We start from the raw sequence: 72,089 nt of genomic DNA, 5'->3' as shown, positions 1-72,089 counted from the left end.
TAATCTCACCTACTTATGTGTATTTTTCAGGTTAGTGATTCCATTCACATCATAGACAACTCAGTTGAACATCAGAACCTCGGCATTCCACTCCAAAGCCGTCGGGTGTGTCAAGTAGGTATAGAATTTATAGCTGAATCTGATTGATCTCTCTTTCTCAGCTACTTTGTGCTGAAATATTTCCTCGTGTCCTTGTCAATTGTGAATGCAGATGGTCTTCTTCTTCCTCCTGATGTCATTGATGCAAAGGGGCACAGTGGACTTGTCGTTACCATTGTTGGGGTCATTCTACTTCTCGGTGCATGGCGAAGAAGTGTCTTAGCTGGACTGAAACTCTTAAGCACCGCACCGGCTTCAACGAGCTACAACTAATGTAAGCCATCCACTCCTTGATCTCTTCTTCTAAAGTTGGAGGTGTATGTTCTTACCCGAATATGTACTCATGGGAAATTGGTGTTTTCGGTCTCCAAAGTACATCTTCTAAAATGAATCATGGGAATGTCTTCTTTAAGTAAATACGAAATACATCTATTTAGAAATACATGCTTCTTCCAAAGTTTCCCTGCATGACCTGTAACTGGATGAAGTACTTGAAAACAATTCTGCATCTCTTATCTTGTATCTTTGATAGTAAGAAATGTGTGTTAGTCTTAAGCTTTTCACCCGTGAGGAATATTTAAGGGTACTATCTTTACTACCTTTAAGAAGCAGGTTTTTAGATTTTCAGATTTGAGTATCCATTACTGTGTAATGTATATATTGTTAAGAAATTGCTTGTCTGAACAATTTACTTATTTTGACAGAAAAGTGTCACCCCAAATTCGCAAGTGCAGAATGATAGTTATACAGATAGAAGCATGAGATATCCGATATTGGACATCTTTAATGTTGAGCCCAATTGTTTGACGAAATCCCACAACTTCTTAAGATAGATAAGTGGCGAACTTGCACTCAGGTAGCTGATTTGGATATCAAGTGTAGTTCTGATCCTTTTTGGAGCAGTACTAAAACTGCCAATGTTGCTGATGGCTACAATTTTTTGAGATAGATGAGTGGCGAACTTGCACAGGTAGCTGATTTGGATATCAAGTCTAGTTCTGATCCTTTTTGGAGCAGTACTAAAACTGCCAATGTTGCTGATGGCTCTAGTATACCTATGAATGAGTAGATAGAGGCTTATGTAGGTAGCCCCTAGCTTTCCCAAGTCCCGCTCTTAAGCATTATTGATGTTTCTCCATGCTAGGCCTACACTGGCTCGAAACTTTAATGTTTGCATAGTTCTTGATTTCCGTTCTTCTGCTGTTTTGGCAGTATGCATTATATACATCTAGTATCAACGAATGAAGTCATTAATTTTTTTTTATTTTATGGAGTTCCTGCTATAATCAAGTATATATTCAGGATATCTTTGAACTTTTCTTATACAGGGAGTTATACCCATGGGAACCTGGTTGCAAATGTCAGTAGGTTAGGTAGAAGTAGAGTATGGTTATTCGTAAATCATTTTTGCTAGCATGTTTGGATCTGCTTTAATTTTCTAATATTGTTCCTAATTTTCTTGCAGTTACACAGAAATGTTACAGGGCAACCTTTTCTTCAGAACAAGGCATGTTTTTTTTCTCTATTTTCAACTGGTTTATGTGGGAAGGTGGTTGATACATTATTTGGTAGCATAGACACTGATTTGAGAAAACAACAAAATAGTCACATCGTCTTCATGTCAGGTCCAAATATAAATTTGCTTTAGTAATTCAACATGATGCCACATCCTAGTTTAGTTGTTCTTCATTCTCAATCAAGTTGATTCATTCATGACTAGCTTTTTTTTATTTGTTACCAAAACATGTTGTTCTGCGACTCTCTGTAGGGCTAGACCTTTGCGTTTCATTTCGTTGAAAAGATAGAAGTTTTTGTTACATTCCTACTAGCAGGAGCGGGATACAAGAGACAAGCTAACTAATGCACAACCCAGGTCATCGGCAACACAATCCCAATGCCAGTTGCCCTAGCTTTGGCCTAGCGAGCTGCTTCCTCCTTGATGCTTGCAAGAAGGCCAGCGGTCGAAGGTTGTTCGCCTTCAAAGACACGGTTGTTCCTGTGTTTCTACACCATCCATTGGAGGAGTAGGGTTGTAGTAGCCAGCCCCTTGCACAATGTTCAAGGTGTGTTCTAACGCGCCTAGAACAACCATTTGACGACGGATGCTTCCTGTGCTGGAGGGCGCATGTCATCCGGAGCCAAGACAATATTTCCTACCAGATTACCTTGGTGAAAGGGCAGGACAGGGTCTGGTGCAGCATCATTTCAGGTGCTTGTCCACCGAGCAGGCATACTGGATGGTGTTGGAGCCGGCGGCGAGCGAGACGGTACGCCGTCTTGGTTAGCTAGCCAGTGGAAAAATTTCACACGTGGCGGTGCCTAGCTTCTCTAGATGAGCTTCCAAGCTTTGCTCGCTCGAGGTGGAGCTGAGCCTTTGAAGGTCAATAGGTAGTAGGATTTATTGGTGTTGTTACCGTCAGTAGTCCACTTCCAGATAAACTTCTCGGTGTCCAGGTTGAGGACCGTGTGCTACCTATTTCATCGATGCCAAAGATCTTGTGTATGTCGCAAGCCCAGCTATTTGCATGCAGGCCATCGTCTACCGCCCTCACTTTCCGCCTTCTTTTTGGGTTGCAGGCATGGAGCTGAGGCATGATCTCACTGATGGAGCGTCTGCCGATCCAGCGGTCTTCCCAAAACAATGTGGTATGGCCGTTACCCACTATCATCAAAGTGGAAGCAATGAAGAGGGCACATTCCTCTACCTAGAATTGGAGTTCAAGGATGCTCTAGGCTCGGTCGGTTCATGTCAGTGCGGCTGTACCAGAGCCAGCGTAGGCGGAGGGCAGGGCCGACCTCTCTCTTCCCAGGGCCGCTATGCCTCTCTTAATCTAGGTTTTTCTGCCATATGGAGGTAGACCCTTCATTACTGGACTTGTTTCAAGTGTTTTTCTGTGTGCTATCTTCTAATAAGATATCATGGAGTGGAACTAGTAATGAGATGCCTCAGTTATTACTCTACACGTTGAACATTTCTGGACTTCTTACAATGTTTTTCAAGTGTTAGGTTCCTCGAAATACCTCTGCACTCCAGAGTATTACTATTGTTTAGTCAACTTCACTCTTGAGTACTCTACACATTGAGGCGTCTTTTTATTGTTAAATCTATTTGTATGCTTGATATGCTCGCTGCTTGGAACCTTGGGAGTGTTTCAGAACTCAATTGTAACTGATTGCCATTAGGTTTAGGTGATATAATATATATATGGGTTTGCAATGCATGATTCGGAAGGATCTCATAGCACATCACATGTTGTATGTAACCCTCGCAGGAATGTTTTCATATCAAGTTTGGTTGAATCAAGTTAATTTGCTTCTACTTTTACCTCTGAATGTTATTTTATTGCTCTGTGTCTATTCAGCTGTGAAATAATTAAGACAATATTTTAGCATTGAGTTTCTTTTTTGTTAACTGGAGCTTGATCTTCCCTTAAATGCAAATATCTTACCAAAAATTCAATGTTCTGCTAAAAAAGGAGGGATGTTCTGCTAGCAAAGTATCGATCTTTTGGTTATCTTGGACAAGCTTTTGAGACTGAATTTACAGAGTTCATTTGTTATGATTCTAGATAAGTTGATTCCCAATGACTTATTACTAACATAGAACATATGCTGCATTATGGAAGGAGTCTGCGGGGAGCAGCTGCTAACGCATTTGTAATAACAGAGTATGATGAACTAGTCCATGTGTTACTTGATCACTTCAATAGAGGATTCCTGGATTTTCTTATTATATGTCTTGGAGCATACTGATGCATTGAAAGGTTGTGTAGTGTTACCTAGTTTTAGGGTTGCAGACCGAAAGATCTCGAGATAGTTCAACTGAAAAGTAAATTAAATATCTTGATGGTATAATAGGACATTGGTAGGAATTATTGATGACTACTTCAATGGGTACTTCTCTAAAGAAATATCGAGTATCAGGTATTTATATATTTTTAAAGCTTGCATATACCAGTGTTCTGACCCAAGCACTAACCAAGCTAGATTATGCCAAGATGGCTGGTCTTGCATGATATGCTTGCACATCACATCCAGGTAGAACTTGAGCAGCCCTAACCACTTGTCAGCTTTGTGTGTCGTTCGGCTGTTGTACCTATTTTACTCTTAGCAATGGTAAGAATTTATTGTCCGCTGTCGTGCAGGTAATGGAGAGCTGAGCCTTCTTTGACCTGTGGTAGCTGGACGTGATACCGGCTGTCAGATGTTGTGGCGCTTGCGAAGGGGAGAAGTGGAGTCGGCCTTTATGCAGCGACAGTGGAGGAGCAGAGGTAGCTAGGAGGGATCCTTGGCTGCGAAAAGTATAATGCTTGTTTTGGACATGAAAATGGATAGTTGCATGTATCTAGTAGCTACCATATATGTTGGCATAATCTAGCTTCGTTAGTGCTTGGGTCATTTTGGTTCCGGCGGCTGCTAGCAAGTCCGTATCAACTTTCTCAGATTTGCTTTTGTCTAATAATATACACTTTTTTCCATGATTTGCCATAACAAATTGTGAGCTATGGCATCTTTTTGCCGAACTGTCTTTTTGAGGTGCGGCCTATACCAACATGGGTGTTTTGAGCATTTCCTCCAGTGATGTATGTGCCAAAAACTTTTGTGGTTGACAACCTGATCCTTTTGTATGCATGTGATGGTACCTGTGTACTGATTCGAGCAATAGATTCCACCGAGTTGAGAAAAGACGACCAAATATTGGCTCCTCCTAATCACCCGAATGCTTTATATGAGGTGCACCTCATTTGAGTTAGTTACTCGATGTGGTCAGCAAAACTAATCACCGGAATCTTAGAAAATAAAATGGAATAGCTGCGTGAAATGTATTAAGGAAAAAAATCATGGTTTCTTAAAATGAAGGAAAGCAAGGAAAGCAAGTCCCTACCCAAGCCAACGGTGAAACATAAATCCCGTTTATCTTGCCAAATTACTCCAGACTTAATGCTCTTCCAAACAAACCCACGTCCAGATACCAGCGAAAATCAGGGGTCCGAAAGACTATCCACGACTCCTAGAAATGAGATTAAACGCCCCACGTAATTAGCTAGCAGGTTCCTTATTTAACGTGACCTTCCTCCATGTCACCAATCCGTGGCAGCAAAATGATCTGGACGGTCCATTCTCAAGTAAAAACTTCTCCTTAATGGTGATGAATAGATGGATTGGAACAGAAGATCTATCGGCAAGAAATGGCGGGAGGCGAAAAGCAGCGACGAAAAAGTGGCGCCAGTGTTTCGAAATTTGAACAAAAACCTCTAGCCTTGACCCTTCTCTATAAATATGAGATGGGGTGGAACCAACGCGTGCGTCGTGTGTGACGACTTAGACTTTGACTCTTTACTCGTCGAGGAGAGGAGATGAGATGAGAAGAGACTCTGCCTTGACCATCGTAACGTCTTCTCGCCTGATAAGTCGTGGTCCGTGAGGGGCAGTTGTAGGCGGTGGTTGCCATCGTCGGATGGATCTCAGGCTGTGAGCTATCATTCACCCAGGAGGTATGCATGCACGCGCCTTTTGTTTCCATGTTCTGTACAATCTCTTCGGTTGGTTCAATTGCCTTGTTCGATCTATTGACGGATGGATCCGTGGAGTTTGTTGTAGTTGCGATCGATGCAGACTTTGAAAGGCCCCTTGGAGCGGGAGGAGAAAAAAGGAGAAGCGATCGATGGATGGATGGACGGTGTACGTCCGGCGGGCGAACCGATCGACGACACGGTGCGTTTTACAAACTTCTTTTTTTCTTTTGCTTCTATTTTTGAATCCAGTGGCCCATCCCGATTGATGAAACCTCAATTGATTAATTAGTTCTTGCGCGCGTGAACAATTTGCGTCCATACTCATCACCCCATGATTTGTTGCTTCATGGCGATCAAACATACACGCGCGTGCAGGCGAGGATTGTACACGGCGAACACGCACATGCTGGCCGCGGCAAACTTCCGTACTGCAAGTAAGCCTGCAATGTGAGACGGGGCGATGCGATTCAGTAACATCGCTTTTCATAGTTGGCAATGAAGATTTGAGTCCAACAAGAACAAAACGTGCAACTAGACTTTCTAGCTTTGAACAAATATGAGCATTTCATAAATTAAATTAGTTTGCAACAGACGCACAAGAAATCTGTAGGGTGGGCACACCCCCTAATTTTTAATTTTTCCTGCCCATGTGTGATAAAAATTTACCCAAATGACTAAATATTAATGGTTTTCCAAAAAATAAGGGTGGGCCACGGCCCACCCAGCCACCCAGCTGCGTACGCCACTGGTTTGCAACAGTTATTTACATAGCCCAAGTTACAGCCTCCCAGAAAGCTGTAACGTTTCGCTTCGTGTTCCCGAACTGGACGAGAGAAAAAGCTCCAAACTGCATCTAATGGCGTCCACCGGTCCAACTCCCCGGACGACCTCGCCCGCGTGCCTCACCATCTGCTTCCTTCGCGCTGCCCCCGGATCCGCCCGAGGTAGGGGAGTTGTCGAACGGACGCCGGCCGAGACAGGGGAAGGGCGGAACGGACGCCGGCGCGGCCTATCAGCGGCGGCGAAGGCCGCCTGAGGAGAGACGGGGTCTCGGGAGGATAAACGCCAAGCGGGTTCGTCGCCGCCGGTCTACAAACATGTGCAGACGCGGATCAATAGATCGCCGCCCGTGGAAAGGAAAGCTCGGAGACGGATCGATAGGGCTCCGGCTGTTGGCGCGCGTGGCCCTGTCGGTAACAGCACCGGAAAGAGAGGATAATTCGACGGGAACGGCGGCGGCAGCGCGGTGATCTTTGGCCGCAGCCCGCAGAGCGATCGGGGCCGCGGGTGGAGGGAGGCAGAGGAGGCGCGAGGGAAGAAGATTGGGTGGCGTCGTGGAGGCAGAGTCTTCTTTGAACGAGATCGCGCACGTGTTTTCCACGTAGCGCGCACGTGGCCCCTCCCTATGCTCTGGCTGGCTGGCACGTATCCGGGATTTCAACTCTTTGGAGGCTCTCTGATTTTGCGAGCGTTTTGTTAGGATTTAATTAATAGGTTAATTAAAGGGGTAATTCTCACTCGTGTAATTCTCTATGTTGATTGGTTTGTCAACAGACACAACCCTTTCTCACACCTCTTCGAACAGACGTGACACATATTCACGTCCCTTCCCCTTGTATATAAGTTGTGAATCATCAATGGAATAGAACAGTTGAATCATTTGTTGTCTCTCTCGTTTGCTTCTTAATTTTACTTTCAACACGTTATCAGCACGCTCTGCATCTAAGCGATTTCGAGAGGAAGAAAATCTGGAGATCTTCAACTCCCTCGTGAGGACGAGAACAGAGAAAATGAAGGCCACAATCCAGCACTTCTACTGCTAATTAGTAAGAACATTGATTTCATACAGAGGTAAGAATCATGTTTGGGCGCTTCCTTCCTGTCTCTGCTTCTTGACGAAGATGGATACATACTTATGCGCCGTCGCCGTTGAGTTCGTGGTGTTCAACACTGCCACCACGGCGCTGCTCCTGATGTTGCTGTCGGTGTCGCGTCTCCCGGGCGCGCCTAGCGCGGGTTCGCGAGGGTCATGCGCCCGCCTTTGTCCCGACGACAGCCGTCGAGCATGATGACGCGCACCGTGCGCCATCGCCGCGGTCGTCGTTGTCGATGCCGCCGCGCCTGCCGTCCCCAACCTCGGCCACGCCGCCTCCTTCACCGCGCGCACGATCCCGCCGCCGCCTCACGAACCTTGGCCTCACGTTGTGCCCTCTATCGGGTGGCCGTGCCGGCCGCGCTCGGGTTCGTGAACGGCTTCTCCAACGGCGTCGCCCCGGGACCCGACTTCCTGTGGATCCTCCGATGAGGATGAGCACTGCTGGAGCGCCATTTGTTGCCGGTGAGCGACGCTGCGCCGGCGAAGGAGAGGCGCGTGGTGGTCGCCGCTATATTGGTCGTCGTCTTGGTATGGTGGATTGAGGAATCGTCTCGATCCTCTGCCTTATCCTGTCGTACGACCAGACCGATAGGTCCTACATGGGCTGCCCAATGTGACCCTTATCCATGCGGTTGAGCCACGTGCTCCTGCAAAATCAATACGTCTATATATTTCAGCTTTCTAGCAAATCAGTCAACCAACAACAGTTCTAGCAATAGATTAACTCCTGTTTTAGACTGTTAAATTCGGTACATCTGTTATAATACCGTATATTTGTCCAGTACTTCGTATTGTGATGTAATATATTTCCATGTTAGTCACATGTTGAGATTAATTACATATTTGCAATTGAGATTTTAAATTTCTTGCAAATAAGACATCAATTCATCGTCTTGGTTGAGTTCTTTGGCTCAATACGAGCATGAATTGATATGCAAAATTTCAAGTGATTTCTTCATATTGATGTATTGGGAATACAAGGTAGTGTGTTATCTACTGCATTGCGTACTATCACCACTACTGTTTAAGCCTACATTTTATCATATTTGACATTATGATTGCTTAACAAAGTGTTTTCCCAAACATTTTATTAAGTTATGAAATAAGGTTCTAGAAATATGAGTATCTACTGATTTTATCATATTATACTCTCTAGTGCTGAGAGAGGGATCCTGAAATTTATTTTGGAGAGTATCTACAACATGTCATACTTAACAATTTGAAGTTCACACTAATAATTCAAGTCCACTGCTTGAAATTATCATTAATTTTGCATAGTTCATTACAACATAACCATGATGGTTTTTATGATTTACCAAGTATAAATTAATAATCTCTGGTTCACCCATGTAAGTAAACGATGGCCAAAAAGAATTTGAGGCCTTCGCCCTCAATGGCCACAACTACCCTACATGGGACGATGGACATAAAGTTCGGCCATGCATCTCGTGGAATAGTGTGTGCAATCTAGGCCCTGAAGGATCCACCTTCGGCTGGAGTCACGCCGCCAACAGAAGACAAAAGGTATGTTGTCTTGTAGATCATAAGACATCATACATCCAGATCATAAGGGTTGTGAAAGGCACGGCAAAGCACAAGTTTGAAAAAACTAAACTTTGCGACGAGTGTGGATGCTATACGCATATCACGCAGGAATGCCACACCCCACAACATCTGGTTTTTCTGTATCAACAATCGCTGGAATGCAAATAACCTTAAGGGGAAATGTTTGAAGCTCACTTCAACCTTCATCCAGACTGCACTAATAGAGATGGCTGTTCGCGAGATATTCCTCTTCGACATTGCAACATCATGACTCTCTAGCGGTCACAGGACCCTATGGGCACGGAGAACATGATCATTGAGTATGCCTCAACCGACATGTTTAGAGACTTTAACTAGTCCCATTATCTCCTTAGTGAAAGATTTATTCATGTCCATTTTTGTTGTTGTAATAGAACATATATATTGTATTTCACAATATATTTTATCAGCACTCTGGTATGAATAAGATTGAATGTCTTCTATATATTTGATAAAGATTTCCACAATGGAAACTCTCTAATTCGATATATAGATTTATACGGGATTCAATCCAATGGATGAGGAACAAGTATTTAAAAAGGTACCATCTCTATTGTTTGGATTGTACTACACGTACATCCAACCTGTAGCACATGTTGCCTATAAATCAATTTCATTGGTCATGATTTGCATGAAGCTAATTTTCCTTAATAATTGGATATTATGTAGCTCATTTTGAGGTTCTCATATAGTCCCTCGATCGAATGCATTCGAGGTGATATTTGTGGCCTCTTCCAACCATAGTGTGGACTAAAATCGAATTATAATCAATTCGAATGGACAATGATGCAAAATTTTCTTCATGTGCCTCCAATAATTATTGCATGGCTTTCGAAGATTGGAGTTCAGCACTTTGTCACATATGTCAATACACAAAAGGTTTGGTTGAATATCTGAGCAAGAGGATCGGGCTCGTTGCACGACCTTTGTTAATGAGTTGAAATTTTACCAACTTCACGTTGGAGTCATGCGGCTTTACACACCCTTGACTAACTAACTGCATATTGCAGAACTTCCCCTCTGCAATTGATACGTGGAAATCCTTCGAGCATTTCCCATCTGCGTAAGTTCGGAATCGCTTCACGCGTACCGATCTCACCACCACAACGTACATCATAGGCCCACAAATTAGGGATCTATGTGGGGTACAGATCTCCATCGATCACTAAGTACCTTGAACTCCTCATAAGGGATCTGTTCATAGCCTCGTACATCAATTGCAAATATTGAAGGATGGGTATTTCCAGGCATTAGGGGGAGATTTCAAGTACCAAATAGAATGCCAGGAAATCATTTGGAACTCCACTTTCCTCCTCATGTCCACGTACTCAAGAATATGGACTATATGTCTAGGATTCACAAATTTGCAACAATTCGCAAATGACTTGCCATAATCATTTACTGATCTCAAAGGTGTTATATAATCCTTTAATCCGGCTAGAAATGCGCCCGAAAGAGTGGAGGTACCAAAAAAAACCACTCAACTTCCTATTCCTTAAAAGAGGGGGAGTAGTACGACCTCTAACCAGGATCTAGCTTCCTACAAGCAACAAGGAAAGACGAGGAGAAATCCTCTGAATCAGTAAATACATATCGACCTAGCGTTGATAAACACCTGATGGGTAGTATACACCCAGTGGACGGGAAACCTCCACAACCTAGCTTCAGTTTGCACACACTAGCTGGGACATCGGAACACTCGGACTCACGCGTATCAGGAAATCACGAAGAGTCATCATGGGTGTTTGAGATTTCCTCCAACTATATCAATTCTGGAGAATCATATGATTAAAGCCTACAAATGTCGACAATATTTCTCTTGTATGATTGCAAACATCCTTCACAATGATTCAGATCCAAAGACCATGGACATGGCATAGAGTAAACCACTTGCTCGGACTGAAACAATCGAAGGATGCAATCCAAGAAGAATTAGCCTCGCTCCTCCAAATGAATTCCCTATGTGGTTCAATATGTTCTCTTCCAGCAACGGAATGACATAACAAGGTGGTGAGAAAGCAAGGCTTGTAGCACAAGGTCGGATTTACGCAGAGATCTGAGACCTAATCTCCATATGCGAGTGAAATCCTATTTCCGATACATTATATCATTGGCAGTACAAAATCATCTATCTATGCAGTTGATAGATGTAGCGACCACACATCGATGTGGATCACTAGATTTGGACATATATGGTTCTCGATGGAATCACAATCCGAATCAAAACGGACATGCAACATGTATTGTGTAAAATCTTTAAGTCGGAATATGACTTATTGTTGTCGGTATATTTTGGTACAACCGACGTAGTGAGTTCCTTATACACAAGAATTACTCCTACAATGATGATTACTCATGCGTTTTTGTCATTGATGCGTGCAATTAACACACGTCCGTTGGGAACCCCAAGAGGAAGGTGTGATGCAGACAGTAGCAAGTTTTCCCTCAGAAAGAAACCAAGGTTTATCGAACCAGGAGGAGCCAAGAAGCACGTTGAAGGTTGATGGCGGCGAAGTGTAGTGCGGCGCAACACCAGGGATTCCGGCGCCAACGTGGAACCTGCACAACACAACCAAAGTACTTTGCCCCAACGTAACAGTGAGGTTGTCAATCTCACCGGCTTGCTGTGAACAAAGGATTAACCGTATTGTGTGGAAGATGATTGTTTGCGAAGACAGTAAAGAACAAGTATTGCAGTAGATTGTATTTCAGATGTAAAGAATAGGACCGGGGTCCACAGTTCACTAGCGGTATCTGTTGGAGATATGCCCAAGAGGCAATAATAAAATGGTTATTATAATATATCTTTTTGTTTATGATAATGTTTACATACCATGCTATAATTGTATTAACCGAAACATTGATACATGTGTGTTATGTGAACAACAAGGAGTCCCTAGTAAGCCTCTTGTATAACTAGCTTGTTGATTAATAGATGATCATGGTTTCGTGATCATGAACATTGGATGTTATTAATAACAAGGTTATGTCATTATATGAATGATGTAATGGACACACCCAATTAAGCGTAGCATAAGATCACGTCATTAAGTTATTTGCTATAAGCTTTCGATACATAGTTACCTAGTCCTTTCGACCATGAGATCATGTAAATCACTTATACCGGAAAGGTACTTTGATTACATCAAACGCCACTGCGTAAATGGGTGGTTATAAAGGTGGGATTAAGTATCCGGAAAGTATGAATTGAGGCATATGGATCAACAGTGGGATTTGTCCACCCCGATGACGGATAGATATACTCTGGGCCCTCTCGGTGGAATGTCGTCTAATAGCTTGCAAGCATATGAATGGTTCATAAGAGACCACATACCACGGTACGAGTAAAGAGTACTTGTCATGAGACGAGGTTGAACGAGGTATAGAGATACCGATGATCAAACCTCGGACAAGTAAAATATCGCGTGACAAAGGGAATTGGTATCGTATGTGAATGGTTCATTCGATCACTAAGTCATCGTTGAAAATATGGGAGCCATTATGGATCTCCAGATCCCGCTATTGGTTATTGGTCGGAGAGAAGTCTCAACCATGTCTGTATAGTTCACGAACCGTAGGGTGACACACTTAAGGTTTGATGTCGTTTTAAGTAGATATGGAATATGGAATGGAGTTCAAAGTTTTGTTCAGAGTCTCGGATGGGATCCAGGGCATCACGAGGAGTTCCGGAATGGTCCGGAGAATAAGATTCATATATAGGAAGTCATATTCCAAGTTTGGAAATGATCCGGTGCATTTATGGCAGGTTCTAGAAGGTTCTAGAAAAGTCCGGAAGAAAGGCACTATGGAAGGTGGAGTCCCGGAGGGACTCCACAAGCTTGGCCGGCCAAACCCTAAGGGAGGAGTCCCAGGTGGGCTCCACCTGAGGTGGCCGGCCACCCCACCTAAGGAAAAGGTGGGAGTCCCACCTTGGGTAGGACTCCCCCCTTGAGTAGGTTTCCCACCTTTGGGAAGTTTTGGTGTTGGGGTCTTATTCGAAGACTTGAACTACAACTCTTGGGGCTTCCACCTATATAATGAGGGACAAGGGGAGGGTGGCCGGCCACTCTAGCCTCCAACCTTGGCTGCCCCCTTCATGGCCGGCGCCCAAGGCACCCCTCTCCCTAAACCCTAGCACCCCTCCTCCACATACAACTCCCGCATACGCTTAGGCGAAGCCCTGCCGGAGTTCTCCATCGACACCGCCACCACGCCGTCGTGCTTCCGGGATTCCGAGGAGGATCTACTACTTCCGCTGCCCGCTGGAACGGGGAGAAGGACGTCGTCATCAACACCGAACATGTGACCGAGTACGGAGGTGCTGCCCGATTGTGGCACCGTCAAGATCTTCTACGCGCTTTTGAAAGCGGCAAGTGATCGTCTACCGCAGCAACGAGAGCCTCCTCTTGTAGGCTTTGGAAATCTTCAAGGGTTAGTCTCGTTGCTCCCATCTTCTAGATTGCATCTTGGCTTGGATTGTGTTCTCGCGGTAGGAAAATTTTTGTTTTCTATGCTACGAATCCCTACAGTGGTATCAGAGCCGTGTCTATGCATAGATGGTTGCACGAGTAGAACACAATTGTTTTGTGGGCGTTGATGCTTTGTTGTCTTTAGTTCGAGCAAGCTTAGACCGATAAGTAGTAGTAGTATCCGAGCAGTACGAACTCTTAGTACTTAACTGCTCGAGGGAATAAATGTATCACCTAGTAAGACTGTTATATTGTAAGCTAAGGTGGGTTCGCCTCGAACCCAGGAGTACCCTCTTAGGACCCAAGAGGAGCTCCGAGATGATATGTACATTATGCTTGTAATAATAAATGAATGAGTTATGGACCTTCTATGTTATGTTGTACTACCCTGAGGGATGTAATATTTGCGGATTGGTACTTCGTGAATGTTATGTCAACGACTGGCATACTACAACATGCAGTGGTATGCAGGGTCACCACAGTTGGTATCAGAGCAAAAGCTTTGACCTTAGGTTGGAACCTAGTAAATGGGACAGAACGTTAGGAGTCAAATAGGATTAGTAAAGAATTCTCTAAAAATATGGTGTATATTCACTTGAGAATAAAACAATCATATCTTTTAGTGCGATAATTCTTTATTATCTCTATTATGATGCATTATTACTAATCTTATATTCTTTCTATTCTACAGCCAACTATGGCAAGTTCACGTGCGGGATGTAACGTGAAAGTGATGGAGTCAACATTGAGTGACTATGAAGGAGGACTCGTGGACATTCTTCGTGCCATGTTACTTGAATTTGGGTGCGATCCCCAGATCCAAGTAAGGAAATACATGTACTATGACGGTACAGTATTGGCGAAGTGTAGGGTAGGACTAAGACTTCCAGAAACTCTAGGAATGAGTATAGTGATGCCAGCAGGTGAGGCTAGAACTATCCAAACAGCCTACCATATAGCCATTATGAGAGCCATCACTGATATTCGGGAACATAAGACGAAAGAGCTTATGGGTTCCGAATTCTCACACATTCCTCATATGGAGGAGGATGATGATCCTATGCTTAACCACTTCAAATTTGCAAAACGCAAACCAGCAGAAGCCGCTAAGTACATGGACAATAGTCGCAACCTTCTGTCATTTTTCTTTCAGTTGAACCGACATCTGTCGGGGGCAATTGATACAATGCTAGAAGAGTTCACTGAGCCCAAGGAGGAGACTAAGGGGAAGGAACCAATGGAGAATGAGGTTCACACACCAGTTTACTCAGCTGGTGATTACATTAGTATTTGATACGTCTCCGACGTATCGATAATTTCTTATGTTCCATGCCACATTATTGATGTTATCTACATGTTTTATGCACACTTTATGTCATATTCGTGCATTTTCTGGAACTAACCTATTAACAAGATGCCGAAGTGCCGATTGTCGCTTTTCTGCTGTTTTTGGTTTCAGAAATCCTAGTAAGGAAATATTCTCGGAATTGGACGAAATCAAAGCCCAGGGGCCTATTTTTCCACGAAGCTTCCAGAAGTCCGAAGATGAAACGAAGAGGGGCCACGGGGTGGCCAAACCCTAGGGCGGCGCGGCCCCACCCCTGACCGCGCCGGCCTATGGTCTGGGCCCCCCGTGCCGCCTCTTGACCTACCCTTCCGCCTACTTAAAGCCTCCGTGACGAAACCCCCAGTACCGAGAGCCACGATACGGAAAACCTTCCAGAGACGCCGCCAACGCCGATCCCATCTCGGGGGATCCAGGAGATCGCCTTCGGCACCTTGCCGGAGAGGGGAATCATCTCCTGGAGGACTCTACACCGCCATGGTCGCCTCCGGTGTGATGAGTGAGTAGTCTACCCCTGGACTATGGGTCCATAGCAGTAGCTAGATGGTTGTCTTCTCCCCATTGTGCTATCATTGTCGGATCTTGTGAGCTGCCTAACATGATCAAGATCATCTATCTGTAATTCTATATGTTGCGTTTGTTGGGATCCGATGAATAGAGAATACTTGTTATGTTGATTATCAAAGTTATATCTACGTGTTGTTTATGATCTTGCATGCTCTCCGTTACTAGTAGATGCTCTGGCCAAGTAGATGCTTGTAACTCCAAGAGGGAGTACTTATGCTCGATAGTGGGTTCATGCCTGCATTGACACTGGGACAAAGGATGAAAGTTCTAAGGTTGTGTTGTCTTGTTGCCACTAGGGATAAAACATTGATGCTATGTCTAAGGATGTAGTTGTTGATTACATTACGCACCATACTTAATGCAATTGTCTGTTGCTTTGCAACTTAATACTGGAGGGGGTTCGGATGATAACCTGAAGGTGGACTTTTTAGGCATAGATGCAGTTGGATGGCGGTCTATGTACTTTGTCGTAATGCCCAATTAAATCTCACTATACTCATCATGATATGTATGTGCATGGTCATGCCCTCTTTATTCGTCAATTGCCCAACTGTAATTTGTTCACCCAACATGCTGTTTGTCTTATGGGAGAGACACCTCTAGTGAACTGTGGACCCCGGTCCAATTCTCTTTACTGAAATACAATCTACTGCAATCGTTTCTCTTGTTTTCGCAAACAATCATCTTCCACACAATACGGTTAATCCTTTGTTACAGCAAGCCGGTGAGATTGACAACCTCACTGTTTCGTTGGGGCAAAGTACTTTGGTTGTGTTGTGCAGGTTCCACGTTGGCGCCGGAATCCCTGGTGTTGCGCCGCACTACATCCCGCCGCCATCAACCTTCAACGTGCTTCTTGGCTCCTACTGGTTCGATAAACCTTGGTTTCTTACTGAGGGAAACTTGCTGCTGTACGCATCACACCTTCCACTTGGGGTTCCCAACGGGCGTGTGCTTTACGCGTCATCAAGCTAAATTTCTGGCGCCGTTGCCGGGGACCTGAAGAAAAGTTACACCACAAAGATTTCTATCTCCCACGTCAACTGCACGCCAGCAGCTAAATTTCTGGCGCCGTTGCCGGGGAGATCAAGACACGCTGCAAGGGGAGTCTCCACTTCTCAATCTCTTTACTTTGTTTTTGTCTTGCTTAGTTTTATTTACTACTTTCTTTGCTGCACTAAATCAAAATACAAAAAAATTAGTTGCTAGTTTTACTTTATTTGCTATCTTGTTTGCTATATCAAAAACACAAAAAAATTAGTTACTTGCATTTACTTTATCTAGTTTGCTTTATTTACTGTTGCTAAAATGGCCAACCCTGAAAATACTAAGTTGTGTGACTTCACAACCACAAATAATAATGATTTCTTATGCACACCTATTGCTCCACCTGCTACTACAGCAGAATTCTTTGAAATTAAACCTGCTTTACTGAATCTTGTTATGCGAGAGCAATTTTCTGGTATTAGTTCTGATGATGCTGCTGCCCATCTTAATAATTTTGTTGAACTATGTGAAATGCAAAAATATAAAGATGTAGATGGTGATATTATTAAACTAAAATTGTTCCCTTTCTCATTAAGAGGAAGAGCTAAAGATTGGTTGCTATCTCTGCCTAAGAATAGTATTGATTCATGGACTAAATGCAAGGATGCTTTTATTGGTAGATATTATCCCCCTGCTAAAATTATATCTTTGAGGAGTAGCATAATGAATTTTAAACAATTAGATACTGAACATGTTGCTCAAGCTTGGGAAAGAATGAAATCTCTGGTTAAAAATTGCCCAACCCATGGACTGACTACTTGGATGATCATCCAAACCTTCTATGCAGGATTAAATTTTTCTTCGCGGAATTTATTGGACTCAGCTGCTGGAGGTACCTTTATGTCCATCACTCTTGGTGAAGCAACAAAGCTTCTTGATAATATGATGATCAATTACTCTGAATGGCACACGGAAAGAGCTCCACAAGGTAAGAAGGTAAATTAATCGAAGAAACCTCTTCCTTGAGTGATAAGATTGATGCTATTATGTCTATGCTTGTGAATGATAGGACTAATATTGATCCTAATAATGTTCCATTAGCTTCATTGGTTGCACAAGAAGAACATGTTGATGTAAACTTCATTAAAAATAATAATTTCAACAACAATGCTTACCGGAACAATTCTAGTAACAACTATAGGCCATATCCTTATAATAATGGCAACGGCTATGCTAATTCTTATGGGAATTCTTACAATAATAATAGGAACACACCCCCTGGACTTGAAGCCATGCTTAAAGAATTTATTAGTACACAAACTGCTTTTAACAAATCTGTTGAAGAAAAGCTTGGGAAAATTGATATACTTGCTTCTAAAGTCGATAGTCTTGCTGCTGATGTTGATCTTTTGAAATCAAAAGTTTTGCCTAATGAAAATCATCATAATAAAATTGTTACTACAGCAAATGCCATTCAAGTTAGAATTAATGAGAATATAAGATTAATGGCTGAACTGCGTGCTAGGTGGGATAGAGAAGAAAATGAAAAACTAGCTAAAGAGAAGAATGTAGCTAAAGTTTGGACTATTACCACCACTAGTAATGCTAATGCTACACATGTTGCTGCACCTCCTACTAATAATAATAAAAGAATTGGTGTTAGCAATGTTTCCACTTCTAATGCAAAGCGCGAAAAACTGCCTGAAACTGCTAAAACTGCTGAAATTGCCTGTGATAAAGCTGCTGAATTTTTTTCCAACATTGGGGATGATGATCCCATTGCTTTAGATTATAATGGTTTGAATTTTGATGATTGCCACATCTCTGAAGTTATAAAGTTCTTGCAAAAACTTGCTAAAAGTCCTAATGCTAGTGCTATAAATTTGGCTTTCACGCATCATATTACAAATGCTCTCATAAAAGCTAGAGAAGAGAAACTAGAGCGCGAAGCCTCTATTCCTAAAAAGCTAGAGGATGGTTGGGAGCCCATCATTAAGATGAAGGTTAAAGATTTTGATTGTAATGCTTTATGTGATCTTGGTGCAAGTATTTCTGTTATGCCTAAGAAAATTTATGATATGCTTGACTTGCCACCACTGAAAAATTGTTATTTGGATGTTAATCTTGCTGATCATTCTACAAAGAAACCTTTGGGTAAAGTTGATAATGTTCGTATTACCGTTAACAATAACCTTGTCCCCGTTGATTTTGTTGTCTTGGATATTGAATGCAATGCATCTTGTCCCATTATATTGGGAAGACCTTTTCTTCGAACTGTTGGTGCTATTATTGATATGAAGGAAGGTAATATAAAATATCAATTTCCTCTCAAGAAAGGTATAGAACACTTCCCTAGAAAGAGAATGAAGTACCCTTTTGATTCTATTATGAGAACAAATTATGATGTTGACACTTCGTCTCTTGATAATACTTGATACACACTTTCTGCGCCTAGCTGAAAGGCGTTAAAGAAAAGCGCTTATGGGAGACAACCCATGTTTTTTACATACAGTACTTTGTTTTTATTTTGTGTCTTGGAAGTTGTTTACTACTGTAGCAACCTCTCCTTATCTTAGTTTTGTGTTTTGTTGTGCCAAGTTAAGCCGTTGATAGAAAAGTAAGTACTAGATTTGGATTACTGCGCAGTTCCAGATTTCTTTGCTGTCACGAATCTGGGTCCACCTCCCTGTAGGTAGCTCAGAAAATTAAGCCAATTTACGTGCATGATCCTCAGATATGTACGCAACTTTCATTCAATTTGAGCATTTTCATTTGAGCAAGTCTGGTGCCATTTTAAAATTCGTCAATACGAACTGTTCTATTTTGACAGATTCTGCCTTTTATTTCGCATTGCCTCTTTTGCTATGTTGGATGAATTTCTTTGATCCACTAATGTCCAGTAGCATTATGCAATGTCCAGAAGTGTTAAGAATGATTGTGTCACCTCTGAATATGTTAATTTTTATTGTGCACTAACCCTCTAATGAGTTGTTTCGAGTTTGGTGTGGAGGAAGTTTTCAAGGATCAAGTGAGGAGTATGATGCAACATGATCAAGGAGAGTGAAAGCTCTAAGCTTGGGGATGCCCCGGTGGTTCACCCCTGCATATATCAAGAAGACTCAAGCGTCTAAGCTTGGGGATGCCCAAGGCATCCCCTTCTTCATCGACAACATTATCAGGTTCCTCCCCTGAAACTATATTTTTATTCCATCACATCTTATGTGCTTTGCTTGGAGCGTCGGTTTGTTTTTGTTTTTGTTTTGTTTGAATAAAATGGATCCTAGCATTCACTTTATGGGAGAGAGACACGCTCCGCTGTAGCATATGGACAAGTATGTCCTTGGTTTCTACTCATAGTATTCATGGCGAAGTTTCTTCTTCGTTAAATTGTTATATGGTTGGAATTGGAAAATGATACATGTAGTAATTGCTATTAATGTCTTGGATAATGTGATACTTGGCAATTGTTGTGCTCATGTTTAAGCTCTTGCATCATATACTTTGCACCCATTAATGAAGAAATACATAGAGCATGCTAAAATTTGGTTTGCATATTTGGTTTCTCTAAGGTCTAGAATTTCTAGTATTGAGTTTGAACAACAAGGAAGACGGTGTAGAGTCTTATAATGTTTACAATATGTCTTTTATGTGAGTTTTGCTGCACCGGTTCATCCTTGTGTTTGTTTCAAATAACCTTGCTAGCCTAAACCTTGTATCGAGAGGGAATACTTCTCATGCATCCAAAATACTTGAGCCAACCACTATGCCATTTGTGTCCACCATACCTACCTACTACATGGTATTTTCCGCCATTCCAAAGTAAATTGCTTGAGTGCTACCTTTAAAATTCCATCATTCACCTTCGCAATATATAGCTCATGGGACAAATAGCTTAAAAACTATTGTGGTATTGAATATGTAATTATGCACTTTATCTCTTATTAAGTTGCTCGTTGTGCGATAACCATGTTCACTGGGGACGCCATCAACTATTCATTGTTGAATTTCATGTGAGTTGCTATGCATGTCCGTCTTGTCTGAAGTAAGAGAGATCTACCACCTTATGGTTGAGCATGCATAATGTTAGAGAAGAACATTGGGCCGCTAACTAAAGCCATGATCCATGGTGGAAGTTTCAGTTTTGGACATATATCCTCAATCTCAAATGAGAAAATTATTAATTGTTGTTACATGCTTATGCATAAAAGAGGAGTCCATTATTTGTTGTCTATGTTGTCCCGGTATGGATGTCTAAGTTGAAGAATAATCAATAGCGAGAAATCCAATGCGAGCTTTCTCCTTAGACCTTTGTACAGGCGGCATAGAGGTACCCCTTTGTGACACTTGGTTAAAACAGTGCATTGTGATGATCCGGTAGTCCAAGCTAATTAGGACAAGGTGCGGGCACTATTAGTACACTATGCATGAGGCTTGCAACTTATAAGATATAATTTACATGATACATATGCTTTATTACTACCGTTGACAAAATTGTTTCATGTTTTCAAAATCAAAGCTCTAGCACAAATATAGCAATCGATGCTTTTCCTCTATGGAGGACCATTCTTTTACTTTCAATGTTGAGTCAGTTCACCTATTTCTCTCCACCTCAAGAAGCAAACACTTGTGTGAACTGTGCATTGATTCCTACATATTTGCATATTGCACTTATTATATTACTCTATGTTGACAATATCCATGAGATATACATGTTACAAGTTGAAAGCAACCGCTGAAACTTAATCTTCTTTTGTGTTGCGTCCAATTCCACGAAGCTTCCAGAAGTCCGAAGATGAAACGAAGAGGGGCCACGGGGTGGCCAAACCCTAGGGCGGCGCGGCCCCACCCCTGGCCGCGCCGGCCTATGGTCTGGGCCCCCCGTGCCGCCTCTTGACCTACCCTTCCGCCTACTTAAAGCCTCCGTGACGAAACCCCCGCACCGAGAGCCACGATACGGAAAACCTTCCGCAGACGCCGCCAACGCCGATCCCATCTCGGGGGATCCAGGAGATCGCCTCCGGCACCGCCGGGAGAGGGGAATCATCTCCCGGAGGACTCTACGCCGCCATGGTCGCCTCCGGTGTGATGAGTGAGTAGTCTACCCCTGGACTATGGGTCCATAGCAGTAGCTAGATGGTTGTCTTCTCCCCATTGTGCTATCATTGTCGGATCTTGTGAGCTGCCTAACATGATCAAGATCATCTATCTGTAATTCTATATGTTGCGTTTGTTGGGATCCGATGAATAGAGAATACTTGTTATGTTGATTATCAAAGTTATATCTACGTGTTGTTTATGATCTTGCATGCTCTCCGTTACTAGTAGATGCTCTGGCCAAGTAGATGCTTGTAACTCCAAGAGGGAGTACTTATGCTCGATAGTGGGTTCATGCCTGCAGTGACACAGGACAAAGGATGAAAGTTCTAAGGTTGTGTTGTGCTGTTGCCAGGAGGGATAAAACATTGATGCTATGTCTAAGGATGTAGTTGTTGATTACATTACGCACCATACTTAATGCAATTGTCTGTTGCTTTGCCTCTTTATACTGGCGGGGGTTCGGATGATAACCTGAAGGTGGACTTTTTAGGCATAGATGCAGTTGGATGGCGGTCTATGTACTTTGTCGTAATGCCCAATTAAATCTCACTATACTCATCATGATATGTATGTGCATGGTCATGCCCTCTTTATTTGTCAATTGCCCAACTGTAATTTGTTCACCCAACATGCTGTTTGTCTTATGGGAGAGACACCTCTAGTGAACTGTGGACCCCGGTCCAATTCTCTTTACTGAAATACAATCTCTGCACATCTTTGTTCTCATTTTCGCAAACAATCATCTTCCACACAATACGGTTAATCCTTTGTTACAGCAAGCCGGTGAGATTGACAACCTCACTGTTTCGTTGGGGCAAAGTACTTTGGTTGTGTTGTGCAGGTTCCACGTTGGCGCCGGAATCCCTGGTGTTGCGCCGCACTACATCCCGCCGCCATCAACCTTCAACGTGCTTCTTGGCTCCTACTGGTTCGATAAACCTTGGTTTCTTACTGAGGGAAACTTGCTGTTGTACGCATCACACCTTCCACTTGGGGTTCCCAACGGGCGTGTGCTTTACGCGTCATCAGTATTGACCATCCCGAACTACAAACCACACCCATTACACCTAGGTACTATCCTAGTAGTTCCTATGGAGGATATGAGGGTGGAGAGGAATCCGGAAACCATCAGTGTTCCGAGACACCTATAGAGAACTCAACAGGTTCGCGTTGGGGGTCAGACACAGGAAACTCTGGCGATCCAGTCAGAGATAATGCGGAGATGAATGAGGACGCCACAACCCAGTTCCAGGACAATCAGTATAATAGGGGTGACTATGAGGAGTATCCTATATTGATTGAGTCGGATACTGATGGAGGTAATACCTATGGCGGAGTCACGGGGGAGTACACCCGATGGGTGGATTATGATGTTTTGAATAATCAATTCATGAACACAGATTTCTCCTTGGGATCATCCTCTGATTCCGACTACCAGCCGACGGGAAGACCCTACGTTCCAGATTCTGTCAGGAGGACTACACGTTCGACCGGATGGAAGCCTGGGATGTACCGGGAGTGAAGCAGGACTAGAGACCACCAAGGGAGGCGAGACTAAAATACAATAGTACCACATGTATTGTAGTGTGTAATATTTGTAGAAATTTGTACATATACTTCAATAAGTGAGTTTGCATACTCACATCGTCACTGAGTATTGTAATAAAACCACTTAAGTATGTATATACATGGTATATGTTTTGAATGATTTGGATTTGCTTCTTGATTTCCATTGCGTGACTAGTTCTGTGCACAAAGTTGAGCTCAGAAAACTTGCGCATGGAGTAACTATGAGTACCACTTTGTGTTGCAGAACTAGGGGGATATGTCGGGAGCGATAGGTGAGGAGAGCGAAGCGCAGCGCATCGAGCGCGAGGCCAAGCAGAAGGAGGAGGCTGATGAAGCAGCCAGAAACCAGTTTCCACCACCACCACCACGTATGACGCAGCAGAATTTCCTCCAATACATGCAAATGTTGGAGGAAAGGCAACGGATGACGATGGAGCAGCAAAATAAGTTCTTCCAGGAGCTGCTTCAACAGAACAGGGTGGAGAGGCCAGACAATCAGGGAGTCACTCTGTCAGACTTCCAGAACACAAAACCAATATCGTTCGCATACGCGCCCGAACCTATGGACGCGGAGGATTGGCTGATGGACACTGAGCGTAAGCTCAACACCGTTGGATGCAATGACCTGGAGAAGGTCGGATATGCAACACACTTGTTGTGTGGACCCGCCGCATCATGGTGGGATAATATAGTAGCCGTTTATCCGGCTGAGAAGGTATTTACCTGGGAGGAGTTCAAGAAAAAGTTCAGGGAATCCAATGTCCCTGAAAGCATTGTGGAGTTGAAGCATCGAGAATTTGAGAGTCTCGAGCAGAAAGATAAGGTCATCCTAACTTATGTCAGGGAGTTTTCGAAGTTGTCCCGGTATGCTGTTGAGGAGGTCAACACCGAGGACAAGAAGAAAAAGAGGTTCTTGAGGGGATTAAGTCCCCAGTTCAAAGTACAGCTCAGAATGATGAGAGCAACAGAGTTCCAAGAGTCGGTGGATGCAGCCATCACTCTTGAAGATGACTTCAAGCAACTGCAAGAGGAGAAGAGGAAGAAGGCTAAATTTGAGCCTAAGAGGTATGTCAGCAACAAGCCTAACTGGCTTGAGTTTCAAACCAAGGTACAACAACAACAACCACAACAACAACAACAACAACAACAGGAAGGCTCCAAGCAATCCTAACATGGCGCAAATAGTTTGCCGAAGCTGCGGGTATACAGGGCATTACTCGAAGGATTGCAAGAAGCCAAGAGTGATATGCTTTGGTTGTCGTGAGGAAGGACACATGCTTAGGGATTGCCCTAAGAAAAAGAATGGAGGAGGTCAATCAGGAGGAGGAGGAAGCCGAGGAGGAAACAATGGAGGGAAATTGGAAGAACAAGAAACCCTTCGGCAAGTTAAACTGCACCAGCTTGGAGAAGGTGGTGAACTCTGATCAGGCAGTGATAGGTACGCTCCAGATACTTACTCATCCTGGCAAAGTACTTTTTGATACTGGTGCAACTACATCATTCATTTCTCAACAATTCATCATCAAACATGGGATTAGTTGCACTAAGTTAGATACACCTATAATTATACTTTCCGTGGGGGGAACGATAGTAGTAACCCACACCAAACAAAGACAAGTCATTATGATCAATAAATGCGCGTTTGACGCAGACCTGTTCATTTTACCGATGAAGGACATTGATGTCATTCTTGGTATGAACTGGTTAGAAGCGAATGGAGCATTGATCGACTGCGTGAACAAGACTGTGTCTTTGAAAAGCCCCGATGGAAGTAGAATGATCTACCAAGGAGACAAGCATACACAGATCGAAGTCGAGCTACAGCTGAATAGCATGAAGGAAGTGAAGTTGGAGGATATACCTATAGTAAATGAATTCCAGGATGTGTTTCCTAAGGAATTACCTGGAATGCCACCAGATAGGGAGATAGAATTTACTATCGACCTAATCCCAGGAACTGCTCCGATTGCTAAAGCACCATACAAGATGGGGCCTAAGGAGTTGAAAGAACTCAAGGAGCAATTGGATGACTTGGAACAGAAAGGATTCATACAGGAGAGTATATCACCATGGGGATCACCTGTGATCTTCGTGGATAAAAGAGATGGAGGTAGAAGGATGTGTGGAGACTACAGGAATCTGAATAATGTTACTATCAAGAACAAGTATCCACTTCCTAGAATACAAGATCGATTTGATCAAGTTAGAGGCGCGGGAGTCTTTTCCAAGATTGATCTAAGGTCCGGTTATCATCAGATAAAGATCAAGAAGGAGGACGTTCCGAAAACAGCCTTTGTCTCAAGGTATGGACATCATGAATACCTAGTAGTACCTTTTGGATTAACCAATGCCCCAGCAATCTTCATGAATCTTATGAATAAGATCTTCCTGCCATATCTAGACAAGTTTGTCATCGTATTCATCGATGATATCTTGATATATTCCAAAGATAAAGCTGAACATGCTGAACATCTGAGGATAGTGTTGCAAACACTAATAGAACATCAACTCTATGCCAAATTCAGCAAGTGTGAGTTTTGGCTAGATCAAGTAGAATTTCTTGGTCATGTCATTAGCAAGGATGGAATAGCTGTTAATCCGAGCAAGGTAGCAGCAGTTTTAGATTGGGAAGCACCCAAGACTGTCAAGGAAATCCGAGGATTCCTAGGAATGGCAGGATACTATCGGAGATTCATTGAAGGATTCTCCAAGATAGCAGGACCGATGACTAAGCTGTTAAGGAAGAACACACCATTTGTGTGGTCTGATGAGTGTGAGAAGAGTTTTCAGACTCTGAAAGAGAAACTCACCACAGCACCTGTGTTAGCAGTCCCGGAAGTTGGCAAGGATTACACCGTGTACTGTGATGCATCCAAACATGGATTGGGTTGCGTACTCATGCAGGATCGGAAAGTAATATCTTATGGGTCGAGGCAACTCAGACCTCATGAAGTGAACTATCCAACCCATGACTTAGAATTAGCAGCAGTAGTATTTGCACTTAAAACTTGGAGACATTTTCTCTATGGAGCCAAGTGTGAGCTCTATACGGATCATAAGAGTCTTAAGTACTTCTTCACTCAGAAGGAACTCAATATGAGGCAGAAAAGATGGCTTGAACTAATCAAGGACTATGATTTGACCATCAATTATACTCCAGGAAAGGCTAATGTTGTAGCAGATGCCTTGAGTAGGAAGAGCGCTGGAGGAGTGGAACAAGAGTTATCACCGGAGTTGAGGAAGGAAATAAGCCAAGCCCAAATACAACTTTGGGAGAAATAAGCACATGAAGGACTTTCGGCTTTACAAGTAGCCGATGAGTTAAGTGTTAACTTAAAGAATGAGATAATCATGGGTCAACTGGACGATCCATTCATCGTGGAGGAGATGAGAAGGATTGATGAGGGAAGACCATCGGAATTTCACCAAGAAGAGTCTGGATCATTATGGTTTCAGAAGAGGATTTGCGTTCCGGATATTGCTGAGATCAAGGAAGTTATACTCCGAGAAGCACATCAAACACCATATTTTATACATCCGGGGAGTAGAAAGATGTACATGGATCTCAAGGAACTATTCTGGTGGAATAACATGAAGAGAGAGATAGCACAATACGTGGCGGAATGCCATACCTGCCAAAGAGTGAAAGCTGAAAATCAAAGTCCGGCAGGAAAGTTACAACCTTTACCAATCCCAGAATGGAAATGGGAAGAGATAGGAATGGATTTCATCACCGGACTACCCATGACTAATAAAAAGAAGGATATGATATGGGTAATCGTGGACCGGTTGACGAAGAGTGCACACTTCTTCGCAGTAAATCAGCAGGATAAAGGAGAGAAACTCATCGATCTTTACATCAAAGAGATCGTGAGTAAACATGGAGTGCCCAAGAAGATCGTATCAGATCGAGGATCCATGTTCACATCATCATTTTGGAAGCAATGACATGAAGCTTTAGGATCCAAACTAGACTACAGCACCGCCTATCATCCTCAGACAGGTGGACAAACAGAGAGAACAAACCAAATATTGGAAGATATGCTTAGGGCTTGTGCCCTAGACTTCGGAGGATCATGGGAGGAGGACTTACCACTAGCAGAGTTTTCATACAATAATAGCTATCAAAGCAGCATCAAGATGGCACCATTCGAAGCTCTGTATGGAAGAAAGTGTAGATCACCGATATGCTGGTATGAGGTAGGATCAAGCAAGGAGTTCAATCCTGATTATGTCAAGGAAAAGCAACAGATCATTGACATTATAAGAGATAGGCTGAAAATAGCTCAAAGTCGACAGAAGCAATAACTGAATAAACAGATACTGAATTTATGACTTTATGATTGTATCCAGAAGCATATCAAAAGCATGATGAACCACTGGATCAAGATACACAAGTACAGCACATAGCACTCATCACTGGATAATACTGTTAAGTCAACAGCAATGCTCAATTGAGCATGCTCATGAATTTGAGCACAAGAAATAGCACACCATGGCACTGGCACTTGCAAATTTGCAAGGAATACACACAGTAATCAAGCCAGGGCAAATTAACTGAATACACTTGATGATTTAACAGCAATAGCATCAAGGACAAAGCCACAGGGATTGAATTTAGCAAGAAATGCAAGCTTAATCAAGTACTGAGCCTAGGGAATCTTGCACAGAAGCATGGCAGGGTTGCACACGGCAGTAACACAAGCACTGGCATGGTCATGGCAGCAATGGCCAAGGCCAGTGGAGCACAGCAGCACAAACAGCACAGTAGCAGCGCAGCAGCATACGCATACACAGCTAGCTAGGCACAGCAGCAGGGCATCAGCACGGCAGGCATCTCCACGAGGAGGAGCAGCCGTGGCTAGAGCTAGAGGATGGAGAAGAAGAACAGTCAAGAGAGAGAGGGTGGAGCACGTACCCGGGGCGAGCAGACAGCAGTCACGGCCATGGCGACCACGGCGGCGCACGCCGAGCGCACGCCAGCACCTGGCCAGGCCAGGCCACGCCTCGACCAGCGCCGCAGCGCCCCGCACCACTTCGGCGAGGCTCACGGCGGCTCCACGGCATCTGGAGCGTCGACGGAGACGAGATCGCCACGGCACTCCACGCAAGGCGACCAGAGGCGAAGGGGGCGAGACGAGCGGACGGCGCAGCACAAATCACCGCGGTGCATCTGAACGGCCGTTAACGGCGGTTCAGATGCGCCATATCTCGCCGGCGGCGACGGCCGGAGATGGCCAGAACAATTCGGTGAAGACGGCGGCGACGCGGGAGTCGCAAGAGAGGGGGCTAGGGTTCGCGAGCGAGTGAAGGAGAAGGGGTCGGTGCGACCGACTGAGCCCAAGTGTGGCTCGGGTTAGGGTTCACCACTGGGCCGCACTGACATGTGGGCCCAGGGGCAACTCTGTCTTTTCACATTTTCAAATAAACAGAAACTTTAAAAATAAATAGAAAATGACAAATAGCTCTAAAAAAATAATTAAAATATGAAAACCACTCAGGATAAAATGCTCTATCATAATAAAATATCAAACAGAATTTTTGAAGTTAAACAAGAATAAGTTCAAATTTGATGATTTATATAATCATTTAAATCACACCTTATATTTTCAATAATGAAAATAAGTCCATAAATTCTTTTGGACTTTAAAAACACCTTGACAACATTTCAAGGTTGTATTTTACCCTATATAGAGTATCCCTAACATGAAATGATAAAGACATCGGAAGGGGGGGACAAACCCTAAAACTGGAATCATGCATAAATGCTTCTTTAACCATTGCCCTTATCGGACAATGATGCTATTTTTCAGCAACAGAGGACAAGGGTCAGTCCACACCATCCAACTGCAACACTTTGCAGTGTTCAGGCAAGTTCATCACTTGCTCATGTCATTCGAGTATTTTTATCAAATTACTTGCAAAGTACTATGTTTATCACTATTGCATAAAAAGCAAAACCACTATTTTCATAACTATGAATATGACTAAGTGGTGGGCAATGGAACCATGGATTGTGTTGATATGGTGGAGGTTCCATTGCAAGGGTTTATATCCATCTAGGATTAAACAACAAATGTCGTCCAGTGATTTTTGTGCCGTAAAGCCCGTGTTAACCATAAGATCTGGAGTGAGACGGAATAGTCAATCGTATTTCCACCTCTTGTACATCAACGGATGCGCTTACCGTAGCAGTTGTATCTTGCGAGAACAACCGGAGGGTGGGGATCCCATTCTAATTCCCCACGGTAATGCGGTCTATGATGGGTTGCAGCTACCGGCGAAGGAGTTTATGGTAGAGCCTAGAATTGTTATCGCGGTCGGGGTCCATCCATAATTGGTGTAAGAGGACCGGCGAGGACCCAGGGTCGGGGTTTGCAACAAAGGGTGGGTGTGCGAAGTAGCGGAGGAATATGATTGGCTATGACCTTATACCGGGCCTCACCCCGAAGGAAGTGTGGACGGGAAAGCTGCCCGGTTGGCACCAAGGTTAAGATCTCTTATGGGTAAAGCAACACACCTCTGCAGAGTGTAATGAATCGTGACCTGTCACTCCCTGTTCCGGGATTTGGAACTGCGAACGCTGCCAGAAAGGAACTCCATGAAGTTCTAGTGAACCGGTGAAGGCTGACGGACATAGTTCTTCTGAATAAAAGCAACCTCATGAAGAAATGTTTATCAAAACCTACATTGGTATTAGACTTTCTGGTCTAATATCGTAGCTAGTGCATTAAACATCTCTTTTCTATGAACTTGTTGAGTACGCTCGTACTCATACCACTCTTAAATCCCCTGCTTAGATTGTCTGAACCATTTGGAGGAGGACAACGACAACCCTGAAGGAGCCGACATCATCGGCTATGAAGAACCAGACCTCTCTGGAGGTGTCGAAGGTGTAGACTACCTTATAGTCTACGGAACCGGGGAGGGTTCCGGAGGAGAGCAAGCTTAGACCGATAAGTAGTAGTAGTATCCGAGAAGTACGAACTCTTAGTACTTAACTGCTCGAGGGAATAAATGTATCACCTAGTAAGACAGTTATATTGTAAACTAAGGTGGGTTCGCCTCGAACCCAGGAGTATCCCTCTTAGGACCCAAGAGGAGCTCCGAGATGATATGTACATTATGCTTGTAATAATAAATGAATGAGTTACGGACCTGCTATGTTCTGTTGTACTACTCTGAGGGATGTAATATTTGCGGATTGGTACTTCATGAATGTTATGTCAACGACTGGCATACTACAACATGCAGTGGTATGCAGGGTCACCACATAATTAAAATTTGGAAAGAAGAAAAAAGTTACGTTGGAGTTCTTCAAGTTCCCCATGCTGCTGAGGAGAATGTCGAAATACACGAAGCGTTACCAAGGCGGAAACAAGAGGTGAATCTCGGAGAACTCTGGGGGCTACTGTTGTGGGTATACTTCATGGGTGTACCATCGACAGTGCCTAGATCCGGCAAGCCCGGGTGGCCCATAGACGGTGATGGTGGCATGAGGCCCATCGGGCGGCCCAGTTGCCGTTGATCATGAAGGACGAAGTCCAGCCCAGGATCAGGGAGCCGGATCCCACCGACCTACGAAGGAGGCCGGATCCGCGGAGGCCCATGAGGAACCCGGATCCAGTACGACGTAGATGGAAGGCGGATCCTTGATGTACACGGCAATACTTTGTACCGTAGTTAGACAACATGTAATCCGGCTAGGACTCTCCAATGTAAACCCTAGATCCGTGTGCCTTTATAAGCCGGATCCTGGGATCTCTAAAGGACACAACCACAACTCATTGTAACATCGCGAAAGCGCCCAAATAATTCCAGACAAGCAGCAGTAGACCCTGTCTTCGAGCAGGTGTTCCGAAGCTGGGTAAATCGTGTATCACCGTCCCGAGGACTCTCCGCCCTATGGCCCCTACTTCTTCTCCCCCTCGTGAGGATCCCTCCTCCGAGGTACCGTCAAATAAGCAACGACACACGGTCTTGGCGGCGCACGCTGGAGCCCACTGACGGCGAGCCAGGAGAGGTAGGGGCGTAGGGCGGTTTGTGCTGGAGACCCCGACGGCGAAGAGGTAGAGTAGGGACGGCGCGCGCTGGATTCCCCCGATGACCAGGAGGGAGAGTTAGTGGAGGCGCGGAGACGGCGACCCCTGGCGGTCGCCGGCACTTAAGCTCGTGGTCGTGGGTCCAGCGCAATGTTTAAAATAGCCGGCTACAGGATATAGCCGCTGCCTTCCAAAAAAGCTATAGCTCGTAGAACACCTTTGCACACCTTTTAGCGGGCTAATGCAGTTAGCTGCACCATACGGGAAAGGCTATAGCTAGCTCGGCTATAGCCGGCTATTTTAAACTATGGTCCATCGGCGGAAAAATCCACGGCCGACGCAGGCTCGTAGAGGATGGCGGCAGGGAAGAGCTCGGTTAGCAGCCGGAGATGCGGGGCGGCGCACGGAGAAATCAGCGCCGCCATCGGACTCGTGCGCGTGCTGCAGACGCCCATGACTCTTCGGCCATATCCGATGGAGAGGAAAGGGAGGGATTAGAGTGAGAAAGCGCGCGTTGACCACGGAGTACATGGGTCACTTTTTTGCGGATTAATACGTGGGCCACCTGGATGTGGAATAGCGCGAGCGAGCCAAATCGTGCAGCAGCGACAGTGTGCGCCCGGCGGGTCAGTTTGGCACGCGCCCGCCCGGAAGAATTTGGGATATAATTGTAGGCGAACATATGCATCATTAGTTCATCACTAGCCGTGTCCGACCCGGTCCACCCTATTTAAGTTGATCGTTCTCCGCACCGATCTATGGATGATGGCTGCATGTGTGATCACCATTTGTAGCCAGCTGCATCCTTCGTAATCAGGTAGTCTTAACGAGTGAGTCACCGCAGACAATGAGACAATAGATGCGACGAGACGACTCATGGCCTCCACGCAGTGGGCATCTCTCTCGGATCGTAGCAATTTAGTTTTTGTTTGAACGTCGACGACTCCACCCTCGGAACAGTCGGTCACGCTGGCCGCAAATTATAAGAGAAAGAACCGCGCGCCCGTTCGGAACATACAAACACTGAACCCTGTACGTACAAACACTGAACACGGAACATACAAACACTGAACACAGCGCTGCTCGTCCGCTATGCATCGCTCAATCGCCAGGCTCGTCTTGCTCCTTGCCATTGCCGCCGTGTCCTGCGGCTTCTTCGTCGTTGCCCATGCGAGCTGCTGGCCGCACGAGAGGGACGCGTTGCTGGCCTTCAAACAAGGCATCAACGACACCAACGACGTCCTAGCCTCGTGGCAAAAACGGCATCATGACTGCTGCCAACGCTGGACAGGCGTCACCTGCAGCAACGAAACCGGCCATGTGACCGAGCTCGACCTTGGTGAAACGGGTTTGGTCGGCCAGATAAGTCCTTCCTTGCTTTCTCTCCAGCATCTCGAGTACCTGGATCTCAGTTTGACATACCTGCATGGCCCTAGTGGTCATGTTTTCCCTGAATTCCTGTGTTCTTTACACAACTTGAGACATCTCGATCTCTCCTACACATCATTCTCTGGTAGAGTGCCTCCTCAGCTAGGCAACCTTTCAAAGCTGGAGTACCTGGATCTCGCCTGGACATCCCTGCATGGACTTAATGGTCGTGTTTTCCCTGAATTCTTGTGTTCTTTACACAACTTGAGACATCTCGATCTCTCGAACACACTCTTTTCTGGTAGAGTGCCTCCTCAGCTTCCCAACCTTTCAAAGTTGGACTACCTTGACCTCTCCGGCGTGCTATTGTCCGGTATACTGCCTCCTCAGCTTGCCAACCTTTCAAAGTTGGACTACCTTGACCTCTCAGGCACGCTATTGTCCGGTATACTGCCGCCTCAGCTCGGAAACCTTTCAAACTTGCGACACCTTGGCCTCAGTTTCATGGAAAATATACACACAGCGGATATCTCATGGTTAACGCATCTGCATATCCTGGAATATGTTGATTTGAGTGACATAAATCTCAGCGCCGTCGATGTGTTCCTTGTGGCAAACACAATTCCAACTCTAAAGGCCCTTATTCTTGCCAACTGCTCACTTCCAAATGCAAACCAGACGCTCACACACCTAAACCTCACAAAACTTGAGAACCTTGATCTCTCCAGAAACAATTTGGGCCATCCAATTGAAACCTGCTGGTTTTGGAACTTAAAATGCATCAAGGACCTAGCACTAGTTTCGACCTATCTCTATGGCCCATTCCCTGATGCGCTAGGAGGTATGACAACCCTCCAAAGCCTAGAGTTCACCAATAATGGTAATTCTGCCACAATGACGGTAGACTTAAAAAATCTCTGTGATCTAGAATCCCTATGGCTTGATGGTGGCCTCGCGCTTGGGAACATAACAGAATTTGTAAGGAAGCTGCCACAATGTTCGTCGAGCAAATTGTTCTTCCTGAGTTCGTCTGACAACAACATGACAGGAACATTGCCAGATATGGTGGGGCACTTGACCAGCTTAAAATATCTTCTCCTTTCTAATAACAGCATTACTGGAGCCATACCATCTGGGTTAAGAAAACTTACTAGTTTGGACACGCTAAATCTCAATTTGAACCAACTAACTGGCCAGATACCAATGTTACCAAGAAGCCTCACCGAACTGGCCATCTCTATGAACTCCTTGTCAGGACCTTTGCCATTAGATTTTGGAGGTCCAAATCTTATACAACTAAGTCTGTCCTCCAATTACCTTACTGGTCATGTTCCTAAGGCTATATGTGAATCGAAACACATGGCTATATTGGATTTATCCAATAACCTTTTTGAGGGAGAATTCCCGCGTTGTTCTGCAATGAGCATTGCATTTCTACTCTTAAGTAACAATAACTTCTCCGGAAATTTTCCATCTTGGCTCAAGGCCAGCTATTTTTTGATTTTCCTTGATCTTGGGGTGAACAAGTTCTACGGAATGCTACCTGCGTGGATTGGACAATTGGTGAACTTGCGATTCCTGCAGCTAAACCATAACATGTTTTACGGGGATATTCCAGTCAACATCACAAATCTTAAACTACTTCAATACTTCAGTTTAGCGAGCAACAATATATCAGGATCAATTCCGTTGTCCTTGTCCAAATTAACAGCAATGACCCTAGACCATCCGCCGAGAGTGGGGTCTAATTGGTTAGAAGAGGAAACAAGTAAGGGTATTTTATCTGTGGTGATGAAGCAGCAGGAGCTTAAATATGGCACGTCTGCATTGAACGAGATGGTCAGCATTGACTTGTCACTCAACCGCTTAACTAGTGAAATTCCAAATGAGATAGGTTCTCTTAATGGATTGTTGAATTTGAATCTATCGAGGAATCTCCTGAGCGGGAAAATTTCTATGAAGATTGGGTCTATGAAATCACTAGAATCGCTGGACCTCTCAAGGAACAACCTCTCCGGTGAAACCCCATCAAGCTTGTCAGATTTGACGTTTCTAAGCTCCTTGGACTTGTCATACAATAGTCTTGCGGGAAGAATTCCGACAGGAGGTCAACTTGACACCCTCTACAATGAGAACCCGTTCATGTACAGTGGCAATAGCGGTCTTTGCGGGCCTCCTCTTGAAAAGAGTTGCCCAGGCAACGATGCACCTGAGCATGGTAATCAGCATCAGGGAAGTGAAAATGGTTATGATCCAGTGTTGTTCTTCTACTTTGGGCTAACAGCTGGCTTTTTGGCGGGACTCTGGATTGTTTTCTGTGCTCTACTGTTTAAAAGATCTTGGAGGAATGCTTATTTCCGCCTCTTCGATAAGCTATATGACAATGTGTATGTGTTCTCCGTTGTTACTTGGGGAAGGATAGGCAGTAAGGCAACTGCAAGTTAACTGGTGTGCCAAATCAAATAAGGCCAACCTGGTCTGGTATCATTGTACTATTGAAGTATATGAAGTAAACGATGTAACCGAACTTTGATTTTTAGCAGCAAGTTTCAGACGCACTCTTTTCCTTACCAGGGTACCTAAGGGGACTGGAAGGTTTTTAATGAGGCGGCTTGCGTGCTTAATATATTATGTGTTTACCTAAAAAAAAAAATAGTAGTTTGTATAAGCATTTGTGTAATACGAACTTTTTTATGTATGTATGTGACTGTTATTGGTCTGTAGTCGTGGGCCATGTCAACCCCAGCCGTTTTGGCTTTCTGCTATGTTCCCTTCCTTGTTGATGTTTCGCAATCTGGAACTGAATGTGTTGTAACGGTAGACAAAAACGAGCTGAAAGCCCAGCAAGTAGAGGAGAATGCACGGCAGCGCGAGAGCGGCGCACCCACCACGCGACCGATCTAGATCCGCAGGCTGCACGCGTCGCCAGAGCCTGCTCGTGCCCAGGCTCTCTTGCTCACATCGCGCAACCTTGTGAGCAAGAACTGGGGCTCAAAACAGAGCAAATACCTGAACATGTTGCTGCAAACGAGGATCTTAACGGGTAGGGCGATGATATAGCAGAGTATTAGGCTGTGACAGAGCACCCATCGGTCTCAATGTGTCGCTCGGTTGCTCAGATCGCCTTGGTCCTCCTAATCGCCACCGCCGTTCTCTTCCTCGTCGCCGCCGACACGGTGCAGCTCCACCCGGCCGCCTGCTTGCCAGCCGAGAGGGAAGCGTTGCTAGCCTTCAAGCAAGGCATCAACGACACCTACAACATCCTCGCGTCATCGCAAGAGGAGGTGCTCCTCCACGATTGCTGCCGGTGGACAGGCGTCGCGTGCAGCAACGTGACCGGCCATGTCGTCGAGCTTGATCTTAGCCATACATATTTGCTCGGCCAGATAAGCCCTTCCTTGCTCTACCTGGAACATCTGGAGTACCTCGATCTCAGCTACACGTTCCTGCAGGGGGCAGCAGGCAGCTGATGGGCGTGTCCTAGAGTTCTTGGGTTCTCTCAACAACTTGAGGCACCTTGATCTCACCGGCATGCCCTTCTCTGGTCCCTACCTCCTCAGCTCGGAAACCTCTCCAAGCTGGAATACCTCTCCCTCTCCTCTTCTCCGGATTCTTCTGACACCACCACCATGGCTAGCGTTTACTCCACAGACATCTCGTGGTTAACCCGTCTGCCTCTGCTTGTGCATCTTGACATGAGTTCGGTGAATCTCAACAAGATAGACGACGATTGGCCTGTTGTGATGAACATGATTCCATCTCTGGAGGCCCTCTACCTTCCCGGTTGCTCGCTTCCAGGTGCAAACCACTCGCTCACACACCTAAACCTCACAAATCTTCACTACCTTGAGCTCTCCGGAAACTACTTTGATCATCCTGTTGCAACATGTTGGTTTTGGAACAACACAAGCATACGGCACCTCGGTCTTTACAACACCTATCTACATGATCCATTTCCTGATGAACTAGCAAGTATGAAGACACTACAAGTATTAGATTTTTCGGATAATGGTAACGCGGCCACGATGGCAGTAGATTTGAAGAATCTTTGTGAGTTGGAACTGGTGTGGCTTGACACGAGCCTTTCCTCCAGAAACATAACAGAGTTCTTAGAGAATTTGCCATCGTGTACATCAAACAAATTGATGGAGTTGAGAATGAGTGACAATTTTATGAGTGGAAGACTGCCAAACAGGATGAGGCACTTAACCAGCTTATCTAGCCTCTCCCTTTCTAACAACAACATTACTGGGGCTATACCAGCAGAGATAGGGGAATATTGGACTAATATAAGGAACCTTGATTGGAAATAAAGCAGCCATATGCATCATTTTGATGCAGAGGCTGGGGTACGGCGCCCCCATTTCGAAAAAATAAGGAGCCTTGACCTCTCTGACAACCATCTTACTGGAGCTATACCGCAAGGGATTCGGAATTGCACTAATTAAGGAACCTTGCCTTTTTGACAACCACCTTGCTGGAGCTATACCGCAAGGAATTGGGAATTGCACCAGGTTAGTGCACCTTGACCTCTCAAACAACCACCTCGATGGAACAATACCACCTGGTGTAGGGAACTGCACACATTTGAAGGATCTTATTCTTTCTAACAACCATCTTACTGTACAAGTGCCATCGAAGATCAGTGCATTCGGTAATCTAACCATCCTCGACATGAGCAACAATAGCCTACACGGTTTGATTACAGAGGACTATTTCGTTTCTCTGGAAAGCTTAAAGCACATCGATTTGTCTCATAATTCCTTATCAGGACCTCTACCACCCAAGTACCGAGCTCGAGAGTTACTAGCACTGATTTTCTGCTCCAATAACTTCACTGGCCATATTCCTGAATCTATCTGTGAGTTGGAGATCCAATAACGTCTGGTACGCCGCCCCACCCAATCCAATTCCGATCTCGCCGGCGCTGCACCACCTGGACCTCCTCCCTCCGCTCCCAGTTCGAAGGCCTCCGCTCTCTCTCGTCAGATTGATGCAGTCGGGCAATCCTCGCCGATGAGAGGGCGCCTCCGCCAGAAGACATGCCGGCGCGGTGGGCTTCCTCGCCGGCACGTGGAGCCCCGTCAAGTTCGCCAGCCCGCGCCCCGCGCGTGGCCGAGGCAGTCTGGTGCAGATGCCCGCACGCCGGCGACGATCAGCCAACGACCTAGATACGAGAATCCACATATTTTCTTGTTTTAGAAGGGGTTATTTGTAAAAGTGCATCTGTATTAACCGCCCGCCACTTATTTCGGATCGGAGGGAGTACATTTATTATCGTCCTAAGTTTACCGATAGGAAATATTCTCCTATAACAACCTGAAGCTAACAAAATCTAGGAAAACAACGAAGCCGTGTAGACAAAATGTTCCGCGTCCTTACCGCTACTCAACCGAAAAGTAATCTTGGTAACTATCTATCTTATGTAAGCAACTCTTCTCATCTCGAATACATTTAAACATTAGTGGACTGGCAGTAACAAAACCTCTCACTCGATAATATGTATTAGTACACAAAGAAGATAAAGTTCTATCTCTCTCTGAAGCCAACAAATGGGTCGACGGCCTCTACCTCACCGGCAGACACTGAACCCTCCATGTCCTTGATGGTACTGGACCGAAAAATCTTATGTAAACTACTCTTCTCAAGCTAAATTGAGAGGAGCTAATCATGGAAAATACACTAAAACTAATCTAATAAATATCTATCTGAATAACAGGAAGTAATACATATGACAAAGATAGTGGATCTAATATAACAAAAATGTATGTAAAGAGGAGGAATTAAGCTACTCTATTTCATAAAACGAATGCCGAATATGTAAACCAAGTTTTTTCACCTATATGCAAATATTGCTAGAAAAATCAAACTCATAAGCATTCAAATTCTTATGAAAGGTAAGTAGCAGCACCTCAACAAGACTTGCCGCCACCAGTAGGCCAGCAACTCCACCACTGACAACATGACCATCTGGGCTTGCAAAAAAAATGTTCATCCCACCTGATCGACTTCGTGCTCCATTATTTTCAGCTGGAATAGCCCTAACTTCTTTCTTCACAAATCCTATGAAAGAATTCTTGCTAAACAACCAATCTAGTAGAAACTGAAACCTGCATTAGCAAAGAGTAACAATAATTCAGAATCCATACCAAGATAAGTATGCAGCACACCAAAAGAGATAACTGAAATTTATCAAACCCAACTACAACGGAAAGAATAAGCTGGCACATTCGATACAAAGAAAGGCCTGAACTGACAAGCCCCATGATTCATTATGTTTATTCAGGAGACAATGGCCTTCCGTATATTTAGTAGACAAGGCACGCTGCTGCTATGGTTCGATCTGGATCGATCACCGTTGCGTTTAGATCTGGATCGGCCACCCTGCCTATAAGCTACAATCTGCAGAACGTGGTGTTTGAATGAAATTATTTTGGTTGATTTATAGTCACCTTCAAAGCTCGTGATGCCGAGCATTTTCCTAAACATGCGGTGATTGAAAGATTCCTAATGGCTCTAGTTGAGCTAGGAATTGGCAGCAGTGAATGCAAGAGAAAGAGATTAGACAGGGATCCCGTGCAGCAATATGAAAAAGGATAGGGTCCTTTTTGCTCATGTGCCATGGTGGGAGTAAATTTCAGAGTGTGTTCAGATCCTGGCCCTCAAATATGAATCGACTGTTCAGATCAGCCTGGAATCAAGTAGCACACATACCTAACGTAGCACTAGATATGTTCTCAGTGACGTGCATGCAACCGGCGATTTACACAAAAATAACCCTTTTATGAAAGAAAAGCACAGACTGACCCGGCCTCCGGCCAAACTATTTTACTCATCTAACCCTTTTGTGTGGCGCCCCTCCCATCGGCGCCACACCTCACTGTGTGGCGCCCATGCGAGCGGCGCCACTCTTCCATCCGACGTGGCGTGGCCGACGCTGATGTGTGCTCGAGTCTGACGTGGAAGGATGTGTGGCGCCGCTCCTATCGGCGCCACACATTGAAAGTGTGGCGCCGCTCGGAAGGGCGCCACACATCCACTTATGTGTGGCCCCGCGCCCGCCCCAGCCCGAGCTCTCCTCTCTTCTCCTCTCTGTTCTGGCGCAAGAAGAAGGCGGCCCGGCGGTTCCTCCTCCTCCCCCCTCTCCCCCCACCAAATCCACCACCAAATCATCAGATCTGCCCGGCCAATCTCTTCCCAATCCCTTCCTCAAGGTATTCTCCCTCAATCCCCTTCGTTTCATCCATGATTTTCTCGGATTTAATTCGATTTAGGCATGGAACCCTAGATATGAAAATCTTAAAAGTTGAATCCATGTTCTCATGTATCTATGTGTTGAAACCCTAGATTTGTTGGCACCCTAGACATCAAATATAAGTTGAATGTGTATGTGTAGGAAGCCTGGATATGTATGTAACCATATTCTTATGTATGTATATGTATGTATGTGTGTGTTGACACACTCGATTTCTTGGAACCCTAGATATATTCTCATGTATGTGTGGCTCATATTTGTTAGTGGAACCAAAATGGCTAATGCATTCAAATGCATTCGAATGTGTTACATGTAGGAATAACTCATATTTGTTAGGAATGGCTCATAATATGGTCTATTTATGTAAACATGTAGGATTGTGTATCTCATAGATCATGAGTATGACAAGGATCACCGGGCTTTTCATATGACGGAGAGGAGAAGGGTTCTTCACCCCTTTAAGATTCGTTACCACAGCACAGTAAGTGAAATGCCGTATGACGAGAGGTACACGAAATTCATCCAGCCTACCGGTCTTCTCCCGTTCATCACGCTTGTATGCCGGGGCGAACATGAACGCCGCGGCACTCACCGCCCTTGTCGACCGGTGGAGGCCGGAGACGCACACCTTCCACTTGAGGGCCGGCGAGATGACCCCTACTCTTCAAGATGTTTCCATGATCCTTGGACTTCCTATTCAGGGCGAGCCACTGTGTATGAACACAGCTTCTGATGGGTGGCGCGGACAGATGGAGGACCTTATTGGCATGGCTCCTCCAGAGCCAGCAGATAAGAAGGATAGAACTCCCGCCGGCGCACCTTTCCTTTGGATCAGGACTAACTTTGGTACTTGCCTGCCAGAGGCCGATGAGGACACTGTCAGGATGTACACCCGAGTGTACTTGTGGTATATGCTTTCGAGGACTCTCTTTGCTGACAGTGGTGGGAAGTTGGCCCATTGGTGTTGGCTCAAGGCGCTTATGGTGTTGGAGCACCCGTGGAGTTGGGGAACAGCGGCACTTGCCTACCTCTACCGGCAGGTGATGATTTGCTATATGTACTGTTCTTCTATAGTAGTCTGCTAGACAAAGTACTAACCAAATGTCTTATGTACGCAGTTGGACGAAGGTTGTCGCAGGACTGGGAGCGGCGGTATTGGTGGATGCTTGCTCCTTCTTTCCGTATGGAGTGGGACCGCCTATCAGTTGGGTGGCCCAGGATACTCAACGCGAGGCCATGGCCTCATTACCGGAACAACCCTTATCGGGAGCCCACTTGGGCATACCTTTGGGACAATGTCTCGGAGATGACGAGCGATCCAATGGTCATGTACAGGCACTACACTGAGGAGTTGGACACTCTTACCGCTGAGCAGGTAACCGATTTTAAGCCATCACTCTTTTGCAATCATATTTCATAAGTTTCATTGCCATGTTGTAAATTTTGAAATATTTGTATGCTGCAGGTGGATTGGGAGCCATATGGTACCTATTACCGTATTGGCTCGGCGATGACTGACCTCAACCCCAAGTGCTTGGAGGAGGCGGGTTTCTGGCGTATGCGGTGCCCACTCATATGCATGTGGCTTGTTGAATACCACCAGCCGCATAGAGTGATGAGACATTTCGGGTTGTATCAGGAGTGCCCACCTGTGTGGCAAGACATGGACCACGCGCTCCATAGGTAAACTTCTTCAATCATGCGATGAAACCTTGTTGATCATAGGAAGCGATAGAATCTAACTTTATCCATTGTGCTCAATATCTTGCAGGCTTGATAGGCAGCGGCAGAGGAAGATCACGAATTGGCCTGTCCATCATAGGATTCACGTGACAACGTTCCAACACTGTTTGGAAGCAATACGGAATGGTGGACATGTCGAGATTGTCCCTCACGACTTGGCCGCTTTCAACAACTATCTCCAATGGTTTCATCAAAACACGCGTATCGAGTTAGTGAACCACGCGTATGATGACGACATCTTGGACGACCCCATCGCGTTCGATGAGGTTGCGCAAAGCCAGTACGACAGGACTGCTCGACAAGGGAGATCGACTTCTATTGCTTCCTCTCTGAACTTCGTGGTAATGTATTCTCTCATTAGCTAGTACATCATCTATATTGGCATGTGCTCGCTCAAATTGTGTATAATATGTTTGTCACAGCGGTCCGTGATCCAAAAAACAGCTGACGAGTGTGAGGTTGTTTGGGATCAGAGCCATAGAGATAAAAAGCCTATCGTACCGATGCGGCATTTCATTAAGCTATGGTCACCAACTTTGAATGTAAGCTATTGTGTTTGGCGGCTTTGTAACCATGACTTCCATGACGCAGAACACTGCACGGAAGTTGCGGCGGTTAGCCAACTTGCTAGGTTGCCGCGAAGGCGAAATTGCGGCTACATCCTCTTCTGAAGAGGCGGAGGTATGGACTATTTTGTTGCTGTCAAACATGTGCTTACTAATTCCAACTTTTGTAATCTCATGTGTTCATGTTTCTGAAGATTCCTGACGACACCATTCTGAGTCAAAGCATTAGTCGAGGCAAGAAGCAAGCCACACGGTCTGCGTACCAGTTGAAGCCGAGGGGCAAGGCTCCAAACCTTTACACTCCAGAAGATTATGCGAACCGAGGAAAGAAGGCTGTGATCGAGTCAGATGAGGAGCCGCCGCGGAGATCAGCTTTGAGGAGGATGAGGAACGATGAGCCGTCATCTTCAGAGGAGCAGGAGGTGCAGCAGCAAGAAGAGCAACAGCAGCGGACGAAAAGGATGGCCGTCCGGAAGCAACCCGTGAGGAGGGGACGTCGAGGGTAGATGGATTTCGAACCATGTTGTGAACTCTATCTTCATTGCTACGTGTTGTGAACTCTATGTCATTTTGAACCATGTCGTCATTGCTACGTGTTGTTCGAATCTATGTGCTACGATGTGAGCTATGATGTGTGCTATGTGTATGATGTGTGTATGAAATTGCTATTGAAATTGCGATTGTTGTATTGAAAACTGTTGAAATAAGGTAGGAATTTTCATGGTTTAACACAAGTCAACGTGTGGTGCCGATGCCATGGGCGCCACACATGTCAATTTATATGTCCACAACATCCAGGGGCTCCGGACGCTTAGGGACTTAGCCGTTTTGGCGACCCTGTTTCTGTGGCGCCCGTGGCGCCGGCGCCACACTGAACTGTGTGGCGCCCGTGGCATCGGCGCCACACAAACATGGTCGCCAAAATGGCTAAGTCCCTGGAGAATTGTCTTACAGTATGCTTTGGGCAATTATAACAGGATGTGTGGCGCCCTTCCGAGCGGCGCCACACTTTCAATGTGTGGCGCCGATGGGAGCGGCGCCACACATCCTTCCACGTCAGACTCGAGCACACATCAGCGTCGGCCACTCACGTCGGATGGGAGAGTGGCGCCGCTCGCATGGGCGCCACACAGCGAGGTGTGGCGCCGATGGGAGGGACGCCACACAAAATGGTTAGATGGGTGAAATAGTTTGGCCGGAGGGTCACTCTGTGCTATACTATCAGAAAAGGATTATTTTTGTGTAAATCGCCCATGCAACCAGACGTGGGGTCCAGCTGCCTGCATTCATGATTTAAGAGATTGATTGTGGGCCACTGGATGTGCATCGGACGGCTGCGGGACGACCGATCCCGCGCAGCGGATCGGTCGCCCGACGGCTAGCGCAGCCCATCAGGATTTGCGGATTAGAAGTAGCTCTCGCCATGAGTGGCTAATTTACAACCAGGACGCTCCATGCTCCGTGTTGGTTGTGACAGCACAATGGCTCCAGTAACAAGGAATTAAACAATTTTTATGAGATAACCACCACAGATATTTTGTGTATTTTACATTTCTATTAAGTATGATTATAATCATCCCTTTGTATTCACTTACACCTAAAATAGGCAACCATGCATTCAAGAAAACTCTTTAGCTTTACTCTCTGCCATGATTATGATTTTGAAGGACACTAAAATAGGCACAAACACATACATATACTTGAAGTTTATCTAATTGGCACAAATGCTCTATAAACATATGTATGTTCATTGTTTTCCGTATGTTTCACCAATAAATAAGAATTTCGTTCAACCCAAGAATTTAGTTGCAGTGTCTCAAAAAGAAACAACATCAGTGCCTTGCAATATATGCATTAATAGTGCAAATTTTATTTTTTATGGAAATATTAATTCAAACCAATAAAATAATTGTGTCTAAATATTAGTTGTATTATTATGTAGTTAATTTTTTTATGTACAATAGAAGGATAAAATGGCAATGTGTGGATAGAATGCCCAAATTATATTTGAGTAAAAAAGTTTAATATAAATAACGTATACTTGTTCATTTAACGATGATGGTTTGTACAATTACTTATACGACAGTGTTGAAACATTGATAAATTGTAGTTATCATACATTTAATATTTCTAAGTAGACAAAGTACATACCACGTCTTTGGCATCTTTGGCTGATTCAAACTCCCCGTTGATCCTGTTCGCAAGGTCCCAATCAATCCAAGATGTGTACTTGTCGAGGATCCTGGTGATGGCCTCGAAGGTGATTCCAGAGCATTGATCATGCGAGTAGATGAGTCGAGAAACCAAGCGACATGTTCCTCTTCTGATCCCGACCCCTGTATCATGTATGTGACGGCCTCGAAATAGCATCAGGCCCTGTCATAGAGGATGGTGCACATGAGCAGTGCTCCGGTCTGTCTTTATTTTTTTTTAAAAAAAATTGCACCAACTTTTAAAAATTTTGATAGTAATTTTCACAATAATTCATTGGTAGAAATATTCAACGGCAATTTAATTACATATCAGTAATTCTTCATCTGAGCATAATTCTTCAATGGTGAATCTAATTTATGGCATTAACTAAGTATCTATATTTTCCGAAAGCAATTTCTAGGTACAAATCTTGAATGTCAGCGGTAATTTTTGATGTCAATTATGAAAGAGGCTCGAATTTGTCCGGCACATCAACCTTGGGGAAGAAGTGCGGGAACAAACGCTCGAATGCAGTCCGGCTCTCCTTCAAGCAATCGCGGGCAAGGGAACAGTTCATCTCCAGCACTAAAACTCTAAAAGGGAGTCGAGGAGTTCATCTTCATCTTGCTCTTGATTCTTGGTGTACATCTCGTCAATACCCTCTGCTGAAAAGAAGGAAATTTTTACTACAAGTATGAAGAAAACACGAAGCAAAAGATACAAACAAGGATCCAGATAACAGTACTCGAGAATCTTGTGGATTGCATATTGAGTCGCCCAATTATGGCAGCTTCTCGTTGGGCAATCTGCTCATCCTTGTCGCTCAAGGCAAACTCTGCACTCGCGGTTTTCGCCTCAGCGTCACATCAAGCCTTTTCGCTAGCAGTGAGTTTTTTGTCGAGTTCCGATGCCGTGAGCACGCATATCTGATGGCATGTAGAGTCTGCGCTATCATCGATCTCGGGATTTTGAATCATCGAGTTTCTTCTGCGTGGTGCTAGACTTTGCATCCTCACACCATGCAAAGGGTAGGTGACACCGTCGTATAGATCGGCGAAGACCTCCTCGCTAGCGCTGAAGTTGATGCTATTGGTGAAGTCGGAGTTGGTGAAATTGTCAAAGTCATTGGCCCGAAGTAAATCGGTTTCAGCGGTTGACCCAAAAGTCATCCCGCCGAACAGATCGGCGAGTTTCCCGCTATCATCGGGCTTGGTGAAGCGTGGCAGCAAAATCTCCTCGTCGCCTGAGTTGATGGATGGTGTTGACGATCCCGAAGATTCGGGCTCGGTCGCCAATGGTCCCGAAAAAGTCGGGGCCGAAAAGCGATATGAACCTTCTTTCCCGACAAAGAAACGCAAGCTCCCGAACGTCAGGTTGATTGCTTCTCCAAGGTTGGCGTATGCAAGCAAATGGGCGGGAGGGTGAGGAACAAAATCGACAAAGCCAGATTGGATTGGTTTACCTCCTTCCACTGCGTTGCTTGCTGCCAACGATGATGATGATGCCATCGAGATCAGGACCTAGCTACCTCAATCCCCACGGACGGCGCCAATTGACGAGGTATCAACTCGTCAATGCCAACAGATTGTAGACTTAGGGTTTCGTGGAAGTAGAGGGCAAGTAGAACCCGAAGGTGGTCAGACGAACAAAGGCGCCTAACTAGAAAGAAACGGTGGATGGGGTTTAACAATGATCGATCCTTTCTTCTACGTCAACTTCACCCTTATATAGGAGGAGAAGCCGAGGCTTTTCGTGATGTACAAGTATACAAACATCGGGCCGCGTTGGGCCTTTCCATATATTGCTACAAGTTTTCCTTTATTGAGTCTACTCCCTCGGACCGCATATCTTCGGCTTTATGGGCCTCCAAACCTTCAGATCCGTAGGCCTTCAACTCCTAAGATACATGAAAACATAAACCAGGGGTATACACGTGACATGTCCATTAGGCATACCCATGTCACATACCGATAGAGTACTGCATCTTTGACCATATCCTAAAGATACTCCACCTTCCCATCTCCTACTTCTTTCCCACTCCCAATCACACTGTCCACAACACGCACTCCTCCCCTACCTCGCCGGCCCCTGCCCCAGCCTCCCCTATCTCGCCGCCCCCGTCCTCCCTACTTCCCCTCACTGTGGCGCCTAGAAAAACCTCAAGCTCCTCCACAGCAGCTCTGTGGCATGCTCCATCGACGGTAGCTCGAGGGGCAGCCATGCGGTCCAAATCGGGACTCAAGGTCAAAGGTGCTGGCACCGGTCGAGGTGAGGCCGGACTCGGTGTCGCATGTCAAGGCGAGGCCGGAGGATGCCTGACCCAGGAGACGCCGAATCGCAGTCCTCAAGGTCAAAGGTGCTGGCGCCGGTGGAGGTGACACAAACGGACACGAGCGGACAATTTAAGCATCCGTTTTGCATCGCTCAGTTGGAGATGCCCTTACGCTGCGTGTTGGCTGTGTCGATTTTGCTTCCCAAGGAAAAGTCCAAGCGAAACCCAAGAAAGAGGTGACCGTACAATGATCTCCACTTTAATAAAAAATCAATTAAACAATTCTTAAACAATTCTAAGGAGATAACCACCATAGATATTTTGGGTATTCTACATTTCCTAGTTATTATGATTATAATCATCCCTTTCTATTTACTTACACCTAAAATAGACAACCATGCATTCAAGAAAACTCTTTAGCTTTGCTCTCTGTCATTATTTCGAAGGACACTAAATTAGGCACAAACACAGTACATATACTTGAAATTTATTTAAGTGGCATAAATGATCTACACACATATGTGTATTCATTTTTTTCGTATGTTTCACTTCTAAACAAGAATTTGGCACAACCCAAGAATTTTAAGAGCACCATCTTGGAAAGAAAGAACATCAGTGCCTTGCAATATATGCCTTAAAATGTAGTGCAAAGTGTATTTTTAAATGGAAATAGTAAATCAAACCAATAAAATATTTGTGTCTTAATATTAATTGTTTTATTATATAGTTAATTATTTTAGGTATAATAAAATTATTAAATGGCAATATGTGGAGAGAATGATGAAATTATATTTCAGTAAAAAAGATTAATATAAATAATTTATATTTTTCCAATTTAACTATGATGGTTTGTACGGTTGCTTACAGGACTATTGAACCACTGATAAACTATGGTTACCATATATGTACATGAACAATAATAACATAGTTTTGCGGCTCCCAACCGAAACATTTCCGAGTGCGGCTGAAGCACCTACCATGTCTTTAACATCCTTTACAGATCCAAACTCACTGTTGATCTTGTTCATAAGGTGCCAATTAGCCCCAACTATGTACTGGTAAATGATCTTAGTGATGACCTAGAAGAGGGTTCTAGGGGCGAAGATCTTGTGAGGGGACACATCGAGAAAAACCAAGCGGCGTGTTCCCCTTCCGATAACGACGCGACGCCCGTAGCATGTTTGTGGCACCCTCTAGTAACACGAGGCCCCGTCACGGAGGGTGGCCAAGGGCTCACCCAGAAGACAGGTGGATGCACGCAGCACCGCCATTGAACCGTCCATCATATCAGATGTGGCCGCGCGGACTGCCACACTGATCTCCTATCTTGTTGCCTTGGACTCGAACGAAATATATCTACCTTTTTAAATATTTTGCTCAATGATTTAGTTTGAAATGGAAAAACTGTTAGAATTGATGTTGTTTTTTAGCAAAAACTCCTTTCTATTTTTTTTTGCGCAGAAACGAAGGAAGAAAATTCCGCTAAAATTACACGCGAAGCTTTTATGAAAAGAAATCCCACTGGGTGGGCCAAAGCAGTGCACCAGGAGGCTGACGAAGCACATGGATGGCCACGTGATACAACGTGATACCCCTATCACGTCAGGTGGGCTCTCGTGGGCCTCCAGGCACCGTGTGGGAGAATCACCAGGAGGTCGACGTGGCTCTGCCGCTGCCGTCGCGTAGCTATCAAGGCCAAGGCGCGGGCGAATCCTATACACCGACCAGGTCGGTGTATACGACTCACCGACCACCCCCCCCCCCCCCCCCGCGTATGTTTTGGGCCGGCCCATTTAGATAGGACTCTTCTCTGCGTTCTCTTCTTCGTTCCGACCAGGGTTCGCCCGTCTCCGACCAGGTTTTCTGGGTTTCCTCCTTCTATTCCGACCAGGGTTCCTCCGCTGCCGCTCCCGTCTAAGGGTTCCTCCGCTTCCGCACCCCTTCTTCTTCCTCCGGTTCTTCTCCGGCCGCACATGGTTTTCTTCCCCCGCCACTCCCCCGCGCACGTCTAAGGGTTCTTCGGTGATCTGATTCGTTATCCCCATCGATGTCGGCGGAAGGTTTGATCCCGATCCGTTGCTGATCTGCTTCGTATGTTTAGATCTATTTCGCTGGTGCTTCACGGTAACTCACGTTGATTTTTTCATGGTGCGTCGCCATGTTTTAGTGTTGTTTAGGGTAATTATTCTTCATCTAGAGTTACAGATTTTTGTGGATGATTTTGTGTGTTGCTTTCGTTATGACTCTAGCAGGTGATTCGCCGGATGTGTAAATTTTTCTAAATTTTCTCTATACTTCTTGCGTGGCCAGACACTGTCCAGTAGCTTACACCCATGCAAAATCCATTTCATGATGCTAGCCACTTGATATTAAGAGTTTTGTTCTGGTTTCTAAATCTAGCAAAGGGTGGTAGTTTTCTTTTTAGCATGGTATAGTTTTGATGTGCTTTTGAATTTTGAATTTTGCTATGGGTAGAACTATCATTTTTTAGTTTGTTTTTCTTCTTTTTGAAGATGATTTTTTTTGCTATGGTTAGGAATAGCATGATGAAGGTTTCTTAGGAATGGCATCTATAATCAGGTGTACTTTTTTTAATGAAATGCTATGGTTAGGAATAGTATGATGCAGTTTTTCTTAGGAATGGCATCTAGAATCAGTAGTACATTTTTTTATGAAATGCTATGGTTAGGAATAGCATTATGCAGTTTTTCGTAGGAATGGCATATAGAATCAGGAGTACATTTTTTTTTATGAAATGCTACCACTGTTTTTTTCAGCAAAGCTGTATGTTGCTTTTTGTCATGGTCTTGTATATTTGTTTGCTAACTGGATCATTTAGTTTGTTTTGATACGACACCACATGCGCATTTCTTGATGATTTAGTTTGTTTTGAAAGAAGTATTGTTTCAATCAAAGTTTTCCAATTTCTGATATGCAGTAGCATAGTTTATCTAATTTTTCTGAAATTTTTGCTCTTATGCAATATCATAGTTTCTCAATTTGTATTTTAATTATGATCTAGCATAATTTATCTGTTTCATTTCTTTTTTTTGTAGTCAACGTCACGTACATTGAACCGCAATGCAAGCCTTCCATTCAATCAAGGTTTTCGACACTCAGATACATGAAAGTAGTGAAGAAATTTAATCCTATCCAGAGGTCTTTCATTTCAAAACATGATTTGGACAATCTGCTAAAGCTCCCTGATCACCTTATGGTTCCTATGAATCTCCTACAGTGGCTTGCTGGCCACACTTCACATGGTGAAGCAAAGTTTTTGCAGCACAAGGAGAAGATCATACACTTCACTAAGGATATTGTTGACAAGGTCTTTGGTTTTCCTTCTGGAAGCAAGCCTTTTGTAATGGAGAGTACAGATCCTGACATCGTCAGTGAAGTGGAGGGGATACATGTCCAGTATCTTCTAGGGAAGAAGCAGATTACTGTGGCAAATGTAGAATCTGTCCTGCTTGGTGCTAACGAGGAGGTTGTTTTTATCAGGAGCTTCTTACTGTTATTCATCACCACAGTCCTTTGCCCTTCAACCTACAATTTCGTGAACCCGAAATATCTGTACTCCTTGAGGGACAGTGACATTGCTGAAGTGAGCAATCTTGACTTGGGAACCTTGTGCCTCAACCACCTGTGGAATGAGGTTGATGCTTGGAAAGCTAAGGTTTTCAAAGATGAAAGTGATTTCAACAGGATGCTTTGGATTGGCGGTTGCTTACCTTTGTTGGCAGTAAGTGTTGCATTTTCTTTTTTGGGTATTCCTTTTTAATAGATAATTTAAAAAAATGCCACAGTATTAGGTTTCTTTTTCTTTTAACTATTTGCTTTATTTTTTTCTGTGTTTGCAGGTTGTGTACATGGACTTCTTGGATTTTGGTGCCAATGCTGAGCAAATTGATTACAGTATTCCAAGAATGTCACACATAAGGAATGAGAATTTTATGCTTGTACACAATGCAGACCGTAACTTGTTGTCACGGAAATCGTTTGGTGTTCTTCCAGTACATTTTGTTCTAAACTTCTTCTTTTTTTCCATTTAAATTGGAATTCTCCATCTTCTCTACTGTCTTTTTTGAATTTAATTTGTGATAACTAACTTTTAATTAATTTTAACAGCTCAGGGACATTTCTCTTACTCCATATAGTGCTGATTTAGCAATTGTACCTGCTGTTCTGGAACCAAATGGTGGTTATGATATTGTTGTTATCCATCCGTTGGCACATGCACCACCTAATGAAGTAATGGATGATAATGTTATTGAAGATAACTTCATGGAAGATATTGGCAATCATCAGGAAACTGTATGCTTCTTTCTTTTGTCTTATTTTTATCCTTCATAAGATCTTTTTTGGTTGTGTTTTTTTTTCTGATTTTATACTGCTCTTACCTTTTTTGTTTTCATCAGATTGACATCAGTGATTCACAAGTGGACTTTGACAGCATTGGGTCTTATACAATGGAACCAGAAGGCAATCCTCGCTCTCCAGACGCTTATGATGATTTTGTTGAGAGCAGACCTGCATATGCTGGTAAGGCAGGAAGTTTTGTCTTTTAATTTTTATACTGCTGATATCTTTCCCCTCCTTGGTGTGCAACTTATTCTTTTTGTACATCACATAGCTGAGCTGTATAATCTTTTTCCCCATGCATCCAGTGGAAACAATGGAAGGAGGGTCTAGGTTTGTTGATGCTTTACAGAATATAGCTATCTCTTACGCTCAGCTCTCTGATAGCTATTCAGAAGAAGAGATAGTTGAAGGCTTTGTATCTAATCAAGGTTGGTGTCAAACAATTATTCTTTCTTTGTCTTTTTATTAGTTTTTATGTTTTAAACCTTTTTCTTTGTCATGGAAGTTGCTACATGTATTAACTTGATTTCTATATCATCACTCTTAGAGAACCGCATGAAGTACAATGGCCACGATGGTTCTCCTTTGACCAATACAGGAGGAAAAGATGCGGGCAATTTTGTCAAACTTTATCAAATTAATATCATGTTATAGAAATTCATTTTTTTAAACTTGTTTTTCTAACATTTCCCTGCTGATGTACCTTATATATATATTTTTCATAGGGACAGGAAACAATGCATTGATTGTACTGCCTAGATCTTGTGATAAAAATAGTTTTGAAAAAAGGAACAGGAAAAAGCGTGCAGCAAAAGCAACAACACCCAAGAAAATCATGCCAAAGTTGATTTTAGATGAGTACATCGAAAATTTCCACATTCAGCATCTTAGGAAGAACAGATTCAAACAATCAGACAAGTAAGAATTCCAGTGCTTTTTTTGCGAAAAGTACAATTCAATTGTTTTATAGCAAATGTTTGCATGTCTATATGCATTTTTTTACACATGTTTCTAATGCTCATATTTTTCTGTGTAAAGCTATTAAATTAATATCTAAATGTTGGAGATATGCCCGAGAGGCAATAATAAAGTAGTTATTGTTATATCTTAGTGTTCATGATAAATGTCTACACCCCATGCTATAATTGTATTAACCGGAAACATTGATACATGTGTGTTGTGTAAACAACCAGAGTCCCTAGTAAGCCTCTCGTTTAACTAGCTTGTTGATTAATAGATGATCATGGTTTCCTGATCATGAACATTGGATGTTATTAATAACAAGATCATATCATTAGGTGAATGATGTGATGGACACACACCCATAGTAAGCATAGTATAAGATCAAGTCATCAAGTTCAACTTGCTATAAGCTTTCAGATACATAGTAACCTAGTCCTTTGACCATGAGATCATGTAAATCACTTATACCGGAAGGGTACTTTGATTACATCAAACGCCACTGCGTAAATGGGTGGTTATAAAGATGGGATTAAGTATTCGGAAAGTATGAGTTGAGGCATATGGATCAAGAGTGGGATTTGTCCATCCTGATGACGGATAGATATACTCTGGGCCCTCTCGGTGGAATGATATCTAATTAGCTTGCAAGCATGTGACTGGTTCACAAGGGATATCATGTCACGGTACGAGTAAAGAGTACTTATCGGTAACGAGGTTGAACTAGGTATGGAGATACCGATGATCAAACCTCGGACAAGTATAGTATCGCGTGACAAAGGGAATCGGTATCGTATGTAAATGGTTCAATCGATCACTGAGTTATCGTTGAATGTGTGGGAGCCATTATGGATCTCCAGATCCCGCTATTGGTTATTGGTCGGAGAGGAGTCTCGACCATGTCTGCACTGTTCACGAACCGTAGGGTGACACACTAAAGGTTTGATGTCGTTTTAAGTAGATATGGAATATGGAATGGAGTTCGAATGTTGTTCGGAGTCTCGGATGGGATCCAGGACATCACGAGGAGTTCCGGAATGGTCCGGAGAATAAGATTCATATATAGGAAGTCACTTTCCAAGTTTGGAAATGATTCGGTGCATTTATGGAAGGCGCTAGAATGTTCTAGAACCTTCCAGAAGAAATCACCATGGAAGTTGGAGTCCTGGAAGGACTCCACTAACCCTAACCAGCCAACCAAGAGGGAAGGTGGAGTCCATGGTGGACTCCACCTCCTTGGCCGGCCATAGGGAGAAGGAAAGGGAGAAGTCCCACTTCCCCTAGGTTTCGCCCATATGGAAAGTTTTGAATTGGGGTCTTATTCGATTCTTTGGGCCAACTCTTGGGGTTCCACCTATATAATGAGGGAGAGAGGGAGGGGGCCGGCCACCACAAGAGCTGCACCACCCAGGGCACCCAAGGCCGGCGCCCCCCAAGTGCCCCCTCTCCCCAAACCCTAGACGCCCCCTCCTCCCAATACTCCCGCGGTGCTTAGGCGAAGCCCTGCCGGAGATCTCCACCACCACCGCCACCACGCCATCATGCTGTCGGGATTCCGAGGAGGATCTACTACATCCGCTGCCCGCTGGAATGGGGAGAAGGACGTCGTCATCAACACCGAACGTGTGACCGAGTACGGAGGTGCTGCCCGACTGTGTCACCGTCAAGATCTTCTACGCGCTTTTGAAAGCGGCAAGTGATCGACTACATCAACAACGAGATCTAATCTCGTAGGCTTTGGAAATCTTCGAGGGTTAGTCTCATCTTCATCTCGTTGCTACCATCTACTAGATTAGATCTTGGCTTGTTATTCGTTCTTGCAGTAGGAATTTTTTTGTTTTCTATGCTACAAATCCCATCAGTGGTATCAGAGCTATGTCTATGCATAGATTGGTTGCACGAGTAGAACACAATGGTTTTGTGGGCATTGATGCTTTTGTTGTCTCTTGTTATGTGTACTTTGCATCTTGCGGGATGGTGGGATGAAGCGGCCCGGGCTAACTTTACATGACCGCGTTCATGAGACTTGCTCCACGCTTGACATGCAACTTGTATTGCATAAGTGGCTTTGCGGGTGTCTGTCTCTCTCACCATAGTGAAGATTCAATCTACTCTTTCTATTGACAACACTAGTATCACCGTTGTGGTTCATGTTCGTAGGTAGATTGGATCTCACTCGAAAACCCTAAACCACGTAAAATATGCAAACCAAATTAGAGGCGTCTAACTTGTTTTTGTAGGGTTTGGTGATATGATATGGCCATGATGTGATGATGAATATGTATGAGATGATCATTATTGTATTGTGGCAACCGGCAGGAGCCTTATGGTTGTCTTTATATTTCATGTTGTAGTATTATTTCAAAGTAGTTGTAATAGTTGCTACATGTGGTGAACAACCATGATGACGGCGCCATGGACCTTGACGCTACGCCGATGATGATGGAGATCATGCCCGTTGATGATGGAGATCATGTCCGTGCTTTGGAGATGAAGATCAAAGGCGCAAATACTAAAGGGCCATATCATATCACATTATGAATTGCATGTGATGTTAATCCTTTATGCATCTTATCTTGCTTAGATCGCGACGGTAGCATTATAAGATGATCCCTCACATTAATATCAAGATAATAAAGTGTTCTCCCCTCGTATGCACAGTTGCTACAGTTAAATGCGTTTTGAAGCATCTCGTGATGATCGGATGTGATAGATTCTACGTTCACATACAACGGGTGTAAGCCATGTTGCACACGCGGAAATACTTGGGTTTGCTTGACGAGCCTAGCATGTACAGACATGGCCTCGGAACACAGGAAACCGAAAGGTTGAACACGAGTCATATGGATGATATGATCAACATGTTGATGTTCACCATTGAAGCTACATCATCTCACGTGATGATCGGTTTTGGTGTAGTGGATATGGATCGTGTGCCACTAAACAACTACGAGGGATGTTGTATTAAGTGGGAGTTCTTTAGTAATTAGATTAAAACTTGAACTAATTATCATGAACATAGTCTGAATAGTATTTTGAATTAAATTTGTAGAATTGGCATCCGTTATCTACCAGGCGCTAGACTTGTAATTGAGATAGAAACACTGTTAAATCTGACAAGTAACTTTACGGACTTGTACTGTATTGTTAAAGAATCAAGTAATGATTAAGTCCTATTGCAAACTTTTGGTAAAACTCACATTGGAGCAATGGTTTCAATTAGTACCTAAAATCATCTTGTCTCCGTGAAACTTGAAGTTTAAATCCGTTTGAAAAGTAAGGAGCTAGAAAGTTTGTTTTCAGAAATAAGCAAGGTGTGAGATAGATGTGATATCTAAGATCTTATTACAAGATGATAGAATATAATTTAGTGAGACTACATAAACTCATAAGTTTTATGGGAATGTATGAAGGTTGAAGACGCTAGGCGTCCCGATCCTCCAACTAGTTGGGCACTAACGATATTCGCATATCCATGAAGTGGTCGTCCTTGGTATGCACCGTTGCTAAGACTCGTCGTTTCGAAGCATCACGTGATGATCGGGTGTTATAGATTCTACGTGTGCATACAACGGGTGTAAGCCAGATTTGCACATACGAGTACTAAGGTTAACTTTACGAGCCTAGTATGTACATACATGGTCTTGGAAAGTCATCATGATTTGATGGATAAAAATTATGAGTGAAATTGTTCATCACATTAAAAGGTTACTAATAGTGAAATCTGGAACACTTGTCATGTGATGATCAACTTCAAAGTAAGAATCTCAAGGTTATTAGTATTTGACCAATGGACCTAGAAGTTATTGAAGGTGAAGTGTTTTCTGAAAATGAGGAAAGCTAAAAGAGAAACTACAAAAGATTTTGGCAAAAAGAAAGTAAAGACTAGAAAGTCTAGCTCAGGTGTATATAGATGATATACATGTTATGAATGTATTCTTTGATTGGTCACACAATGAAGTTCTTGGGTATTTGTACCATATTGGTTGGTATGAGATGTCATACAACACAACGCAATACAAGAATACAATGGCCTAAGTGACTGATAAAGAATGTGGTAATAATGCACATCTGAAACAAAATAAAGTGTTATTATGTTCGTCGTTGGCATTCTACCTAGCCCTTCAAATTTATAATAAAGAACTTAATAATTTTTATTTTGCTCTGGTCAAATGAAAACAATGAGTTGTTAAAATTGTGGCCTTACTCCATGTACGATGGATAAGTTATTATAAATCTTAATGGTGAAACACACATGCATAACACTGACGCTAAAATGCCATAAGGCAAATGATTTGAATTCCACTTATTTGTGGAACCGCCATTTAGGTCATGTTAGAAAGGAACACATGAAGAAACTCCATGCAAATGGATTTTTGGAGTCATTTGATTTTTGAATCGTTTGGCACTTGCAAATCTTTTCTAAAGAAAATGACTGAAATACCGTTCATAGGCCAAGAGTTGAACGGGCAACTAACTTAGTGGAAACATACATGATGATGTATGTGGTTCACTGGGCATAGTTGTGTGCGGGAGATTCTTCTACTTCATGAAAACTTCCAACAATGAATTGAGTGTATATATAAGGATATATTTATTCAATAAGGAAGAAGTTTGAAACATTTGAACAGATTCAAATAAATTTCAGTATGAAGTGGAAATCATCGTAATAGAAAAGTCAAATATCTATGATTGGATCATGGTGGAAATATTTGAATTACGAGTTTTAGCGAACATCTAAGAGAGTTATGAAATTATTCTACAACTCACGTTTCTTGGAGTATCATAGTGATGATGGAGTATCCGAGAGACGTATCCAAAACTTGTTGGATTAATGATGAGATAATATAAAATGACGCCATTATATTTTTGTGGATTATGCTTTAGAGACTACCGCTTTTACACTAAATAGAGCATCATCATAATCCGTTGAAATGACACCATACGAGTTATGGCATGGGTATAAACCCTAATAGTCCTTTCTTAAATTTTGGTATGCATAGCATTAGTAAATAAGTTTACAACCAAAATCGGATGAATGTCTTTGTTGGTTATCCTAGAGAATTGATTGGGAGTTCTTTCCACTATGGAGACAAAGACAAAAGTGTTTGTCGATGTTTCTTACTTATTTCCAAGAAATTGTTTCTAGCGAAGTATTTGAGTGGGAGGACAATGGAACTTGATAAGGTTTATGAACCTGAGCATGATGATCAGAGTAGCGCAGCATCGGAAATGGTTCCGGAAGCGGCTACGAAGATCATAGCTCACATGTCTACAAAGAGTTATAGTCATGGAGATCGAAGTACCCATTGAACCTTGTAGGTATGGTTTACTTTGTGATCAAATAAATGATTTGTGGACAAAGGATTGATTTTGAACAATAATGAACCAACTACATATAAAGAAGCTATGATGGGCCCTGACTCCGTTAAAATGGCTAAGCGCCATTAAAATCCAAGATAGGTGAATACTTTTTTGAAAGTAAATGGATCTATAAAATTGATGGACTTGGATGGAATATCCTTGAAGAAGCTCGACTTGTCTAAAATTTGTTTACGACAAAGTTCAAAGAGTTGAATACGATAAGATTAGATCTTCCATAGCAATGTTTATAGTCTATGTGGATTATTCTAGTAATCACTACATATATATTTCTTTTACGATATATGTTAGTAGGATGGCAAAAATACATTACTTACCAGAAGTGTGTATTAAGGATGTATACTAGATACAACCAAGAGTTTTGCTGGTCCGTGGAATACTAGATAGGTATACAAACTTCAATTGGATGAAGTGAGTATCACGGAGTTGGAATCTTCACCGGATGAAATAGTCAAAGAGTTTTTGATTTCATCAGTAACGATGAAGATGCTTGCATTTGCAAGAAATTAAGTGGGAGCACTGAGACATAGTTATAATATTATATGTGGATGACATATCATTGATTATAAATGATGTAATTATGTACTTGATGTGAATAAAAGGTTTCATTCAGAATTAACTTCAATGAAAGGATATGGACTGAAACATATTTAGCGTCAAGATCTATGAAGATATATTGAAACGCATAATGAGTTTAAGTCAAAGTACATAGAATGAATATTGAAGTAGTTCAATATAAAAATATTAAGAAGGTGTTCTTTTCATGTGAAGGTTTAACAAGACTTGAGTGTATCTGACACTCAATGAGTAAAAACACATGAGTGATTTTAGATCACGAATAATATGTACACAATCTGATGTCCTGTGCTCTAAAGAGTTAGGAGCATATACCAGAATGATTCATGTGATGATCATTGGACAACAGTAAGAATATCCCTGAGTGCTTTAGAAGAACCAAGGATATTAGTTTTGTATGGGGAAAAGACAAACAAATCGTTGTAAGGTGTTGCACCGATATTAGTTTGGTCACATATAAAAATGAATTTCAAATCTCAATTAGGCTAAGTGTTCATTAAAAGGTAGCACAATACTACATTTAGATGAGTTCTAAATATTGTGACGGATTCTACAAACGAAGGCAAAGTATGTCATTGTTTTGACAATGACTAAGGATGTTAAAGTCGAGAAAGTTCTTTGAGAACTTGCTGTAGTTCCGATAGTGTCAGAACTTTGAAGCTATATTGTGTGTGACAATATTAGTGATATATTTCAGACCACGGAATTAAGGTTCCACCAGAAGACCGAACATATACGATTAATGCCGACTCATTTGGAAAATGAGTGATGTGTGAAGACGCAAATGAATTACAAAATACATACATTTTTGAGCGTGTCAGATTCGTTGACTGAAACCTCTCCCGTGAGCAAAACATGATAAGCACCAAAAGGCCAAGGTGTTATATCTTTACAAATGTAAACTAGATTATTGACTCTAGTGCAAGTGGGAGACTGTTGGAGATATGCCCGAGAGGCAATAATAAAGTAGTTATTGTTATATCTTAGTGTCCATGATAAATGTTTACACCCCATGCTATAATTGTATTAACCGGAAACATTGATACATGTGTGTTGTGTAAACAACCAGAGTCCCTAGTAAGCCACTCGTTTAACTAGCTTGTTGATTAATAGATGATCATGGTTTCCTGATCATGAACATTGGATGTTATTAATAACAAGATCATATCATTAGGTGAATGATGTGATGGACACACACCCATAGTAAGCATAGCATAAGATCAAGTCATCAAGTTCAACTTGCTATAAGCTTTCAGATACATAGTAACCTAGTCCTTTGACCATGAGATCATGTAAATCACTTATACCGGAAGGGTACTTTGATTACATCAAACGCCACTGCGTAAATGGGTGGTTATAAAGATGGGATTAAGTATTCGGAAAGTATGAGTTGAGGCATATGGATCAAGAGTGGGATTTGTCCAACCCGATGACGGATAGATATACTCTGGGCCCTCTCGGTGGAATGATATCTAATTAGCTTGCAAGCATGTGACTGGTTCACAAGGGATATCATATCACGGTACGAGTAAAGAGTACTTGTCGTTAACGAGGTTGAACTAGGTATGGAGATACCGATGATCAAACCTCGGACAAGTAAAGTATCGCGTGACAAAGGGAATCGGTATCGTATGTAAATGGTTCAATCGATCACTGAGTTATCATTGAATGTGTGGGAGCCATTATGGATCTCCAGATCCCGCTATTGGTTATTGGTCGGAGAGGAGTCCCGACCATGTCTGCATAGTTCATGAACCGTAGGGTGACACACTTAAGGTTTGATGTCGTTTTAAGTAGATATGGAATATGTAATGGAGTTCGATTGTTGTTCGGAGTCTCGGATGGGATCCAGGACATCACGAGGAGTTCCGGAATGGTCCGGAGAATAAGATTCATATATAGGAAGTCACTTTCCAAGTTTGGAAATGATCCGGTGCATTTATGGAAGGCGCTAGAATGTTCTAGAACCTTCCGGAAGAAATCACCATGGAAGGTGGAGTCCCGGAAGGACTCCACTAACCCTAACCAGCCAACCAAGAGGGAAGGTGGAGTCCATGGTGGACTCCACCTCCTTGGCCGGCCATAGGGAGAAGGAAAGGGAGAAGTCCCACTTCCCCTAGGTTTCGCCCATATGGAAAGTTTTGAATTGGGGTCTTATTCGAATCTTTGGGCTAACTCTTGGGGTTCCACCTATATAATGAGGGAGAGAGGGAGGGGGCCGGCCACCACAAGAGCTGCACCACCCAGGGCACCCAAGGCCGGCGCCCCCCCAAGTGCCCCCTCTCCCCAAACCCTAGATGCCCCCCTCCTCCCAATACTCCCGCGGTGCTTAGGCGAAGCCCTGCCGGAGATCTCCACCACCACCGCCACCACGCCGTCGTGCTGTCGGGATTCCGAGGAGGATCTACTACATCCGCTGCCCACTGGAACGGGGAGAAGGACGTCGTCATCAACACCGAACGTGTGACCGAGTACGGAGGTGCTGCCCGACTGTGGCACCGTCAAGATCTTCTACGCGCTTTTGAAAGCGGCAAGTGATCGACTACATCAACAACGAGATCTAATCTCGTAGGCTTTGGAAATCTTCGAGGGTTAGTCTCATCTTCATCTCGTTGCTACCATCTACTAGATTAGATCTTGGCTTGTTATTCGTTCTTGCGGTAGGAAATTTTTTGTTTTCTATGCTACGAATCCCATCACTAAATTGATTTCTTTTTTGTTGACAGTGACATTGTCGTCGAGATTGGGCGTTACTCTGTAACGTATAAGAATTTCGTTAATTCTTTCAAAGCTGGTGGTCATGTGAATGGTGACACTATGTCGGTGTATGCTCAGATATATAATGATGAAGCTTCACATGAAGCATCGTCGAAACCTTTCCTGAAACATATATGTTTGCAACTGTTTTCTCTGTAAGGAACTAAGCCATCCTTTTTTATGCTACCCTCTCCTTTTTTTGTTTTTTTAGATAATAATTTTTTTAAGTAATTATATTTGATCTTCCTTCTCTTTTTTCTAATCGCAGGAAATGTTGATGAAAGATCCTATTGAGTTTGACAAGAATTTTATCGGACTAGAGTTCAATTGGATAATGAATTATCTTGGTTTTGACCTTTCATCAATGGATATTGTAAGGCATCCTTTAAAACTACATCTTACAAAAATTCGAAACTTCTTTTTTTCATGGTAATATGCATATGTGTCTTTTTTTTCATGGTAATATGCATATGTTTTGGGCAGCTTTATTTTCCAAGTGTTTGGTCCAAGAATTGGGTTCTAATTGCTGTCAACCCACTTTATGAGACAATTGATTTCTTTGATGCAACTTCTCTAACCAGTGAAGAAGACAAACATAAATTGATGACAAACCTGGTACACTTTTTGTCATGTATTTTATATGTTTTTCGTAACAATTTTCCTCTCTAAACATAGTTTCTTAACCCACTATGTTTTCACTTTTTAAATTGTAGGCAATTAATCTCAATATTGTTTGTAAGGAACTCAATATCTTTGCTAAAGATATTTCTAAATTCAAGAAACCAAAGACTCCAAGTTATACTGCTGTCGAAAAACGGTAAGCATTCTAATAGCTTATGTTTATCATACTTACATTTTTATTAATTTGCCATTGTGGTGACATTTTATTTTTTTACGATAAATCTAATGTAGGAATGATGATGGAATTTGCACCATGATTTACGCGGAAAATTGGACTGGAAAGTTTATGAGACATTTCACCAAGGTATCACTCCATGAAGTTTATTTTTCCCGTTTAGGATCGGAAATCATAGAAATCTTATTTTTACTAGTCCTCGGGAAAACGCACCACCTAAACCCTGAAGCAAGAAGATTTTTTTAGGTATGTAGGAAAACAGGAAGAAACTTGACTGGTTTTCATAGGTCAATAAATGGCAAACCTCTTCTTATTCGATGTTTTGGTTCTGCGCGCCGTTGCACTTTTACTAAGTAGTAGAAGTTTATTTGTTTAGCACTACTGTACAATTTTCATTTTCTAAGTGGTATCTTCATCTTGTCATCATCGTCGATGGACAGTAAAAGCGCCTCTGTCTTAGTAACTCCTTTTTGCTTCATCTCTGTTAGGCAATGCTTTTTTTAGGAGTTCTGTTTTAGGCAATGATATTTTGAACAATTTTCACATATACAGGATGGCTATGTATTCTTTTTTTCACTTGTAACATTTTTCTTCTAACAATGTGTGGTTTGCAATTTCATTACCAAAATCTCCCTGTGGTACGAAATGCTCAAAGTAGCAAAAGGAATCTAAAAAATGAGAACTGAAAATATCTATTTTTTACTCGTACCACATGTGTGCATATGTGTGCTCTGTCTTAGTAACCCCTAGTATATCGAGGAATTCGAGACGAAAATCTTGTGTTCACAAAGTTTTCTAGAGCAATAGATCAGTATCCTTTTTAGTTTTGGCATATGCTTTTTTTGTATGTTGATACCACTTCTTTTGTATATAGACCAGGACATCATTATTTTTTTCATGCGGCCTTTCATGCTTTGTTCTTATCCCCTACTCTTTTCCCAACATTAATCATTTGTGTTTTCTTCTCCCTCCTAAAATTCCCAAAAATCATAGAACATAGTAAGAATCCAATACAACAATTTTCCTATATTATTTTTGTTACTATGGCATTACAAGCACAACTTTTTCATTGACTACTCACTATGCTTTTTGCTGTGTCCCTCTTAAGTTTTTCAAGTAGTACTGAAAGTTCAAATTGGGAACTTCAAATTTGAAACTAGTTTTTTCTGTTGATTGAATTGCAGGAAATCATTCCAAAGTTCAGGAAGCTCAAAGGATACGACATGTTCTATTGCATCCAGAACAAAGTCGCGAATCAGAAGTTTGACAAAAGAAAGAAAAGGAAGATTTAGTGCTTAGTCATGTTTCAACAAAACCAAGTCGCTCGCTCCAAGCACAACGTGTGTTTTTGGCATGAGCAGATTGTTGGTATCCAGAACATAGTCGCTCGCTCCAAGCACATCGTGCCTGCTTTTTTGAATATTGCAGATTTGTGGAACTTATTTGTACTGATGCTAACTGAATAGATTTCACTGCGCCGTTCCTGTGTGAATATGATTTTACTCAATGTGTGGTTTGCTGTAATCTGTTTCGTTGAATCATTTCCCTGAATCATATGTCATATGCGATTTTTTACTCAATCTGCGTGCTGTAACCTGTTTCGTTGAATCGCTGTAATATGTGTGTGTTTTTGAATCTGGTGCGTTTTTTTATCGCTGCAAGTGTGTTTTATGGATCGCTGTAATATGTGTGTGTTACTTTGGAGTTCAGATAACACATTGTTTTCTATTCATGATAAAAGCCTACAAATGTTCCAGGTTGCTGCTACCATGTGTGGACAGCCATATATTTTTCCAAATTTATTCCAAAGGCTTTTGGAAATTAGCATATATATGTCTAACATGTGTTGGCACCTGCATCGCAATTCTAGTAGATTCGGTAAAATAGAAACAACGCAATATGTCTTTTTCCTAATCCATGTTTTCTCGGCTAGAAGGATATGTGATTTCCGCTGCCATACCTAATTCAGATCTCGTCAAACTAAATACAAGATTTATAGGCAGAACATTTGGAAAAAAACTAACCTAAAATACAAAATAATTCTGTACCATCAGATTTCTTAGACGAAAACACCAAACTAGTTTTTAAGCTTCAATATGCAAATCAACTTGCCAATTGGCAAAACTTTTTCAAAATTAATGTAGGGTTTGCAGAGAGAACATGGAGATGATCCTTTTTAATCTAAATGCAAATCGATGGCATGTTTTTTCTATGTGAGGTCTTGTCAACAACAGCTTTTCCGTTCATATCAAAAATATGTTCATGACAAAAATAAACATGTTTTTTCTATGTGAGGTCTTGTCAACAACAGCTTTTCCCGTTCATATCAAAAATCTGTTCATGACAAAAATCAACTATTTTTGTTGACATAATAATCCGTTCATGCCAAAAATCCGTTCATTGGCAGAATAAGTTCATTGTTTTTTTGAATAATTCGTTCATGTCTTACTTTTTATTTTTTCATGGGGGGTAGCTAATTCGATTTTTTGCCAATAATACATTCATAGTTGATTTTTTGTTCAAGATAGGAGATTGTTCATGCCAAAGAGTTCGTTCATTTTTTTGTCACATGATTGGGTTATTTAACAAGGGGGGAAAGAGTTTTGTGTGACGGTTCATTTTTTGGTTGAATCTTTATTTTTTTGGTTTTATCCCAATAATCCGTTCATGCCAATAATCCGTTCATGGTTCAATTCTTGTTCAAGGTAAAGGTTTTTTCTTTTATGCAAAAAAAATGTTCATGGTTTAATTTTTATTCAAGATAGGGGTTTCTTTTTATTTTATGCCAATAATCAAATTTTCATGTAATTAATTATTTATGGTTGATTTTTCAAGGTAGGATTTTTTGGTCTTTCCAAATTAGTTAGTTCATGCCAAGAATCCGTTCATCGTTGAATTCTTTTTCCAAGGTAGGGGATAACTTCGAATGGAACAAACAATACCATTAATTTTACTAGTGATAGCAATAGCATGTTATACGAATCCGTCCATGATAGAAATAAGTTCATGTTTTTTAGTTCATACCAACTATCTGTTCATTCCCAAAATCAGTTCGTGCCATTAATCCGTTCATGTTTATTTTTATGGTTGAATTTTTCTCAAAGGTATGTTTTTTTAAATAATTCGTTTATGTCTTTTTTTTACTTTGAATTTTTTAATGTTTTGGGGTAGGCAAACACGTTTGTGCCAATAATAAGTTCATTCCAAGCATCCGTTCATGGTTTGTTTTTTTATTCAAGACATGTTTTTCTATTAATACCAACAATCTGTTTTGATGGTTCAATTTTTTTTCAAGGAAGGATTTTTTTGTTTCATACAAACAATCCGTTCATGCCGAAAATCCGTTCATGACAGGAATAAGTTAATGTTTTTGAATAATCCGTTCATGTCTTACTTTTTATTTTTTTGTCTGGGGTAGCTAATTCAGTTTTTTGCCAATAATCCGTTCATGGTTGATTTTTTGTTCAAGGTAGGATTTTTCGTTCATACCAAAAATCTGTTCATGCCAAAAATTAGTTCATGCCAAAAATCTGTCCATGGTTTTTCTAAATATTTTGGTCATGTCTTTTTTATTTCAAGGTATGAGATTGTTCATGCAGAAGAGTTCGTTCATTATTTTTGTCACATGAATGGGTTTTTTAACAAGGGGGGAAGAGTGATTTGTGTCACGGTTCATATTTTTTGTTGAAGCTTGATTTTCTGGGTTTTTATCCCAATAATCCGTTAATGTGTCAATTCTTGTTCAAGGTAGGGGTTTTTTTATTTTATGCAAAAAATAAACGAACTATCCGTTCATGCCAAGAATCCGTTGATTGGCAAAATAAGTTCATGTTATTTTAATAATTCGTTCATGTCTTACTTTTTTTTTCGGGGTAGCTAATTCATTTTTTTGCCTATAATACGTTCATGGTTGTTTTTTTGTTCAACGTAGGATTTTTGGTTCATGCGAAAAATCCGTTCATTATAGGAATAAGTTAATGTTTTTGAATAATCCGTTCATGTCTTACTTTTCATTTTTTGTCTGGGGTAGCTATTCTGTTTTTTGCCAATAATACGTTCATGGTTGTCTGGGGTAGCTGATTCGGTTTTTTGCCAATAATCCGTTCATGGTTGATTTTTTCTTCAAGGTAGGATTTTTCGTTCATGCCAAAAATCCGTTCATGCCAAAAATTCGTTCATGCCAAAAATTTGTTCATGGTTTTGCTAAATAATCTGTTCATGTCTTTTTTATTTCAAGGTAGAAGATTGTTCATGCAAAAGAGTCCGTTCATTTTTTTTGTCACATGAATTGGTTATTAACAAGGGGGAAGAGTGATTAGTGCCACGGTTCATTTTTTTAAGCATGTTTTTTTTGGTTTTTATGCCAATAATCCGTTAATGATTCAATTCTTGGTCAACGTAGGGGGTTTTTATTTTATGCAAAAAATAAACGAACTATGAGTTCATGCCAAGAATCCGTTCATTGGCAAAATAAGTTCATTTTTTTTAATAATTTGTCCATGTCTTACTTTTTATTTTTTTTCCGAGGTAGCTAATTCGTTTTTTTGCCAATAATATGTTCATGGTTGTTTTTTGTTCAACGTAGGATTTTTGGTTCATGCCAAAAATCCGTTCATTCCAAAAATCCGTTCATGCCAAAAATCCGTTCATGATAGGAATAAGTTAATGTTTTTCAATAATCCGTTCATGTCTTACTTTTTATTTTATTGTCTGGGGTAGCTAATTCGGTTTTTTGCCAATAATACGTTCATGGTTGTTTTTTTGTTCAAGGTAGGATTTTTGATTCATGCCGAAAATCCGTTCATGCCAAAAATCCGTTCATGATAGGAATAAGTTAATGTTTTTGAATAATCTGTTCATGTCTTTACTTTTTATTTTTTTCTGGGGTAGCTAATTTGGTTTTTGCCAATAATCCGTTCATGATTTTTTGTTCAAGGTAGGATTTTTCGTTCATGCCAAAAATCCGTTCATGTCAAAAATCCGTTCATGCCAAAAATCTGTTCATGGTTTTCCCAAATAATCTGTTCATGTCTTTTTTTCCCAAATAATGCAGGTCTGCTCTCAACAAAATCATCATACGCGTAGGAGATTGTTCATGCCAAAAAATCTGTTCATGTTTTTTCTAAATATTTTGTTCATGTCTTTTTTATTTCAAGGTATGAGATTGTTCATGCAAAAGAGTTCGTTCATTATTTTTGTCACATGAATGGGTTTTTTAACAAGGGGGAAGAGTGATTTGTGTCACGGTTCATATTTTTTGTTGAAGCTTGATTTTTTGGGTTTTTATCCCAATAATCCGTTAATGTGTCAATTCTTATTCAAGGTAGGGGTTTTTTTTATTTTATGCAAAAAATAAACGAACTATCTGTTCATGCCAAGAATCCGTTGATTGGCAAAATAAGTTCATGTTTTTTTAATAATTCGTTCATGTCTTACTTTTTATTTTTTTTTCGGGGTAGCTAATTCAGTTTTTTTTGCCTATAATACGTTCATGGTTGTTTTTTTGTTCAACGTAGGATTTTTGGTTCATGCGAAAAATCTGTTCATTATAGGAATAAGTTAATGTTTTTGAATAATCCGTTCATGTCTTACTTTTCATTTTTTGTCTGGGGTAGCTATTCTGTTTTTTGCCAATAATACGTTCATGGTTGTCTGGGGTAGCTAATTCGGTTTTTTACCAATAATCCGTTCATGGTTGATTTTTTGTTCAAGGTAGGATTTTTCGTTCATGCCAAAAATCCGTTCATGCCAAAAATTTGTTCATGGTTTTTCTAAATAATCTGTTCATGTCTTTTTTATTTCAAGGTAGGAGATTGTTCATGCAAAAGAGTTCGTTCATTTTTTTGTCACATGAATTGGTTATTAACAAGGGGAAAGAGTGATTAGTGCCACTGTTCATTTTTTTGTTTAAGCATGATTTTTTTGGTTTTTATGCCAATAATCCGTTAATGATTCAATTCTTGTTCAAGGTAGGGGGTTTTTATTTTTATGCAAAAAATAAACGAACTATGAGTTCATGCCAAGAATTCGTTCATTGGCAGAATAAGTTCATGTTTTTTTAATAATTTGTCCATGTCTTACTTTTTATTTTATTGTCTGGGGTAGCTAATTCGGTTTTTTGCCAATAATACGTTCATGGTTGTTTTTTTGTTCAAGGTAGGATTTTTGGTTCATGCCAAAAATCCGTTCATGCCAAAAATCCGTTCATGATGGGAATAAATTAATGTTTTTGAATAATCCATTCATGTCTTACTTTTTATTTTATTGTCTGAGGTAGCTAATTCGGTTTTTGCCAATAATCCGTTCATGATTTTTTGTTCAAGGTAGGATTTTTCGTTCATGCCAAAAATCCGTTCATGCCAAAAATCTGTTCATGGTTTTCCCAAATAATGTGTTCATGTCTTTTTTATTTTAAGGTAGGAATTTGTTCATGCAAAATAGTTCGTTCATTTTTTTGTCACATGAATGTGTTATTAAACAAGGGGGAAGAGTGATTTGTGTCACGGTCCATTTTTTTTGTTGAAGCATGATTTTTTGGGTTTTTATCCCAATAATCAGTTAATGGTTCAATTCTTGTTCAAGGTAGCATTTTTTTTTATTTTATGCAAAAAATAAACGAACTATCCGTTCATGCCAAGAATCCGTTCATTGGCAGAATAAGTTCATGTTTTTGAATAATTCGTTCATGTCTTACTTTTTATTTTTTTTTCCGGGGTAGCTAATTCAGTTTTTGCCAATAATACGTTCATGGTTGTTTTTTTGTTCAAGGTATGATTTTTGGTTCATGCCAAAAATCCGTTCATGCCAAAAATTCGTTCATGATAGGATTAAGTTAATGTTTTTGAATAATCCGTTCATGTCTTACTTTTTTTTTGTCTGGGGTAGCTAATTCGGTTTTTGCCAATAATTCATTCATGGTCGATTTTTTGTTCAAGGTAGGATTTTTCGTTCATGCCAAAAATCCGTTCATGCCAAAAATCCGTTCAAAGTTTTTTATAAATAATCTGTTAATGTCTTTTTTGACACACAAACAAAAAGAAAAAGTAACCAATTAGTAGTATAAAGGTCAGACCAATAATGCTACACAAGAAATAAGTTCATGTTTTTTGAATAATCCATTTTTTTATATTCAAAGTAGGAGATCATTCATGCAAAAGAATTCATTCATTTTTTTGGCACATGAATGGGTTTTTGACAGAGGTGGGAGGGAAGAGTAAATCTGTTCATGGTTCATTTTTTATTTGTGGCAGTATTTTTTTGTTTATCACAATAATTAGTTCACACCAATAATACCTTTCATGGTTGAATTCTTTGTTCATGCAAAAATAATCCGTTCATGCTAATAATCCGTGCATGCCAAAAATCCTTTCATGCCAAAAATCAGTTCATGACATAATTAAATTCATGTTTCTTGAATAATCCATTCATTTTTTTTAATTCAAAGTAGGAGATCATTCATGCAAAAGAATTCATCCATTTTTTTGGCACATGAATGGGTTTTTGACAGGGGTGGGAGGGAAGAGTAAATCTGTTCATGGTTCATTTTTTATTTGTGGCAGTTTTTTTTTGTTTATCACAATAATTCGTTCACGCTAATAATACCTTTCATAGTTGAATTCTTTGTTCATGCAAAAATAATCCGTTCATGCTAATAATTCGTTCATTTTTTTAATTTTGTTTGTCTAAAATAATTCATTCATGCCAAACATCCGTTCATGGTTCAATTTTTTTGTTAAATGTAGGATTTTTATTCAGGCAAATAATCCGTTTTAATGGTTGTTTTTTTGTTAATGCAAATAATTGTTCATGGGTGTTAATTGGTAATGAAACACAGAAACATAACTACGGTGAGTAGGTGGAAGGATGCAATGTTCAGACACAAATACTTGAGGGTTTGTTTTGCAAAAAACGAAAATATATATGCCTCCTCGCGTCTCTTATCTCCTTTCGTCTCTTCATTTCTTAGGGTTCTTGGTCTCTCCGGCGAAGACAAGGCGAAGGGGACAAGGCGAAGAGAGGGCGAGTTCTTGGATCTCCGGTGCCACCGCGACATCGAGCACGGGGATCTTCCTAGGTTCTGGTTGGCCGCTCCTCCCCATCCACATTGACAAGCATTTCTAGATTTTGGGACGGTGCTTTCTCTGGCAGATTTGGTGGTTTCCAAATCCTTACCTTCTTTTTTATAAGGAAGTCCGTTTGTTCAAATGAGTAGCACCTCTAGAAATTACTATGGATTCCATTTCCTTGTCCACCCCAACGAATTTGTAGAAATTAGCATAGAAATTACTAGCGATGATCCATGGTAATGCTCAAAGTATTATGGAGATGGCCACTTATACCGTGCCCATGGATTTTGCATTCCTACTGATGATCCATTAAATATGATGATACGTATAATTTGGGTAGCAATTGCTATACTATTTATCACTGAGCACATGTAGATTTTTTCTAGTGCGGTTACTGTGTTTATTGTGCAATGAGAACTGGGAACCCACTATACAATTTATGTTCTGTTAATGTGGTATTGGGCATGTGGTCTGCCCAATCTATTTCTAGAATTTACCATGGATTGCATTCGTAGTCAACCCCAAAAAAAATTCTTGAGCTGCATAAAGTATAGGATAAGGAAGACTTCTATGAGCTGAATTTAAGCAACTAAACATAGTCTGAGACAGAGATTTGTCTTAAAGCCTTATGCTCATAGATTATACAGATACAATCTATGACCATGATGTGCTTCTTGGCATGGCAGGCATCTACTGAGTGTAGTTGGTGTATCAAATGCCAAACCAATCCATTTTTTGGCAGAGCATCACTGATAGTCTCAGCCACATTTTTTCTCCTCTGGCTATTTATTTTCATTGATGTCGCCTTGGCTGACTCTGAGTATGTACCTGCCCTACCAGCAGATGCTTGTTTTAGAGGCAGCAGTTCTTGTACTGTAACCAAAAGGATGAATCTGCATCTGCATCTGCATCCTTTTTATGACACAATCACTCATTTCTCATAAAAAGGATGATTGCGACACATGGAATTTTTGATATGTTGTTGACACTAGGAGAGTTTGCTGTTCTGTCTCAGATATTTAATGTAAAACAAAACAAAATCAAGATAATTTGTTCATCTTATTTCTTCGTGGAGCATTATTTGCTCTGACCTTTATACCACTCATTGGTTACTTTTTCTTTTTGTTTGTGTGTCTTACCTTTTCTGCTTGACTAGAACCAAAATTCTATATAGTCATCTAGTGTGCCTAGAACCAGAAGCATGATGCTTTTAGTCCACCTCAAAATCAAGTTTGTTTATGTGTGAGTAACATGTAGTTTTATCAATACTCAGAAGACCAGAAGTCACCCAGTGAGTAACAGTGGTGACTTGATGTTTTAGTCCATCTCTTTCTTCTACTCTATGTCTGTATTTCAATCAACCTTTTCCATTTGGACTGTGCATCTTCAAAATTGTAGAGCTCATTTTTTTAACAGCTTGCACAATCTGTACAAAACCATGTATGTTAATCTGTTATAAAAAATCAAGTCATCATTGTTTTTATTTAATACCTTGCTATATTCCAGAGATGGAGGTGGGGAGCACGGAGTTACATCCTATCGTCCTCTCTGATGGTGAAGAGGAGATGCCGATGGAAAGTGATCCGGACATGGACATCCCGGTGCAGCAGCCAGTGCAGCCAGTGCTGGTTCGTAGGGGTATCTATCTCAGAAGCCTACAAATATGTCGTTTTACGAGATAAACAGATATGTCTCTCACATGTACAACTATTATCTGCAGGACCGCATGAAACTGGGAACAAGAAGTTTGATAAGCACTGTGTTTGGGAAAACGACCTACTACTCACTGAAAACCAATGCAAGGACCTCACAAAGTTGGTTCGTCAGTACCCAGGAAAACCATTCAAATATTATGTGTACAGGATGAGCAAATCTTCTGTCATTCAAAAGAACTGCAAAATGGTTTGTACTTATTTTAACTCCTTTGCATATATTTCTGAAAAAATACTAGGTACTGCTAGTTTGCTACTTTTGTGGTGCTTTTGATCTGATTTATGCCCACACTCTGTATAAACCTTTTGTTGCTTCAAAAATGTTTATTTTGGGCATGCAGTTGGAGATTTACTTTGCTTGTTGGGAGGAGACATTTGGTATTGTTTTTCCTGTGTTAGTATGTCATCTTGCTAAAATATAGAAGTTACAATCGACCAACTTTGCATGGATGGGTTTGGGCAGTATACCTGAGATAGGAGTGCTTCTGTAGGGTTAGTTATTTGTTGTTGTTTCCTTTTAGCTGATCATGTGCTACTTTGTTGATCTGTTAAAACCATGCAGAGGACTGGTACACACATATTGTATTTACTTTATTATTATTGACTAAATCTGTCTTTCCATATGATCATCACATTGTTACACATCATGTTCTAGTAGTTTATATACGGCCAGCACTCTGTCTTTATGTAATCTTTTGTTTTTTCTTTCAAAGTGTGTAATTTTTAGTTGTGGCTCTTCTCCTGATGTGAAGAAGCAGACAAATATACTAGTACTTTAGGAAGAATACAAATATACTTTCCTAATGTTTCTCCAATGTTTCTATTTTGCAAGGAATTTTCCGCAAAGTTCACACAGAGGTACCTCAAGAA

The 72,089-nt window shown here is 42.2% G+C and overlaps 1 protein-coding gene, 1 long non-coding RNA gene and 1 pseudogene across 5 annotated transcripts in view; all 3 read left to right on the top strand.

Moving 5' to 3' along the window:
- Positions 1 to 4,478, top strand: part of LOC127325543 (uncharacterized) — an 11,618-nt gene extending 7,140 nt beyond the window's left edge. For 2 of the 4 annotated variants that reach the window (XR_011754561.1, XR_011754560.1), the window contains exons 5-7: positions 31 to 118; positions 212 to 373; positions 2,677 to 4,478. This is a non-coding gene — a long non-coding RNA (uncharacterized lncRNA). The remainder of the gene's footprint in view (positions 1 to 30; positions 119 to 211; positions 374 to 2,676) is intronic. The other 2 variants (XR_011754559.1, XR_007867226.2) reach the window with 1 other exon arrangement.
- A 27,752-nt stretch (positions 4,479 to 32,230) lies between these two features.
- On the top strand, positions 32,231 to 35,187 carry LOC127325527 (uncharacterized). Its single transcript, XM_051352322.2, has one exon. The coding sequence runs from the start codon at positions 32,244 to 32,246 to the stop codon at positions 34,962 to 34,964; it is 2,721 nt and encodes a 906-aa protein (XP_051208282.1). The 5' UTR covers positions 32,231 to 32,243; the 3' UTR covers positions 34,965 to 35,187.
- A 244-nt stretch (positions 35,188 to 35,431) lies between these two features.
- Positions 35,432 to 36,832, top strand: LOC127325634 (receptor-like protein EIX1; annotated as a pseudogene).
- The last annotated feature ends 35,257 nt before the right edge of the window (positions 36,833 to 72,089 follow it).

This window comes from Lolium perenne, chromosome 3 (assembly GCF_019359855.2).
Source record: "Lolium perenne isolate Kyuss_39 chromosome 3, Kyuss_2.0, whole genome shotgun sequence".
NCBI lineage: Eukaryota > Viridiplantae > Streptophyta > Magnoliopsida > Poales > Poaceae > Lolium > Lolium perenne.
Note: the sequence above shows the minus strand (reverse complement) of the source record. Positions and strands in the feature narration are given on the sequence as shown.

Bases quoted from the DNA above. Each gene is read 5' to 3' on its own strand.
- LOC127325527 (XM_051352322.2), top strand. From the start codon at position 32,244: ATGCATCGCTCAATCGCCAGGCTCGTCTTGCTCCTTGCCATTGCCGCC.